The sequence below is a fragment of the Homo sapiens genome, chromosome X (assembly GCF_000001405.40).
Source record: "Homo sapiens chromosome X, GRCh38.p14 Primary Assembly".
NCBI lineage: Eukaryota > Metazoa > Chordata > Mammalia > Primates > Hominidae > Homo > Homo sapiens.
In genome coordinates this window covers 4,680,542-4,752,630 of record NC_000023.11, presented here as the reverse complement: position 1 = coordinate 4,752,630, position 72,089 = coordinate 4,680,542, and the positions used below count along the sequence as shown (strand labels likewise).

The 72,089-nt window shown below is 37.5% G+C and overlaps 3 annotated features.

Moving 5' to 3' along the window:
* Positions 40,987 to 42,186: an enhancer, noted in NCBI's record as "MED14-independent group 3 enhancer chrX:4628486-4629685 (GRCh37/hg19 assembly coordinates)". NCBI's record gives its function as "activates an origin of replication core promoter dependent on BRD2, BRD4, P300/CBP and CDK7 cofactors, and independent of MED14, by STARR-seq in HCT116 cells {active_cell/tissue: HCT116}" and the evidence as "EXISTENCE:reporter gene assay evidence [ECO:0000049][PMID:35650434]".
* Positions 41,656 to 42,157: an enhancer, noted in NCBI's record as "NANOG hESC enhancer chrX:4628515-4629016 (GRCh37/hg19 assembly coordinates)". NCBI's record gives its function as "activates a minimal SCP1, AML or CMV promoter by ChIP-STARR-seq in primed H9 embryonic stem cells {active_cell/tissue: H9 hESC(primed)}" and the evidence as "EXISTENCE:reporter gene assay evidence [ECO:0000049][PMID:30033119]".
* Positions 41,658 to 41,947: an enhancer, noted in NCBI's record as "active region_29378". NCBI's record gives its function as "activates an Ori minimal core promoter by ATAC-STARR-seq in GM12878 lymphoblastoid cells {active_cell/tissue: GM12878}" and the evidence as "EXISTENCE:reporter gene assay evidence [ECO:0000049][PMID:35858748]".

Below are 72,089 nucleotides of genomic sequence, written 5' to 3'. Positions count from 1 at the left end.
CATTTAAATATGTACAAATACATTTTCTTATTGTGCATATATTTACTATACGTGAATATATTATATATACTATAACTGTGTGTATGTATATATATTTATGTGTGTGTGTATATATATATATTTTTTTCTATTATTTCCATGGGATGCCCTTTATATATGTGTATCAGGATATATGAAATATATATACACACATATATGTATATACATGTATGTATATATAATTGCACATATGTGTTGATATAAATATATAAATTTTCTTCTTGTGTGTATATTATATATAAAAATTATATATAAAGTATATATGTTATATAATCATGTGTGTACAAATATGTTTACATATACATATTATTTATTTCCTAATATTTCCACAGTACCTTTTAATGCCTTTCATGGCTTCATTTTATATATATGAACACAAACACACAAACTTATACATGTATGTATGTCAGGAGATATGACATCTATATAATTACATATTTATTTTCTGATATTTACATATATAATTTTGTGCATATTTGTTATATATAAACACATATAAATAAGGTATATATACTATATACTTTATAACTTCATATCATTGTGTGTATATATGTGCTTATATATGTTTATATATATAATTTCTGATATTTTCTCAGTATATCTTTATTTCTCTTTCTTAATTTTATGCACACACACACACATATATATCTAACTAGTATAAGTTTATGGCAGGAGATGTGAGATATATATCTTCATCTTCATATGTATATATAAATATATATAAAGTTTCTTCTTGTGCATATAGTTATATATAAATATGTTATATATACTATATATAATTGTGTGTATGTATGTGTTTATATAATTAGACAGGTATATAATTCCTAAGATTTCCATAAGATAACTTTTTTGGCTTTATTATATATACACACACATATATATGTATATATATATAAAAGTTCTATAAATATATGTCAGGAGATGTGAGAGATAGATAGATACACACACATATACACACACTATATATATACATACGTCTGTAATATTTCTGTTTTTTTTAGACATTCTCACTTTGTCGTCGCCCAGGCTGGAGTGCAGTGGCAGGATCTCGGCTCACTGCAACTTCTGCTGACTGGATTCAAGTGATTCTCTTCCCTCAGCCTCCCGAGTAGCTTGGATTACACATATGCACCACCACCCCCGGCTAATTTTTGTGTTTTTAGTAGAAACAGCATTTCATCATGTTGGCCAGTTTGGTCTTGAACTCCTGACCTCAAGTGATCTGCCTGCCTCAGCCTCCCAAAGTGCTGGAATTACAGGCTTGAGCCACCACCCCGGCCATATTTCATTAAGCACTTTGCTCACTTGTTCTGATAAATTAGCTTTAGATGTGTCGGTCAGTCCAGTCAGGATACCAAAAATCTCACTACGTGCTTCAACAGAGAAATTTCACGCAGAGATTGTTAGAGTATCAAGAGCTGAAAGCACCAAAAAGAATCACCGGGGTGCCCGAGGTAATATCCAAAGGAAGATGCTGCCGTCACAAGGTTGGGAATATCTGACAGGGAGGGGCCCCAGCAGAACTCAGGGCAGATAGCTTTGCTGGGCTACCTGTTTGTATGTCCAAGTGTATGGAGTGAGCCCAGTTCTGGGAGTGCTGCAAGAAGCTGGAAGCTGCCGGAACTCATGGCTGTGGACAGAGTGGCCTGGAGAAAGAAGGCTGCTCTTTCTCTTCTATTCTTTGATTCTCTTCCGTGTCTACTCTCTAGTAAAACATCTAGAGAAGAGCTAAAGAGCAAGCCCTAGTCTAGTCCACCAGGTAAATGGAAAGATCAGGGATCAACCTCAGGTGGACCTGTTAGCCATTCTCACTTTATCCTGATCCATCAGCTCATTCCTTCAGTTAGTTTCATCTAACGTATCAGAAAATTTCAGCACTTCAAAGACGCTGTCTTCCTAGTTTGTAATTCACCAGCACCAGAAGTTTGCTTGGAGAGGAGGCTGAGGCAGAAACGAAGAAGGACGGCTGGGTGACTTATGTGGAGTAATATCCTTCCTCTATCACCCTAGACGTCTTGGTGATGCTGGCTGGGATACTGCCCTGCCTAGGACAGGGGATAATTTCCCTAAGGGAACATGCAGAGCCCTTCTTGAAATCAGTGCTCAAGTCCTATATCTCTCTGGGTCTGCCTAGACTTCTCACAGTTTTAGAAACCAAAGTTTGTGGGTGTCCCTGAAACCAAGATAACATTTTCACCATTGTTTGCTTTTATTTCTATTGATTTCTTACTTCTCTCTGCAGAAAAAAAAAATTACATCAAATTTAAAAGGTAAGACTTTGTTTTGGGGATGCTGCCAGAAAATTGAATCTCTCTCTCTCTCTCTCTCTCTCTCACACACACACACACACACACACACACACACACACACACACATATTCAAGCAAAAAAATTTTAAGTTACAAAGCTGCTTTATTATTTTGGAGGGCTATGAGCAGAAATCCTGCTAAGAGTCATTGGACATATCTAAAATCATCATTTTAAAGACAGAAAACAACACAAGGAAACTTGCAATGTGGGTTTAAATTATATCCTCCCATTAATGAATGAAATGCATGTGGAGATGAGATGGTAGACGTTTTATTTATTTTATTTATTTTTTAGAAGAGAAAGAGTTTAATAGACACAAGGACAGCCACGCCACATGGGAGATGGAGTTCCTACTCAAATCATCTCCTTAGAAGCTCCTAGGTTAGGGGTTTGTCAAAGGCAGTTTGGAGGAAGGGGTGGGGGTAGCCAACAGGTGCTTGCTGCTGATTGGTTGGGGAGGAGATGAAATCATAGGGAATTGAAGCTGTCCTCCTTCTGGCTGAATCACTTCTGAATGGGGCCACAGGAGAGGGGTTGGCGGTGGAGGTGAAGTCATGGGTGTTAGACATGCAAAAAACCTGGAAAGATATCTCAAAAGGCCAATCTTAGGTTCTACAATAGTGACGTTAATCACAGGTATCAATGGGGAAGTTGCATATCTTATAACCTCTGGAATATTGGCTAGCAATAAGTCGTTTATGTCTGTCCCTTAGCCGGACTCTGGGGTGCCTCTCCTCACCCCAGCCTGATGGCCCCCCATTAGCTTTACAAAAACAGTTGAATTTCGGGGCAAGGCTGTTATCATTTAAACTATAGCCTAAATGTCTTTCAAAGTTAGCTAGGCCCAAGAGTCCAGGAATAATTAAGGAAAAGGCAAAATGGGAGGGTGGGTTAGCTTAGTTTACTGTTATAATTCTATCTTCTGCTACCGTGTTTTGCATTTCCTATGTGTTAATAATATTCTGGCCCAGATATAGATTATAGATATAGATATAGATGTAGGTACAGATACTTGTGCAGAACGACTGCCAGTTTGAATAATGCATGTTGTCCCCCTAAAATTGAACTTTGATAGACACTTTTCATATTCTGATTTTAAATTCAGGGACGATTAGGTATGTTTTTATCTGAAATCTGGCTTCTGAGAAAGGTAATGTGAAAGGAAAATAAATCCTAGGGTCCCCAAATCACTAAGCTAAAGGGAAAAGTCAAGCTGGGAACTGGGTCATGCAAACCTGCCTCCCCTTTTGGTTCTTAAATAAGATGGCTACAGGATGAAAAGCCACATGCCTCCCCCGTATTTTGCCCACAAGGATATTCCTAGTGAGCTGCAAGATCTTTATCCTAAGGTGTTTCTGTGAAGATTTCACCATGGCAATGATAGCTTATCTTTACAGGTAAAGTCACCCCTGGCCCACCAGACACAAATGCATATCTGATTGCTCCCCTGTCACATTTTGTCTATGTTATCTTATGTAACATGCAGATTCCTTGCATTTTTTGCTGTGTTCCATTTGTCTATGTCATCTTATGTAAAAAAAAATAAATAAATAAATGTAGATTCACCAGACCAAAGGCATGAATGACTATTTTTCCCTACCCCGCCATATATGAAAATTGTGTACTTCTCAATAACCCGCCCTTTCCCTTTTAAATATGGAGCCCTCAAAATCATCTCCAGAGAAAGGCGTAGACCTGTCTCCTGGGCACGCATCCTTAGTTTAGTTTACACACAATGATTTTTTAAAACTATGAAGGCTTTGAGTCACCCACAAGTTGTTTTTTCTCATTTTCCAGTTCAGCCTCTCATCAACCCTGGCATGACTCTTTACTATCAAAGCAGAATGCTTCTGTTTGTAAATAAACTACTTATCCATTAGAATAAGGAGAAATAAAATGACTATGATTGTTTCTTCTAGTTTCAGAAATCTATGATTGCTATCACTGCATCTTATTCATCATGTCCCTTTGAATCACCCTCTTTGCATTTGATTCTCCTTGAATTCCTGCATCTCACTCCAGCAAAAAAAAGTGATGGAATATACAGAATATAAGAATGTAAGAATTGCTTTTTGGAATTCAGGGAGGAATTGGATTTAATGTGTTAATGTGGTTTGTCTTAGTCATATGTTCCAAGATTAAAAAAAAAACTTTGAAATATATGTTCAAATGTTTAGCTTTTATAGAGGTTGAGATTTTTCACAATTGCAGGTCATTTTTTCCCCTTAAAAGTAGAGGGCTATATTTGATGCAACCTTGCTAAAAAGAAAGTAAAAATGTGTTAAAGAAAATGAAAGAAGACATTTAAATATATGCCCTGCATGAAGAAGAGGAGAACTTGCAACATCACTAATGATCAGGGAAATGCAAACCAAAACCACAATCTGATACTACCTCACTCCTGCAAGAATGGCCATAATCAAAAAATCAAAAAATAATAGATGTTGGCATGGACGTGGTGAAAAGGGAACACTTTTATAGTTGGTAGGAATGTCAACTACTACAATCACTGTGGGAAACAGTGTGGAGTTTCCTTAAATCACTAAAAGTAGATCTACCATTTAATCCAGTAATCCCACTCCTGGGTATCTACCATTTAATCCAGTAATCCCTCTCCTGGGTATCTACCCAAAGGAAAAGAAGTCATTATATGGAAAAGATACTCGCACACACATATTTATAGCAGCACAATTCGTAATTGCAAATATATGGAACCAGCCCAAATGCCCATCAATCAACAAGTGGATAAAGAAAATGTGATATGTATATTTCATGGAATACTACTCAGCCATAAAAAGGAATGAAATAATGGCATCTGCAGCAACCTGGATGGAACTGGGGACCATTTTTCTTAGTGAAGTAACTCAGGAATGGAAAATCAAACATGTATGTTCTCACTCATAATTGGGAGCTACGCTATGAGAACGCAAAGGCATAAGAATAAAATAATGGACTTCAGGGACTTGGGGGAAAGGGTGGGATGGGGTGAGGGATAAAAGAATAAACATCGGGTACAGTGTACACTGCTCAGGTGACGGGGGCACCAAAATCTCAGAAATCACCACTAAAGAACTTATTTATGTAACCAAACACCATCTGTTCCCCAAAAACCTATTGAAATAAAAATAAAAATAATAAAAAGAAGAGGACAGCTTGGATTGTATTTGGTTATTTGCATTGGCAGAATAGAGAAAAAGATTTGGAAGCAGGAGTTTCTCCAGAGAATCAATTCATGTTTATATTTTTTAAAAGGTGATTTTGTGATTCCTATGTATAGATATATACATGCATATATACATGTACGTGGATCTATACATGAACATATATTTATATATGTACATGTGCATGTATGCATAAGACTTTTTTCCCCTAAGTTGCCCATAAAAATATTATTCCATATAGAGATTATGTTCTCTTTAATTCTGAATTAAATTTTTATGGTGCAAAAATAACATGGGATAATATGAATGCTATTGTCACTTTGACCACAAAAATAAAAGAACAGAAGAGTGCTATGGGAGTGATTGTCTGCCAGAGTAGAGTTACCAATGCCCAGAAGGTGAATTATGTTGAAATGGTGCTTTTCTAAATGTTACTGCTAACTGGGTCATTTTCTTCTTACAATTAAGGACTATTCTAACAGTGATATGTTAGTTGAAAATAATTGCTAATAATGCTAATTCGAACAACAATAGAGTTCATATGACTGGAAAGAATCCTTGGCTTGTACTGAATTAAGACAAATGAGTAAACCAAGTTTCCTGCTTTGAAGATTTTCACAGCCTGTGATTGTACTTAGATCCGTGCAAGTAAAAGTCTCTAACTTCTGCAATAGAAACCTCAATTTAGCACAGATAACGAGAGTAAAAGGGAGCAATTAAGGTTACTTAATAGGGAGAAGAGCTTCAAGGAAGAACAGAAATGAAGGGCCATTATTTGCAATTGGTTTTAGATTAAGAAGGCAGGGATTTGTTTTCTGAGCCGACTGTATGGCTAAGTAGTCACGCTTGATATGTTGCAGACTTAGAGAGATGTTTGAGATATTGAATAAGCTGTTTGAGCATCAGCCATGTACAGTCCTTTAAAGAGGCAATGAAGCAATTATTTCTGGAGTCTATGATTCCCTCTCTTCTCTCCCAATTTAGTCACGGCATGAGTATTAGAGAGACACATGGATTTCTGAAACTTGGTTATTATATGATTCACAGCCTCGTGGCATTGTCCCTGTTCAATGGCACTATTTTTTTTAATTATTATTTCAATAGTTTTAGGGAAACAGGTGGTGTTTGGTTACATGGATAAGTTCTTGAGTAGTGATTTCTGAGGTTTCAGTGCACCCGTAAACGGAACAGTGTACACTGAACCCAATGTGTATTTTTTTAATCCCTCACCCCCCTCCCACCCTTCCCCCGAGTCCCCAGAGTTCACTGTGTCATTTCTTTTTTTTTTTTTTTTTTTTTTTTTTGAGACGGAGTCTTGCTCTGTCACCCAGGCTGGAGTGCAATGGCACAATCTCAGCTCACTGCAACCTCGGCCTACCGGGTTCAAGCGATTCTCCTGCCTCAGCCTCCCGAGTAGCTGGGATTGCAGGCACCTGCCACCATGCCCAGCTAATTTTTGTACTTTTTAGTAAAGACGGGGTTTCACCATGTTGGGCAGGCTGGTCTCGAACTCCTGACCTGAGGTGATCCACCCGCCGAGGCCTCCCAAAATGGTGGGATTACAGGTGTAAGCCACTGTGCCTGGCCCATTGTGTCATTCTTACGTCTTTGCATCCTTATAGCTTAGCTCCCACTTGTGAGAACATATGGTATTTCGTTTTCCATTCCTGAGTAACTTCACTTAGAATAATGGTCTCCAGTTCCATCCAGGTTTCTGCAAATGCCATTATTTCATTCCTTTTTATGGCTGAGTAGTATTCCATGGTATACATATACACTACATTTTCTTTATCCATGGCATATATTATATATATATATGTGTGTGTGTGCGTATGTATATATACATACCAAATTTTCTTTCTATGATGGGCATTTGGGCTGTTTTTATATTTTTGCTATTGTGAACTGTGCTGCTATAAACATGAATGTGCAAGTTTCTTTTTCATATAATGCCTTCTTTTCCTCTGGGTAGATACCCAGGAGTGGGATTACTGAATCAAATGGTAGTTCGCCTTTTAGTTCTTTAAGGAATCTCCACACTGTTTTCCATAGTGGCTGTACTAGTTTACTTTCCCACCAGCAGTGTAAAAGTGCACTGATTTAATTATATATTCATGGCCTGAAGGTATCAGACATCCGAGCTAATTCCCAGGTGATAAGCAGTTTAGAAGATTCCCCGACCTCCTCTATTAAATAGGCGTAGAAAACAGGAAAGGGCAAATCTAAATAGACATGCTATTTTAAAGGCATGACAGGCTAGGAGGGCAGAAATAGGGCCTCTAAGAAGTTGAATTTGCTCATCTGTCTTTGCTCTTCACTCCACCAGCCCCATTCCTTCCTTAGTTATAGGGTCACACTCTCAAATTCCCATTTGCAAATAAACTGGCTTCCTTGTGACCTTACTCTAACTCAGAGCCTTCAATTCCCTATTGCACAATATGTCACATAATAATGAGTGCATACGTTTAATTATGCTGGTAAATATTTTAAGATTGGATACATTCTAGTAATGATGCTCTATTTTGTTAGGATTTTTTTTTAAATAAACTTCTATCTAACTCTCATTTGTATTCACTCTCCAACATTCACTTTATCCTGGTCAGAGTTAAGTTCCTAAACACTGGACTCTTTACACATCTCCAACGTCCACCAAGAGCAGGAATTTTAGTGGACGTGTTTTCAAGCGTTTTTGATAAAGATCACATTACTTCATTAAAAAGAAACAGTTGCTCAAGCAGGAATCTTTGACAAGGTCCTGTAAGTAGGAAAAAAATGGGTATGTAATTAAGTATTTTATTTTCTCCTTAAAAGTAAAAATAACAAAAATAGTAATTATATCACCTTAAGATATCAAACAAAGGAATAATATGTACTAAAGGCACAGAAAAAAGAGCAGATATAACAAATAATTAAAGTAAGAAAACCTTTGCATTTGCTTTTGTTTTTAACAGCTATATTGGAAAGAAACATCACAAATAGAGATGTTTGGATAGTGAATTAAAGCACAAAATTAAGAGGAGCATGTGCTAACCAAGGTCACAGAGTGTTCAGTGGAATTTCTTCACATTTTTCATTTGCTCATGTTGTGGTGACTTTGCTGAAGTCAGAAAACATTATAGGTAAGAACTAGCCATTCCTATCTTTGAAGTGCTCTGAGACTTAATACATTTCTCTCATTTCTGCGTGGAGATACATCACAACAATTTTTACTGTGAAGAATGATGATTGCTATAAAATGAAATGAAAGGAAGAGACATTTGCCCATGATTCTATAAATCTCAATTTACAGAGTGTTATAGTACTTAGTGGAAAGAAGAGATTAACACTGTCTAATTATGTATACTTAACAAAGAGAAGAAACCCAATAAGGAACTTAATCAAGTAACCAAGGGTTAAAATTGTAGCAATGAGATGACCTGAGAAGGACAAAGTATGACCTCTGTGGTAATAGCACCAAAAATTGTTAACATCAAGGGGATCACTTACAACCTGCCAATGGAAGTGAAAATTATTTAAAACATGCACGCCTCCTCTAACATTGAAAATGGATAACATACATCATAACAGTCTGCAATTTTGGTTCTAGGCATGTAACCTAAAGGCAGTCTTACTCATGGTGTGCCAAGTGGATAAATAAGATGAGGTTCATTCATGACAACTGTGTTGATATATTATAAAGAGTAAAAGCAATCAAAATTTTCACCCAGAGCAGAATGTGCAATGCAACGCAATAAAATCCAGCAGTTGAAATAATGGACAATATATACTATAGTAACACTGATAGATGTAAAATACATTGAGTAAAAAGTTGCAAAACCGCCCCATACCCATAGTATATAGTTTATATAAAGTTTTTAAGGTCTGCATCACTTGGGGATATACAGCTTTGTTATAAAACCGTAATACCTGAATGGGAAGAATCCACACCAAATCTATGTTGTTGGTTGCCCTTTAGGAGGGGATTAGATTGAAATGAGATGAAGAAGGCTTGGAAAGTAGAGAAGATGTGGAATTGATAGTTGATATTCTGTATATTTTGTAAGACTGAAAAATAATTATCTGCAGCATTATCACTAATAGTTGTCCATGTGTTTACAATGCTGATATAGACACACACACACACACACACACACACACACATAGTTACACTAGAATTACCTCATTGTCAACTGAAGATACTTTGAAAGTACGAGAAAAAATATTCAAGTGTTTGCACATCTACATGAAATATCACATGACCTGTTCAGAAAGGTGAAGCAGCTACGGTGTGGATGTGTTCTTCCTTCATGGTGGGCTCTTTGGGACACACTTTGCATGCATGTTTCCCTTTAATTGCCATGATCTCTGCTGGAAGTGGGCACTATTACTGTATGTAGCTTAATCCGTATAGAGTTCACAGAAGTATAGGATTGTTAGAGTGGAGTCAGAATGTGGAGGCCAGTGCCTGTGCTCCTCCCAGCTGCACTACATTGACATCGCTTTTCAGAACTTTAAAGTCTTTCTTCTCAGTAGGTTAAGTGTGAAGGATTATCACCAAAAGAAAACAAAAACAAAAACTAGGAGCAATATAGAAACAACCACTAGCCAGGCGGGGTGGCTCACGCCTGTAATCCCAGCACTTTGGGAGGCTGAGGCGGGTGGATGGCCTGAGGTCAGGAGTTGGAGACCAGCCTGGCCAACACAATGAAACCCTGTCTCTACTAAAAATACAAAAAATTAGCTGGGCATGGTGGCAGGTGCCTATAATCCCAGCCTCTAGGGAGGCTGAGGCAGGAGAATCGCTTGAACCCGGGAGGCGGAGGCTGCAGTGAGATGAGATCGCACGATTGTACTCCAGCCTGGGTGACAAGAGCAAAATTCCATCTCAAAAAAAAAAAAAAAAAAAAAAAGAAACAACCACTAATTAAATGTAACTCTTCTCAATGAAAAAGGAGTGGAACTAGACTGACTTGTGTCATATCCCTACATGGGAAGGCTCTGTTCAGACGGCACTCCTTGGCACAGAATCATAACAGCACTGATCACATCGCCTCTCCTGTGTTAGGTATAGAGACATAACAGAGCTGTGAGAAGCCAAGCTCTAAATGCAAACATGAACAAAGATACGATGAAACGAGGTGACCAGCGATCATAAATAAACACACTCATAACAACTGGCAGCCCATATATGTCCCTACAAATGTTCACAAATCAAGTGGTCACTTATATTCTTCAACCCGATTTCCCCCACCATAAAATTGGCAATCTTTTTTCCAAAGCTGCTTCTGAACAAATAGAAATTCCTTTATAATCTTTGTTCTGCCTCTTCTATTTTGCACACTATTGTTGCTGTAGCTGTTGTTTCTGGATTTGTTTTGTTTTTATAGTAGGTTGGTTACCCTCCTGTTTTAGAGATGATATGCTTATTGCAAAGTATACTATAATAAGTACACTTTTATACTTACATACTTTGATACTTATATATTTTTATACTTTTAATTCTTATGCTGAGCAAAATCAGACTTTGGTGAAAACACATGTTTTCAGTATCATATATTCAGCCCTTTCATTTTTTAATTAAAAATTTTAAATTAAAAATTAATTTTAATTTAAAAATTTACTTTACAAAGTAATTTATTTTAGGGCTGACTTTCCATGACCTGTTATTGTGAAGGTCTGTACTATAAATTTTTTCCAAATGTATATGATAAGAACATACACATAACATACCATCGCATTCATTTGTTAGTGTACAGTTAAGTGATATTAAATATGTTATTCATGTTGTGGCAGCGTCATGACGATTCATCCTCAGAATAGTTTCTTCTACCCAAACTAAAGCTCTGTCCCCATTAAACACTCACTCACTATTTCTCCCTTCCCCAGCCCCTGGCAACCACCATTCTGTGGCAGGCCAGGTCTCACAAACACAGGCCTCCGTAACAACTGTTTCAGCACTGACAGAGTGTTGAAGTTAAATATTAAAAGCTGAAAGAGCCAGCACCCTTATACAAAGGCTGGAATGTAACAAAAGTCCACCAAGAGTTCTGCCCAGGCCTCTCCTGGGCCTTGAAGCATGACAAGATAATGAAGGGATTCTTAACACGACCTGTTTAGGATTAAACAAGTTTTACTGAGGGTCTGAAGGAACTCCCCAGACCTCCACAAACAAGCTTTATCTGGGTCTAAAGGAACTCCCCAAACTTCCACAATTTAGCGGGAGACAAGATAAGGGTAATCACCCCAGGCACCTGGATCCATTTGGATTAAGTCAATTTACTGAGACTCCAGAGGAAGGTCTCCAGGACTCAGACCTTAGTTCTAGATTAGAAGTTCATCACTTATGTCTTTAGATGAATGCACACTTACATGTAGACATATTGATTAGAAGGTATAGAAGCTCTGGAAAACTTTGTAACTTTGAGTTGGTCTGGCGATAATTTCCAGGCCTTCTCCCTGTAACCGGTTACAGAAATAAAAACTCTCCTCCTACCCAGTTCATCTGCATCTCATTACTGGGCCACAAGAATAAGCAGCCCGACCCTCAGTTTGGTCCAGGAACAATTCTTCTTTCTGTCTCTATGAATTTGACTACTCTTGCGATCTCACAAAAGTTGAATTAAACAGTATTTGTCATTTTGTGCCTGGCTTATTTCACTGAGGATAATGGCCTCAAGGTTCCTCCATGTTGTAGCCTGTGTTAGGATTTCCTTCCTTCTATGGCTGAATAATAACCCTTGTATGTATATGCTATACTTTGTTTATCCATTCATTCACAATGGACACTTAGTTTGCTTCCACCCTTTCACTGCTATGAATAATGCTGCTATGAACATGGGAACAAATATCTCTTGGAGACCTTGCTTTCAATTATTTTGGATATTTACCCAGAAGTGCTGTTGCAGAATCATAGGGTAGTTCTGTTTTTATATTTTTTAGGGACCATCATGTTGTTTTTCACAGCAGCTTTACCATTTTACAATCCCACCAATAGTACATGCACACGTATGTTTATTGCGGCACTATTCACAATAGCAAAGACTTGGAACCGACCCAAATGTCCATCAATGATAGATTGGATTAAGAAAATGTGGCACATATACACCGTGGAATACTATGCAGCCATAAAATAGGATGAGTTCATGTCCTTTGTAGGGACATGGATGAAGATGGAAACCATCATTCTCAGCAAACTATCGCAAGGACAAAAAACCAAACACCGCATGTTCTCACTCATAGGTGGGAATTAAACAATGAGAACACTTGGACACAGGAAGGGGAACATCACACACAGGGGCCTATCGTGGGGTGGGGGGAGGGGGGAGGGATAGCATTAGGAGATATACCTAAGGCAGATGATGAGTTAATGGGTGCAGCACACCAACATGGCACATGTATACATATGTAACAAACCTGCACGTTGTGCACATGTACCCTAGAACTTAAAGAATAATAATAAAAAAGTAAACAAAACAAACAAACAAAACAAACAAGGCTTTCAATTTCCCCACAACCTGGCCAACACTTGTTATTTTCTATTTTTTAAAATTGTGCTTATCCCAGTGAGTGTGTCAATCCCTGTATTTCTAAAGATACATTTTAGGCTGGGCATAGTGGCTCATGCCTGTAATCCCAGCACTTTGGGAGGCTAAGGCATGCAGATCAATTGAGGTCAGGAGTTCGAGACCAGCCCGGTCAATATGGTGAAATCCCATCTCTACTATAAATTTAAAAAATTAGCCGGGCGTGGTGGCGGGCGCTTGTAATCCCAGCTACTCCAGAAGCTGAGGCAGGAGAATCACTTGAACCCGGGAGGCGGAGGTTGCAGTGAGCTGAGATTGTGCCACTGTACTCCAGCCTGGGCAACAGAGTGAGACTCTTCTCAAAAAATAAAATAAAATAAAGATATATTTTCATTTTGCTGTAACTACCTGTTGCCTTCTTCCCTGAAGTACGGAGCCTGTGTGTGTGTGTGTGTGTGTGTGTGTGTGTGTGTGTGTGTGCGCACATGTAACTGTGTGTCCACATATTTGCAACTTGCTGTCATGCAGAAGATAAAAAACAAGTTTTCATATATTTATCTTTTAATCCATGACACGACCAGCTTTACCCTCTCCTGCTGTAGATATAGAAAGTGCTAAGTGTAACAATTTTGTACTCATTTTTCATGTGGACTAAACCTATATTTAGGGAGGGAAGTCCAGAACATATTACAGATAACATATATTTTGTTGTTGGGGTTGGTACGTGTTCTTGCTGCCAAGTTGTTATAAAAGTTTCTTGCCTACAGCCTCCTTTGCTCCAGCAATTCAGAGCAGCTGGATAAAATTGTATCCCATAAGGACAGATGTCATTAGAAATGCACAGGCTTTCATCTAAATTTGGCTTTCATTCATTCTTTCGTCAAATATTTATTGAGTCTCTACTATATTCCAGTTGCAAGGCATAAGGGGAAAATCGTGAAGCTGTGCAGCAGAATGAATGCAACCTTCCACCTGCTCCCAAAGAGGTGCACATCCTGCCTTTCAGCCCTTCAAACCCAAGAGGCTTTGCACCACGCATGCATGCTTCACCACGTAGTGCATGCTTCACCACGCAGTAGGCAATGTGGAGCTCTGGTATAAAGCAGACTGGAAGTAAGTGGCTTCTATGAGAGATCTAAGGGAGGATGTTTATTTCCTGTTTAATTGAAATACTGAGACCAAGCAACTCTGGCACAGCTTGCAGAGGAAAAAACAAAACGGAACATGAAGATGCTATGGCCTGGGTGCAGTAGCTCAGGCCTGTCATCCCAGTGGTTTGGGAGGCTGAGGAGGGAGGATTGTTTGAGCCCAAAAGTTTGACACCAGCTGGGCAACATATGGAGACTCTGCCTCCACAAAAAAAAAAAAAGAAAAAAGAAAAAAGACATTAGATGGGCATGGTGGTGCGTGCCTGTAATCCCAGCTACTTGAAAGACTGAGGCAGGATGATTGCTTGAGCCTGCAAGTTGGAGGCTGTGGTGAGCTATGATTCCACCACTGCACTCCAGCCTGGGTGGCAGAGCAAGACTCTGTCTCAAAAAAAAGCATACATATATACAATATATACATAATGTAAAAGAAGCTATGGACAGCTCAAGATGATTAATTCCGAGGCTCATCTGTAAGTAAATGTGACTAAAACAATTTCTCAGCTTCTTACCCATCTCCTCGGCAGCCGGTCCCTACAACGATTTAGGAAATAGATGAGCATGAGCAAAGGCCTCACGCCTTAGGTGGTGGCAGCAAAATAGAACAATGACACACAGCACCATGCTCTCAAGAGTTTGGGCTCCCTTGGAGAGGAAACTCAACATTTGGCATTTCAATTATCCACTCACCTTTCAGTCTTCCTACCAGCCATATAACCAACTTCTGGGAACTTTTAAAAATAGCTCACAGAAGTGATATTTGCATTTTATTGTGGATTTAATTCGCATTCTTAATAACTAGTGATTTTAAGCATTTTCTTTTTTTTTTTTTTTTTTTTTTTTTTGAGGTGGTGTCTTGCTCTGTTGCCCAGGCTGGAGTGTAATGGCATGATCTTGGCATACTGCAACCTCCATCTCCCGGGGTTCAAACAATTCTCCTGCCTCAGCCACCTGAGTAGTTGGGAGTACAGGCACCCATCACCACACACACTCTACTGAAAATTTTTGTGTTTTTAGTAGAGATGGGTTTTCGCCATGTTGGCCAGGCTGGTCTCAAACTCCTTGGCCTCAAGCAATCCTCCTGCTTTGGCCTCCCAAAGTGCTGGGAATACAGTCATGAGCCCTGACACCCAGCCAAGGTTTTTATTATTATTATTATTATTATTATTATTATAAAAATTCAAACTCCATCAAAGGTAATTGAGGAGTGCCTACTCCCCATAAGTTTACCAACTTCCAGGGTTCTGTGATATTAATATTTGACAAACTGACATGTATAATTAAAATTATTTTAATTTGTAATTTTCTAATTGCAAATTTTATTTATTCATGATTCTGTATTCTCTGAAAAAAATCATGTATTTTGCGTAATTTTCTATGGAAATGTGTATTTGCTATAAAAAAATGGATGTTTCTCTCTGTGTGTCTATTGCATCTGTATCAACTCTCTGTTACGTATGTTGCAAGTAGATGGTTGGAAGGTGAAAATTGCCAACTTGTTATGTCTATGGTGTCATATTGAAAATAAGCTCCTAATCATTTATCAACTCTTTGCTTTATTGTATATATAAATTTATATACAATAAAAATCCCAGTGTGTAACTAGAGGAGTTGAAGAATGAAGCCACCAGCAGTACCATCCAGTAATAAATTATTCCCCAAGCACATATTGCCTGTTTCACAAATCATCACCACTGCACTGTTTTTATTAATATTTCATCCATCCCTTGTCACCACCATAAAATCTTTCCAATACTTTTGTTTTCATTTTAATTACTTTTTTGTCTTTGAAGAAAATGTTTCTGAATTTTTAAATTATTTTCTCATTGTTGAACAAAATGTTTCACTTTTTTGTGGGTTTTTACCCAAAATAACGTGTTGCGTTTTCTTTAGTTCTTCTCAGTGTCCTGGAGAATTCTTGAAATCAGGCTCAGAGCTACAAGCTAGGGACTGACCACTAGGATACCAGTACCTCTTCCTTTTTTCAGCATCCTGACAGGATGCTACACCAACAAGTGTTCAATTAAGAGTGTACCTCTTTATTTAATTTATTGTCTTTGTTCATTAGTACCTTTCAATTAAATACAGACTACCTATCTTTTCCCTACCATGTCTAACTGAATTTTTCCCCAGCTACGTAGAATATTTTTAATACTTTCATACTTAAGTGTTCTCCTTCCAGGCTATTGCATTTTCCCTATTGCTGCTGTAAAAAATCGCCACTAATTTAGTTGCTCAAAAGGTGATCCATTTAGAATCTGGCAGTTCTCTAGATTAGAAATCCAACACAAGTTTCTCTGGGCAAAAATCAATGTCTTGGGAGGCTGTGTTCTTTTCCAGAAGCTCTTGCAAAGAATTTGTTTTTAAGTTAATTCAAGTTGTTGGCAGATTAACACCCAATTTTCTTGCCAGCTGTCAGTTAAGTTATCCCCAGATTCTAGAGCCTGCCAACCTTTCTGGGCAAGTGGTCCCCTCTTCCTCCTAAAATCCATTAATGGTGCATTCATCCTTCTCAGGTCATATAACTAGGAGTCCTCCTTAACTGCATATTTTCACCTTGAAAAACTCATGTAATGACATTTGGTCTATCTGGATGAAACACCCCATCTCAAAGTCCTTAATCACATTTACAATGTCCTGTTTGCCAGATAAAGTCAAATATTCACAGGTTTCATGAGAGCCACCTTTGGAGGGCCATTATTCTGCTGACTACAGACATTGTGTCTCTTAATATGAAGGAAATCTCTGGATCGTCATGCAAGACATTGTGAGGGATGATGATGATAGTGTTGATGATAGCAATGATGATAGTGATGGTGATGGTGATGATGATAACGATGGTGATGTAAGTGGGGATGATGGCGATGGTGATGATGATAGTGATGGGGATGATGCTGATGATGCTGATAATTATTGGGATGATGATGATGATGGTGATAATGGTGATGATGATGGTGATGATAATAGTGATGTGATGGTGGTGATGATTATGATAATGATGGCAAAGATGATGATGATGATAGTGGTGATGATGGTAATGATGATGATTGTATTGATGGTGGTGATGATAATAATAATGATGGTGGTGATGAGGATGATGGTGATGGATGATGGTGGTGTTGGATGATAGTGATGATGTGGATGATGATGATGATGGTGATGTTGATAATGATGGTGGTGATGGTGATGATGATGGTGATGATGATAATGGTGATGGTGATGATGGTGGTGATGATGAAGACAATGATAGTGATGATAGTCATAATATGGTAGTTGTAGTGGTAGTGATAGTGATTGTAATTATAAGATTATAAAATCTTCTCATCGTTGTAAGGATTTAATCAGATAGAATATGTTATTGAAATGTGTGAAATAATAAAGAAATTGAGGTATTTTTTCTTTCCTACTTATGTAGAAATGTCATGTCCAACTTACAAACACATCCAGGACAAAATCAGATTTTGCATTATATTTTTAAGGTCTTCCCTGTAGAATAAATTGAGCCATTTATTATAAACTTTCCTTATCTTTGCTTAACTCCCTTGGCAGACTGCTCTTTTCAGATGTAGGTGATGTGTCACCTGTTAAGGAGTTGAAACTGGCTGAAGTAACTCCCATGAGGATTTTCCTAAAGTTCGGTAGCTATGAGATCTAAGAACCTTGTGGGCTTGGTGACCATACCTATTCTGCCTGTGGCTTTGTTGTTTACAAAGCTATGAACAATTTTAGTTAGTACTCGAGAATAAGTCATGGTGCCTTATGAAGGTAATGTTTTGACAACGAATGGAAGGAAACTACTCTAGCAAAGGAGCCCCCATCTCAGATCAAATAGATCAACAATGTCATTTGTAATGTTTATATTTTTTTGAATTAAAAACTCATTTATTTAAAAATATATATTTAAAACACATTTACATATATATTAAACATATATATACATATTAAATACCCATTTATGAAAATACACACACACACACACACACACACACACACACACACACACACACACATTCCTGGCTTTTATTTGAGCAGAGACAAATCCAGGTGATATGGTTTGTCTGTGTGCCCACCCAAATCTCACCTTGAATTGTAAATCCCCATGTGTCAAGAGCGGGGCCAGGTGGAGATAATTAAATCATGGGGGTGGTTTCCCCCATACTGTTCTCATGGTAGTGAATGAGTCTCATGAGACCTGATGGATTTATAAGTGGGAGTTTCCCTGCACAAGCTCTCTTGCCTGCCACCATGTAAAACATGCCTTTGCTCCTCCTTGCCTTCCACCATGATTGTGAGGCCTACCCAGACACATGGAACTGTGAGTCCATTAAACCTCTTTCCTTTATAAATTACCCAGTCTCAGGTATATCTTTATAGTCTCAGGTATATCTTTATTACCAGCATGAGAACAGACTAATATGGAGTCTTGCTCTGTTGCCCAGGCTGGAGTGCAGTGGTGTGATCTCAGCTCACTGAAACCTCTGCCTCCCAGGTTCAAGTGATTCTCATGCCTCAGTCTCCCAAATAGCTGGGACCACAGGTGTGCACCACTATGCCTGGCTAATTTTTGTATTTTTAGTAGAGATGGCATTTTCCCTTGTTGTCCAGGGGTCTCAAACTTCTGACCTCAAGTGATCCACCTGCCTCTGCCTCCCAAAGTGCTGGGATTACAGACGTGAGCCACCATGCCCAACCATTCTCGGGGGATTTCTAAGAGATAGCAAGGATCCAGATGACTGACTGTAGTATAGCTCATAAAAGATACCTCAAGGGAAACCAGAATGGCTGGCTCTGTTCAGCTTAGATGGCACTCTTGTTTGGCCAAGTTACTGACCTTCAATTAAATACACTCCTACTCTATCTGAAAGGGGTTCATGGGGTGGTGTTGGTGTTCATTAATTAATGACAATTTGATTCATAAACCAAGAATGGTGAAATAAGTGATTTGGCAGAGTTGAGGAACATTTTCTTTCAAGTTGTAACTTGGAAAACTACCCTGAATATCAGATCTCTGCTTTGAAAGGGAAGAAGAGGAACAGAACACCATGCCCCTTTAATGAGTTTGTGTCTTGAAAAAAATAGGCAGAAATGTACACTGGAGTCATTTTTTGGGTAGCCAAGAGGAGGGAGTATTGGCCTGTTCCCTAAAGGCATATCATAGGCATAGATTCAGGGAGCTGGACACCATGTCATGGAGGCTTCTGAAAAGTGCCAGAAGAAATCTGTTTTTACCTTTCTTTAATACCAAGTATATTTATTGGAGAGTAAAACTTGAACATGTTGAATAGTTGCTTGGGATATGCCTTAAAATATAAGATAAAGGTAAGATGTGTGTCCTTAGTCTTTATGAAAGCTTTCTAACCCCACCTCACTCCTTCGACATGCACGCTAATCAAAAGTCACAAAAAAGAAGGAAGATAATGATTCTCAAGACAATTATCCACCCTTTGAAGGCTACAGAACCAATACATTGGGTTCTTTGATCCAAATGCTTGTCTGCAATCACCTCTACTCAGTCATTGCAAATCAATCACTAGACCAGAATTCTATGCTAAGTTCTGGACCCTAATACAACTTGATAAATATATTACATATATTTATTTAATATATTACATTCAATATTTTATTTATATTAATATTATATATTAATATATTTGTTATATTATCAATATTATATAATATATTATATTAATATATTATAATATATAATTATATAATATATTATATTATATATAATTATATATTATAATATATATTATATTAATATATAATATAAATTATATATTGATTTATATTAATATATTATATATTGATATGAATAAATATAAAATAAATATATTTATATTAAATGTATTAATATAGTAAATAAATATATTTAATACATATAAACTTATTAAATTTTTTTTTGAGACAGAGTCTTGTTCTGTTGCCCAGGTTGGAATGTGGTGGTGTGATCTCTGCTCACGACAACCTCTGCCTCCCAGGTTCAAGTGATTCTCCTGCTTCAGCCTCCTGAGTAGCTGGGATTACAGGTGCACACTAACCACGCCTGGCTAACTTTTGTATTTTTAGTAGAAACGGGTTTCACCATGTTGGTCAGGCTGGTCTCAAATTCCTGACCTCAAGTGATCCGCCTGCCTCAGCCTCCCAAAGTGCTGGGATTATATGCCTGAGCTACTATGCCAGGCCATGATATTAAAATGTCTTTAGTAAATGTAACTGTAATCTCTCACACATACACATTTGGATATCACATAAATATACTTAATATGCTTATCCAAAATGAATCTAAGATTAGCTAAAGGATTCCAAAATTATAAGAGGAAGACTTATGATTTATCCAAATTCCATAATATTCTTCCTCCTATATTTCTTAAGGGATGATGATTTCCAACACGTTAGTATCCCAAACAAAAAACGAGGGCTCATGCACGATTCATTTAATTTTCCTCCCTAAATATGTTTGGGCTCGACCTTTGTCCCTTCGAAAGCTCCTACAGACCAGACATGTGGCTCATGTCTGTAATACCAGCAGTTTGGGAGGCTGAAGTGGGAGGATCACTTAGGCCCAGAAGTTTGAGACCAGCTTGGGCAACATAGTGAGACCCCATCTCTACAATATATTGTATGTGTATATATATATGTGTGTGTGTGTGTGTGTGTGTATACACATATATATATACACACATATATATACACATATATATACACACATATATACACATATATATATACACACATATATATACACATATATATATACACATATATATATATACACATATTATATATATATATTAGCCAGGTGTGGTGGCATGTGACTATGGTCCCAGCTACTTAGGAGGCTGAGGTAGGAGGATTGCTTGAGCCCAGGAGGTCAAGGTTGCAGTGAGCTGTGATAACTTCACTGCACTCAGGCCTGGACAACAGAGCAAGACCGTGTCTCAAAGGAAAAAAAAAAAAAAAGATTCCTACATGGCATTCAAAAGACACCAGGATGGCTAAACAGTCGAAAGAAGAGCTTTATTGGTGATAATTGGTTTGCGAACTGGGAAGAGATAGTTTCTGGGGTGGACTGAAGATACTCTCTTTTTGAAGAGGGGAAGGGCAGGTTGGGTTTTATGCCTCACAGGGTCCATATTACACAATAGAGTCGCACATATTCAGCAGCCTTGGGAGGAAAGCTATCCATATTTATGAGAGGAGCCAAGCTCATGCAGATTGGGTAGACATATATGTAACATACATCCCATGTTCACTTTGGTGTGAAGTTTTAGCATTTAAAATGGTGGTGGTGGTGATGATGATGATGACAATGATGATGGGGATGTTGATAATGATGATGACGGTTATGATGGCGATAAGGTAGAATTAAGCTCTTTATGTCAAAAAGTGGACAATAGGACACAAAGACAATTTGTGTACAGCCTCTGTAAGCTGCTGAAACTGATGGTAAGGTCTGAAGTTGCTTAGCAGAAAAGAAGGTTTGTGGGGCCAGTCCTCTGTCCAGTCAGAGTTGTAGTGATCTGGATTGAAAATCAGAGTTAGAAGGGGTTGGGTAATTTGCCTGATAGCTCTTATCTTAGGGAGTTGAGCCATGGGAATTTAGAAATTTGCCTTGCCAACCAGAGCCTGAACCCTTCACACATAGGTAACTTTTGTTTCCTTAATTTTAGGATCCCTCTTTGTTGATAAAAAGGCATCTCTCTTTGGTCTCTCAGATGACATAGGACAGCTGACTTAAATGACACATTATGAGCATTCATTGAAAGAATGGCCAGTGCTTGGCAGTACTGGAACTTAAAAGATAATCAAAGTCTAGTGTAATTCCAGCACTTTGGGAGGCCGAGGCTGGTGGATCACTTGAGGTCAGGAGTACGAGACCAGCCTGGCCAACATGGTGAAACCCTGTCTCTACGAAAAATACAAAAAAAATTAGCTGGGCATGTTGGTGGGCACCTGTAATCCCAGCTACTCAGGAGGCTGAGGCAGGAGAATCACTTGAACCCAGTAAGTGGAGGTTTCAGTGAGCCGAGATTGCACCATTGCACTCCAGCCTGGGTGACAGAGCAAAACCTTGTCTTGAAAAAAAAAAAAAAAAAGGCAACCAATTTAATTTTTTTGCTGACTACATTTATCAATGAATTAATAATTTTATTAACTCTGAGCAATAGGATGAAGATCTTTTGAAAAGATTTTTATTTCTGGCTATTAAGTGGATGGCCTTATTTGATGGCAGCACAAGGTTATTTTTATTTTCGGCATCTTTTGAAATGACACATTGGTTTTACTTAGGGTGGCCACCAGTTATTTTTGCTTAGGAAATCCATGGATTATCGCACATGTGTCACATATTTACGACTTTCCCCTTCCACCACAAACATGTCCCAGTGTGTTAGATGGTCTGCCTAATTATAGATGGTCTGCCTAATAATATTTAGGTAGTCTGATTAATTACATTTCAAAAGAAAAACCTTTATTTTGAATATTTCACTGAATGATCAGCAACATGGCATGTGCTGAAAAGACAGAGAATTAGGACTGTTTGCATAGCAACTCACTTGTAACCTTGAACTTTAAAAAATGCCGTAAAAACAATTTGATACAGGTTATAAATTACACTTTTTTAAAACCGGAAATTGTCCTCTGTGCAACCTATACTTTTTCTAACGTAGCCTTATTTTCCCTTCTGAGTATAATTTAAATATTAATTCAACTCAATTTTATTGCATTTATCTTTGCAGTAAGTCAGTTGTTTTATTGTCTGAGCTGAGTTTTCAGTAAACTATTTAGAATGGCAAGAACATTGCCACTTTGCCACGGGTGTATTTCTGATAATTTCTGCATCTAGTATTTGGAATGTAGTCTTAAAAGGTAATTGTTTTGTCTTGGGAGTGAGTGTTTAATGTCACTCTATTCACTGCATTAGAGACTAAGTGAATAATAAAAATTGTAGTTCATTCTAAAATTTATTCCCTTCATCACCACCTAAGTTCCTAGGAGAATGTCATGTAAACCAAGCGGCATTAGAGTTAACTATTCCTAAAATCTTTTGATTATTTTTTTGGGAAGATATTCTGAAAATATGAACAGTTTACCAAAACGCTTTCGAGTAATTTTGGAAAATCAACAATTGTAATATTTCTATCGGAGAGTGAAACATATTTAATAAGTTGTATTTTATTGGATGATTCTAAATCCTTATAAAAAGTTATAGCCTGAAAACAATGATCTTGTTTTGGTGTTGATGTTTTATCTTCAAAGCACCTGTATCATAAACGTTAAATCAAATTTCAATAGCATTGATGTTTTCTGGCTATTTCTTAGACTTTCGATTTTTTTGTTTGTTTGTTTTGTTTTGACAGAGTCTTGCTCTGTCACCCAGGTTGGAGTGCAGTGATGCGATCTCCGCTCACTGCAACCTCTGCCTCCCAGGTTCAAGCGATTCTCCCACCTCAGCTTCCCGAGTAGCTGGGACTATAGGCACCTGCCACCATACCCAACTAATTTTTTTTTGTATTTTTATTAGTGACAGGGTTTTGCCATGTTGGCCAGGCTGGTCTCAAACTCCTGACTTCAAGTGATCTGCCTGCATAGGCCTCCCAAAGTGTTAGGATTACAGGTGTGAGCCACTGCGCCTGGCCTTCTTGGACTTTTGAATTTCAATTATTGAGTCAGGAATCCAAGAATGCATTTAACAAGTGTTTGTTTTGTGCCTACTTTGTATGGTGAACCAGCAAAGTGCTGGGAATATAGCAACACACTCTTATGGAGTTGGAAATCATGTAGGGAGAGAGGCAATAAACAAACTCATATGATATGGTATCAAGTCCTCATAGTTGTAGGCCCTATAACAAAACAATTATAACTATAGCAAAGAATGTCTGGAAACTACAGCCCATGGGCCAGGTGTTGCTCTCCACCCATTTTTGTAAATAAAGTTTTATTGGAACACTGCCACACTCATTCACTTATATACAGCATATGAATGCTTTCCCACTAAAACAGCAGAGTTAAGCATATGTGGCTGAAACCACTGACTCACAAAGCCTAAAATATCTATTATCTGACCATTTGTAGTAACAGTTGGAGACCCCTGGTATAGAGATTTTAGGGTGATTCCATTTTATTATAGGATGGACAGAGGGTTTCTATGAGAATGTGAATTTTCAGCAGCAGAGTCTACAATTAAATATGAGAGAAACCCATGGATATATTAGGGAAAAGATATTTTCCTGTTGGGAAAATAACTGGTACATGATTTGTTTTGAAAGCCCCCCTCCAAAAAAAAAAATCAAAACCAAGTCATAACTCAGACTATTGGATTTTAAAATGTGATGTGTGTTGAAGGTGGGGTGTCTATATTTTGTTTCTTTGTTATTAGGATACTTATGAGTTTTTTCTTTTACTTTTTTTTATTTTAAAATGGTCTCAGAGGAAGTTGCAAAAATAGCACAGAGTCCCATATAATGCTTCGCTCCATCCATGTGCAATGGTGACATCTCACACAGCTGTAGTATGCTATAAAAACCAGGAAATTGGCATTGGTACAATCCTGGTAAGGAGACTACAGACCTTGTTTAGTTTTTACTACTTTTATAATCCCACAATAACGTGTTTTTGTCCTTGTGTGTGTAATTCTATGTCATTTTATCCCATGTGTAGATTCGCATGACTACTAAACAATCAAGATTAAAAATTGTTCCATCGTCACAAAAGATGCCTCTCCTGGTGCTTCTGTTAGCACCTGCTGCACCCATGCAATTTTCCTGACAACCACTCATCTCTTCTCTATCTCTGTCATTTTGTCATTTTGAGGACATTTTGTAAATGAGATCATGCAGTGTATGACCTTTTGATATGTACTTTTTTTCACTCAGCATAATGCCTTTAGGTCTACTTAGGTTGTTGTGTGCGTCAATAGTTTATTCTTTTCTATCGTTCACTCATATACCACGGTATGGAGATACCACAGTTTATTCAACCATTCACTCATTCAATGACTTTTAGCTTCTTCCTAGGATTTTAATCTTTTTAATTAATTTATTTTTTAAAGGCAGCGTCGCTCTGTCGACCAGGCTGGAGTGCAGTTTGTGCAAGCATGGTTCACGGCAGCCTCGACCTCCCAGGCTCAAATAATCCTCCTACCTCAGCCTCCTGAGTAGCTGGGAACACAGGCACATGCCACCAAACCAGGCTAATTTTTTGTATTTTTTTTTTTTGTAAATACAGGATTTTGCCATGTTGCCCAGGCTGGTCTCAAAGTCCTGGGCTCAGGCGATCCTTCTGCCTTGGCCTCCCAAAGTGCCGTGATTACAGGTATGAGCCACTGTGCCTGGCTAGAGTTTGCTCTTCTAAATAAAGTTGCCATGAACATTTGAGTACAGGTTTTTATTTGAATGTTGTTTTGATCTCTCTGGCATAATTTCCAATGAGTACAATTATGAGTTGTACGTGTCCATGTACATTACAATGGTTTCTTTCTTGATATTATGCTTAGTCTATTTTTTATAATTTACATGCACTGTTGGCAGTAAGATGGACAGTTTATTGCCCTAAAATTATTTAGGAAAACCTACACAAACCCACATAAAATGATTTTAATTCTCTTTTAAGAATTTTTTTCTTGCATACCAAATATAGATTTTCCAGACCTTTTTAGATACCTGATTTGGTAGAAATGATTGTTTCTTTTTTTTACCTAGTTTCAGAAATCATAATCAATTGACATAATATTACATTTTTTATTTAAATTTTTTTAAAAATCCTTTTGGAAATTACAAAATTCTATGTTCTAATCACTCACTTTATCTCATTTAAAAGGTATCAGTTTTTGTGAGGCTATCACTATATAAATTTGTTTGGTGTATGATTCTTTCTCCATTGTCTTAACACATGGCTTGTCAACATAGAGTACTGAAGAAACTCCACAAGCAGAAAATGTTCTCAAAGGGCAACAGACATTTATTTTGTCTTCACCACTCTCATATGCTATACATCTTCCCAGAAGCATGTTCTACAACTTATCACACTCACAGAGAAAACACTGCCATAAACAGATGTGTATGCCACTCGCAGACAGAATTCAGCAAATCTTAAACATAAAGCAAACCAAACCTTTAATAAATTACCAACAATGGACAAATACGGTGCTGTCAACAAGATCCCCTGAACTTACGTTCAGAGAATGACAAAGTCAAAGAAACTCAGAGAAAACAGAACAACGTTTTAAATAAACTACACTGAATATCTTCAAAGACATTGTCTGCCATATGCTGGAGAATATCACATCAGAAGGAGAGGAAGAAAATTAATTTTTCATCATTGACATGTAAAAATCAATGGATGGCATGAATAGCAATTTAGATATGGGTGAAGAACAAATATGAGAATAGGAATTTCAAACCAAGAATGATCATGAAAAAAGAAAGAAAAAAAAAAGCCAAGCAACATTAAGGCTGAATCCATTCATTATGAAATTAAGTTAAAATGAATTTCATGACAAGAGAATAAAGAGTAGGCTGTATGCAAAATTCCTAATAGTAGAGGAAAATTTTGTGAAGCTGAAGAAATAAATATATCCCACATTAGTGAGATGTGAAGCTGGCTGGACTTCTAGGGCGAGTGGGGACTTGGAGAACTTTTCTGTCTAGCTAAAGGTTTGTAAATGCACCAATCAGCACTCTGTCAAAATGGACCAATCAGCTCTCTGTAAAACAGACCAATCAGCTCTCTGTAAAATGGACCAATCAGCAGAATGTGGGTGGGGCCAAATAAGGGAATAAAAGCAGGCCACCCGAGCTAGCAGCAGCAATGTGCTCAGGTCCCCTTCCACTCTATGGGGGTTTTGTTCTTTCCTCTTCACAATAAAACTTGCTGCTGCTTACTCTTTGGGTCCGCGCTGCCTTTATGAGCTGTAACACTTAACGACGAAGGTCTGCAGCTTCACTTCTGAAGCCAGCGAGACCACGAACCCCCCTGGGAGGGATGAACAACTCCGGACTTGAGGAACGAACAACTCCGGACTTGAGGAATGAACTCAGGACGCGCCACCTTTAGGAACTGTAACACTCACCGCGATGGTCTGTCACTCTTTGGGTCTGCACTGCCTTTATGAGCTGTAACACTCACCGTGGAGGTCTGCAGCTCCACTCCTGAAGTCAGCAAGACCACGAACCCACGGGGAGGAACGAACAACTCCAGACGCGCCATCTTTATGAACTGTACCACTCACCTCGAAGGTCTGCAGCGTCACTCCTGCAGTCAGCGAGACCACGAACCCACCAGAAGGAAGAAACTCCGGACATGTCCGAACATCAGAAGGAACAAACTCCGGACACACCATCTTTAAGAACTGTAACACACTCACCGTGACGGTCCGTAGCTTCATTCTTGAAGTCAGCGAGACCAAGAATCCACCAATTCCGGACACGTTAGGAGACCATAATCGGCTAAAAAAGACTTGTGACCAAAAATTTGTAATTAGACATAACATGTACACATTTAGAATGTCAAGAACAGAGTTGGACATGTTGGCTTATGCCTGTAATCCCAGCACTTTGGGAAACTAAGGCGGGAGAATCACTTGAAGCCAGGTGTTTGAGACCACCTTGGGTGACATAGGAAGACCCCATCTCTATAAATAACAATATTAAAAATTAGCCTGGCAGGGTGGCACATGCCTGTGGTCCCAGCTACTCAAGAGACTGAGGTTGGAAGATTGCTTGAGCCCAAGAGGTCGAGGCTGCAGTGAGCTATGATTGCACCACTGCACACCAAGTTGGGCTACAGAGTGAGACCCTGTCTCTAAAAAACGAGAAAGTTATTAAATATATTTCACCTTTTCTCAAGACATAGCTTGAAGCAGGGACCTTCCCCTTGTTAAGCACAGCTTTCTTCAGTAACGAGATAAAGATACAATAAAAAAAAAGATGCCATAAAGTAAATTGTATTTTTAAGGAAGATGCCAGCATGAATGGAATGATGTATCTGTTATGTGGCAGCAGCTTTACCTTAAAAATTCAGTACATCTGAAACATCCAATTGCCTCAGCATCTCAGACCAACATCAGAGTCGGATTTTTATTGGGGGGGGGTAGGAATCTACATGGAAGTCAAACACAGAAAGAAGGCACCAAGCCAATGCTAAAGATGCCTCAACCCAGATAGTCAAATAAATGGGGTAAAATAAAGGGGAATTTTCACCATCAATGCCATGAGACACAGCATCTGAGTGCATGCAAACCTCATGGTCAGACAGGAAGTCAGAGTGAGACATAACCTCCCACCTCTCATTTTCATGACGGACAGCGAGAAACATAGTGACTCCCTCTGTAACAACGTAGACACTGAGGGTAACACCCACCAAACTTTGAGCAGGAGAAAAGCAACAAAAAGGACACTGAAAGGGCTACAAAATAAAAACTTTTCACCATCTCACCTAAGAAACTCTTTGTAGACTTTCAGAATTAAATGTATGGTACAGAATTAACTGCATAAGACTCTGATGGAAGCTTAGCACACGAGTTGCCAGTGAAATCTATTTTTTCTCTACTTGGTACCTATTGTCTGACCTTAGGAAACAGATGGATTAGAGAGAGCAAACCAATATCAATGACAATTTCAGGTAGACAATGTATGATACGTAAGGACATACTACGGTATTGTTAACCTGTCAGATATGCAAAGTCAGAAGCCCACAGTGAGAAGAAAATGTTTGTTATATATAATTATGAACAGATTAGACAACGCATAGGCTGTAGTGTGGACAACTTTCTGGTTTAGAAATTGGTACCTTTGTAAAAAAGAGGAAAGGCAGAATTTGACTGATGACAGGAACTATATTCCAATAGACTTTGGAGGTATTAAGAGGGAGGAAATGGAATCCTGGGGTAAAATTGAGTTTAAATTCAATTTTTAATTTGCATGAAGACTCAGTTGTCATGGACGCTTAAGGTAGATAATTATGTAGGATGATGTGAATGGAAATAAATCAATTTCATTGAGTGCAAGAGTGTGCATTTCTCAGTGTTAAGGATATTCTTCAAACGAATGTCCAAGAACTTGTATGTGTGTTAGAGACAGTGTCTCACTATGCTGCCCAATCTGGTCTGAATCTCCTGGCCTCAAGTGATCCACCAACCTCTGCCTCCCAAAGTGCTCGGATTACAGGCAACAGCCATTGCACCTGGCCCAGAAACTCTTGAATAGTGATTTAACAGAGTGCATGAGAACCCAAAATTAGCTTGAAAGATGGATTTGTTTTAAACATGCTTATACAGCCACACAGTATTGGGTCCAGTAAATGCCAATGCTCAGCTATGACTCAATCTCAGTCTAGCAGTGCTCATTTCCTTTAACTTGAAAACAGGAATGGACAGCCTTCCTTACTTAAATATTATCTTAAAAATAATTAAATATTATCTTTAATGGAAGATTATCTTAATTTAAAAATTAGACACTGCCATCAAATCTTCCGTGTGTTGCAGAAGTCATCCTATTATGTAATTTTAACCAAAAGAGATGAATATTTTAGCTTTCTCCAGGCACAGCTAGACAGAAATTAGACATTAGAACATACTCGTATTGTGGGTAAAATGCATAATTCTTCCCTGGGAGCCTGATGTCTAATTGAACTGATGTGTAATTAAAATATATGCCTGAAACAAAGAAACTGATGTGACTGAAACAAGGTTATTACATTACCACAATGTACACAATGCTGGTGTTAACAATAAAACTGAAATCATTAGAATTCAGAAAATAATTGACAAACACAAAATAATTACTTAAGAAAGACTTGTTGCAAAACTGACATGAATGTAACAATGTGAAAGTTATGCAAAAATTATTAACTTAAAATCATTCATAAACTACCTTAAATACAAAAATTTAATAGAAAAATAATACACCCAAACATTCAAAAAAGTATTTCTGAATTTTGCACTTAATGTTCTATGGAAAATATCTGACATAAGGGAGGATGCAATAAAAGGTTTTTATTAGTAGTTTTTTCCCCTGCTACTACAAACTGCTTGTGATAAAAATAATAATAATAATAAAAAAGTGGGACCGGGCTTGGTGGCTCACGCCTGTAATCCCAGCACTTTGGGACGCCGAGGCGGGTGGATCACAAGGTCAGGAGATCGAGACCATCCTGGCTAACATGGTGAAACCCTGTCTTTACTAAAAATACAAAAAAAAAATAGCGGGACGTGGTGGCAGGCACCTGTAATCCCAGCTACTCGGGAGGCTGAGGCAGGAGAATAGCTTGAATCCAGGAGGCGGAGTTGCAGTGAGCCAAGATCTTGCCATTGCACTCCAGCCGGGGTGACAGAGTGAGACTCCTTCACAAAAAAAAAAAAAAAAAAAAAAAAAAAAGGGGTAGAACCTAGCAAGGTTTCTGTACAAAGTTACTAAAAATAAAGTTCCTTCATTTTCTTGAGATGTTTATAGACAGCGTGTCTCTTGGGAGATGCTCAAAGAATAAGCAGTTTCCTCTCTTGCAGAGTACGTTCAGTTCCACCTCATTCCAATTAAAAAATTGACTTCTCTTTGTTGAGGTGATTTTTTTATACTGAATTTCTACTCAGAAAAGGGCATTGATAAGCTTTTCTACTTTCAAAGCAAGATACCATTTTTATTCCACAATGATGTAACTTTTTAAAAATTTGTATTATAATGATATCCATTCTTTGCAATTTCACTTAAAAAGTAACACCAATTCTATACAGAAAAAATTTCAAAGGGAGATGAAGAAAATGAAATAAATCAAATGAGAAACTCAGTTCTACCTATCAGGTAGAGCAAATGTTATACACACACACACACACACACACACACATACACACACACACACATATCTGCTACCCATTCTTCTATTTTGCTTGAGGGTGGTTATGAATATCATTCTAGCAGTGGGATTCTAGCAGTGGGAAAAGTGCAGAAATAAGAAAAATGTTTCATTTCCTTTGTAACATATCTCCAAGTCATGGTGTAGTCTTAAAATTCCAACCCTGAGAATGAGTTAGTCGAAAACATCCCAGTTGCCCTCCTGGGTGAATGTTAATGAGAAGAACTGATCTTGTTGTCATTTTTGTGTGTGTGCATTTCATGCTTATTTGCTTTTATTTTGGGGGTTTTTTGGTTTGCTTGTTTTTTGAGACAAAGTCTTGCTCTGTCGACCAAGCTGGAGTGCAATAGTGCAATCATGGCTCATTGCAGCTTCGACTTCCTGGGCTTAAGTGATCCTTCACCTCAGCCTCCAGAGTAGCTTGGGTTACAGGTGCACACCACCACATCTGGCTAATTCTTTTCATTTTATTTTTTGTAGAGACAGAGTTTTGCTGTTTCCCAGGCTGGTCTTGAACTTCTGGGCTAAAGTGATCCACCTTCCTCAGCCTCCCAAAGTGCTCACAGACGTGAGCCACGGCACCCAGCCTATTTGTTTATTTTACCTTTTATTGACTTAATTTTTAATGTCTTATCTTTCATTGGTCAACTTTTCATTGTATGTCTCTATCAAAAACCATTTACTTATTTCTCAGCATATTTTGCATGTTTAATTATGTGTGGAATTTAAAAATTGTCCTTTCCCATACTTTGATTATTCTTGATATATATCTTTTTTTTTTAATTGTTTAGAATACTGGATAGTTTTTGCACATTGTTATTAACTCATCTTAATATCTTATGTTTAGCTTCTTTTGAATAACTATCAATTTTACTTTACTTTGTATATCTTATGTTTTACCATACTGCCTTGTTAATTACTGATTAATCAATGTTAAGTAAAAATTTCAGTTTGCCTTTCTTTTTTAACTGGGCTCATAGTGTTGACAAAAAAGAGCCAAACTCTGTAAATTACTGAAGAGGTTTATTCTGAACCAAATATGAGTGACACAGTCTCAAGAGGTCCTGAGAATATGTGCCCAATGTGCTTGGGTTGCAGGTTCATTTTATACATTTTAGGAAGACAGAAGTTACAGGCAAAGGCATAAATCAATACATGTAATGAATACATTAGTTCGGCTGGGAAAGACAAGGCATCTCCAAGCAGGGGCTTCCAGGTCATAGGTGGATTCAAAGGTTTCCTGATTGACAGTTGGTTGAAAGAGTTAAGCTTTGCCTAAAGAGTTGAAATCAGTGGAGAGAAATACTTGAGTTTAGGGGGTTGCAGAAGCCAAGGTTCTTGTTACATAGATGAAGTCTCTAAGTAGCATGGTTCAGAGAGAATAGATGGTAAATGTCTCTCTTTACAGGGCTTAAATGTCAGATTGTTAGTTAAATCTCTCAGGATCAGGAAAAGAAAGGGAAGGAGATTTCCTAAAAAATCCACATTTGTCCCACGAGCAATGGCTTTGCAGGGCCACTTCAAAATATCTCAAAGAAAATCTATTTTGGTGTAAAGTACTTTGATTTCCTTCAGGGTCTACAATCTGTCATGTGATGCTATACCAGAGTCAGGTTGGAATTTGGTATCTTATTGCCACAGAGGGTCTGTTTTGTCAGTCTTATGAGCTCTGTTTTAGCCTTAGGTCAGTTGGATATAAGCTCCAAAGGGAGCAGGTATAACAAGGCCTGTCTGACACCTTCCAGTCATGGCCTGAACTAGTTTTTCAGATTATTTGTGGTGGGGGGAGATCCCCTTGGCCAAGAGAAGACGGGGTCTATTCAGTTGATTGGGGATTTAGAATTTCATTTTTGTTTTACAGTAGCAATAGAACCTTAATGAATACTCCACAGCCTGCAAAGTTACAACTTTAATTTGGATGTCTCTGGATTCATGCAAGTACTTCCCAAGTGACAAAGGTCACTAAGAGAATAGCAGAGGAATTGGAGGTTGAATAAAGGGCAGAATGAGTGAGAGCATGAGAGCAGAAGAAAGGTAAAGGGGCAGGTGAGCAAGAAGCAAGATATGAAGCGGAAGTTGAGCAGCCAAAATAAAAGTGAGATTAAAAAAAAAAAGTGAGGCCGGACGCGGTGGCTCATGCCTGTAATCCCAGCACTTTGGGAGGCCAAGACGGGTGGATCACGAGGTCAGGAGATCGAGACCATCTTGGCTAACATGGTGAAACCCCGTCTCTACTAAAAATACAAAAAAATTAGCCGTGCGTGGTGGCGGGTGCCTGTAGTCCCAGCTACTCGGGAGGCTGCGGCAGGAGAATGGCGTGAACCCAGGAGGTGGAGCTTGCAGAGAGCCGAGATCACGCCACTGCACTCCAGCCTGGGCGACAGAGGGAGACTCCGGCTCAAAAAAAAAAAAAAAAAAGTGAGTAAGAAGTCCCAAAGACCGGCTAGATCTGGACCAAACCTTTCAGGTGAAGCTCTTCAGAGATGGGCATGCTCATTAGAGAGAAAAAGTATCCTTAAAATGACCCCACATGGTAATCAGCTACTTAAAGTGTATACATATGGACTGCATATCATGAATGTAATTAAAATTGTGGGATGGAGGCGTTGCGCAAGGGCATAAGTGCCTCAGTAACTAAGCAATCCACCTGTCAATCAAAAGGCAGACACTTGGGAGAAGAAGATAAAAAAACACACAAAAGAATCTGAACTATTAGGTTGGTGCAAAAGTAACTGCGGCTTTTGCCGCTAAAAGTAAAGGCAAAAACCGCAATCTAATACGGCGAGCTGGGGCTGTTTTCATCTCGCAGAGGTCAGTCTGCGCTCCCTCTCCCAGAGTGGAATACTGTGCTGAATAAACTTTTGCCGCTTTGCTTTCCTCTGTGTGTGTGCCAAGTCCAGTTATTTGTTCGGGACACCAAGAGCCTGTAACTGTGCAGCACCATCTGGTAACATATGAACTGCTTGAATTTTCCCTCTCCCCTCTCTCTCTCTCTTTCTCTGCCTCTCTTTCTCTCCCTCTCTTCAACAGGTTCACATGGACATTCACACGTGCATAAGGTTGAAGGCAATACTGTGTGTCATAGGCATTCTTTACTTGGTGAAGTTTCAGAATAATTGGTGGGTGGTAGCACCGTAGCAATGTGACTTGCCCAATGCTGTGGATTTCATGACCCTGGGAAATGTCTGTGTTCCCGTCTACCAGCTTGGCGTGCTGTCTGTGCAGGAACGCTTCGTGGGTGATTACCATCTGCCGTACTTTCCATCCCACCTAAGTGAAAGTGATGCTTTCCCAACAGCAATTTATTCTTCAGAAACAGGCAATTAAACTCTCTAAGGGTCTCAGCTCCTTCAAAATGGAGTTTTAAACTAGATGTTAAGGATTGGTTTAATAGTGACTTTTAGACAAAATTTGTTCATTAATCATCATTGATAACAAAGGATGCAGATAAAAATTAGGCAATCTTAGAATATCACAGAATGTCGCTGTTTTCTCAGTAGCTAACCCAATGTTTGGCACAAACAATGCATGAAATAAATATTTTTAAGTTGACATTTAGAAGGCTAATTAACTGGTTAACATATTATGCTTGTTTTCATAAATCAGAGAAAAATCAAATTGTTATACAAATTAGAGCTACTAAACTATGTCAGAAATGTTGTTTTTAACTATTAGCATTTTTCTTCAGCGCAACAATATTTTTATGATAAAAGACGTTGCTCATTTGTTGATTAGAAAAACTACAGATTTTTCGTTTTCTGTATAGCTATTAATTAGATAAAAGTTATGGATATTATAATTAGCCAAATATGTGTAGCACTGCCACAAACTCTGGACTTATTTGAAGACTATCAGTAGGATTCTTATTAATGGTGGATAAATAACATCTCTGAATTTATAAATTAGACCTTCAATGTATGCATTTTCCAAGTTTATTGATTTATATTATAAATTTTATGTGTTCAAGGGATTCAGTGTTAGTGATTATTGCCCTAATGAATGCCTGTGTTTGAATATTTTAATGATTTGTAATAGAAAATGAAAGAAATTTGGAATTACTAACAAATGTAGGATAAACATGTGTCAATTATAAGATTTTGATTATAGTTATGAATCTAGATGACATTCAGAGAATCTCTTTAAATCTTTGGTTCAGTTGGGCACAGTGGATCACATCCATAATCCTAGCACTTTGGGAGACCAAGGTGGGCAAATTGCTTGAGCCCAGGAGTTCAAGACCAGCCTGGGCAACATAGTGAGACCCCGTCTCTAAAAATCAATCAATCAGTCAGTCAGTCAGTCTTTGGTTCAGCTCCACTTTGAAATAAGAAAATTGGATATGTAATTTCTATAAATCCTGATATTTTTGGCCCAGTAAATATATTTTCTAAATAATGTGATTAAAGGCCAGGCTAAGTTTTTGTCAATTATTTTTAATGTTTTTCAAATATTTCTTTAAAGTTTCAGATAGAAACACAGCAATCTGAAATACTCCAATCACTAAAATGAATTTTGGTTTGTTTAGATATTTGTACAGTTCTTCAAGTTATCTATGTGGATGCTTTTATGGACTACGATGGTCTCCATTTCTGAAAGAAATATTGATAATGTGATACTGGATAATTTACATTCAAGCCAAAGAAGATATAAATTTTAACAGCAGAAGTACCTAGCAGTTTCTCATAGCTAAATATTCACCTTAGCTGAGCAGCCAAAACAAAAGTGAGATTAAAAAAAAAAAAAAAAGTGAGTAAGAAGCCCCAGTAGCCAGCTAGATCTGGACCAAAAAATTGCCAAAAATAGATCATTTCCAATATTCCCTTCAAGCTCGCCAAGTCTGTATTTTCTTCCAATGACAGTTACAGATAGATGTAGAGATGTATAAAATGTAAAGAATCAAAAGTTACAACCTAAAACTATTTTTATAGATGACTATTAACATTGCTGCTTGCGGACAGACATGGTGGCTCATGCCTGTAATCCCAGCACTCTGGGAGGCTGAGGTAGGTAGATCACTTGAGGCCAGCAGTTCGAGACTAGCCTGCCCAACATGGTGAAATCTCATCTCTACTGAAAGTACAAAAATTATCCGAGTGTGGTGGCACCTGTAGTACCAGCTACTTGGAGGCTGAGGTGAGAGGATCCCTTGAACTCAGGAGGTGGAGGTTGCAGTGAGCTGAGATCGCACTATTGCACTCCAGGCTGGGCAACTGAGTGAGACCCTGTCTCAAAAAAAGAAAAGCAGCTTGCAAAAATGACACTAATTAACAGTATTAGAAAAGTTTTATATTACAATGATGTCATTTATAGATATTTTTTATTTATAGTTTATATACTTTTTATGTTACTTTCATACACACAGACACAATCAGTCCCATTTGTCTTGTGCCTTCAAGCAGGAAGCTTCAGAGCATATAGTAAGAATTAAGGATAAAGTCTGTACTAGAAAGCATTAATCTTCAATCAATTTAATTTAAATTTGGGGTTCATTGGTCACGTTCCCGGAATAACTTATTTAACTACTTGAAAACTTCCGGTGGAAGGAAGGAAAGACAAAAGGACATAAATTGCATTTATCCTACACATTCAATTAATGTGTGAACACATTATTTAAAGCAGCATCTTTATTTTGTTGAGAGCTGTATCTTCAATAGTAACAACTATGATTGGCATTTAGTAGCGAATATATATTTGTTGAAAAGTTGACCAGTTTCAGGTATTAAACTCGTAACTTGAGTCATTGGCATAGTCTTAGTGTGATGATACATTTTTATCCTCAGTTGGGTGATACCAGAACATAGTGGCATTTATTTTCCTTACCCATGTTATTAACTAATTAGATGAGTGAAAGCTCTCTTGTAGCAATGCATGCAACATTTAATTACTGTCATTAATCAAATTATAATGATTACGAGCATGTTTAATAAACCTCAGAAACTAGTTACTCTCCCCTCCACCAACTATGTTACATAGAGCAGCTGTGTGGTTTATCTTAGAAAGGTTGAAGAACAAGGCCGGGTGCAGTGGCTGATGGCTGTAATCCCAACACTTTGGAAGGCCCAGATAGGAAGATTGCTTGAGGCCAGGAGTTTGAGACCAGCCTGGACAACATGGCAAAACTCCATCTCCACAAAAAAGTTAAAAAATTATCTGGGTGTGGTGGAGCACACCTGTAGTCCCTGCTATATGGGAGGCTGAGGTGGGAGGATTGCTTGAGCCCAGGAGCTTGAGGCTACAGTGAGCCATGATTGTGGCACTGCACTCCAGTCTGGGCAACAGAGTGAGACCTAGGAAGAAAGAAAGAAAGAAAGAGAGAGAGAGAGAGAGGGAGGGAGGGAGGGAGGGAGGGAGGGAAACAAAGAAAGAAAGAAAGAAAAGAAAGAAAGAAGAAAGAAAAGTCAGTGAAGAAAGAAAGAAAAAGAAAGAAAGAAAAGTTTGAAGAATATGGAGGAAAAAACACAAACCACCAAATATTCCGCACATTTGTTCAGGGTGTTACAGAGCTGAAATGTAGAGAGAATTCATGGAATACACACTTTCAAGAATACAATTGCTTTCCCACAGAGATTTGTTCCTTTACCAAATGTGATGGATTCTGGTGCTAAATGTCAAAGCAGTGGTTGTTCTGGTGTTTAATGGCCCCAGTTGAGGTGTAATGTATTGAGGGAATTCTTTCCAACACAAAAATATACATAGCTGGTTGACTGTCACTTCAAAATTCATATTTTCAATCTTGCTCCTTTGTAGAATTTGTTTAGATTCCATTTGTACCAGCTGGGGCAAGAAAAAAGAATATTTTTGCTTAAAACTGATTGGAAATTTCATTTTCTCTGAGGAATATGTGAAATTTCTGTCAAGCAGAGCTATTTCATTGAATCTGTTATCCCAGTGGATTTCTCAGAGAAAAGTGTGTGGTCTCTACAATGTAGAAAAGCAAAATCAAAAAGATGCTGCAGAATTCACAGTAGCATTTTACATGAAAAGTGACATGTTTCATCAAAAAACCCCACTGAGACAGGAGAGTTCCCGTGACCCCCTTGCGGGATGGACTTGGGACAGGGATGTGGTTCATTTACTCCCCCTTGTGGGAGGGGGAGCATGCCAGTGAGCGGGCGCAAGAGCTGCGGCGAGTGATTTTGAGTTCTGGCCCCAAGGCCAAGGCGGCGTCTAGGAGTGTGTTACAATTAATGTTCTTTTAGCAGTTGCCGTCCACAGCCGGCTAAGTGTTAACCAGATCAGTGGAGAGTCAGGGTGACAGCCTTTTACACCCTGCTCTCTTGGTACCCGGGTCCTTGTCCCGCCTCCAGGAAGAATCAGCTCACATGGACTTGAAGGATGATGAATGCAGAGGTTTTCTTAAGCAGTGGAAGTGGCTCTCAGCAGAAGGGGAACTGGAAAGGGGAGGGTGCGGAAGAAGGTGATCTTTCCCTGAAGCCTGGCCATCTCTGGGCAAGCTTCTCTCCGAAGTCGTGCCATCTGAATTTAAGCTGCGTCTATCTGTAGTCTCTGATGCTCAGTTGCTTCTTCTCCTCTCGACATGTGCCACTTGTCTCTCTGCCAGCTGAGGTCTGGAGTTTATATGGGCACAGGAAAGGGAGGGAGAGTGGGCCAAAAAAGTAACATTTGGGCAGAAAAACAGGGATAACTGTTCTCATTTAGGGCCACGGTTTCCAGGGGTGGGGCCTTTGCCAGGGAACCGCCCACTTCTACCCAGTATTTCCCTACCTCCTGTCTGTATCACCATGACTAGCATTACACAGGAATCATTTCCAGGAAGTTCTCACAAGGAAGTAATAATCCATAATTTAAAAAGGTATATGGGGCCGGGGGCAGGCATGGTGGCTCATGCCTGTAATCCCAGCACTTTGGGAAGCCGCGGTAGGCAGATCACTTGAGGCCAACAGTTTGAGACCAGCCTGGCCAGCATGGTGAAACCCCATCTCTACTAAAAATACAAAACTTAGCTGGGTGTGGTGGCGGGTGTCTGTAACCTCAGCTATTCAGGAGGCTGAGGCAGGAGAATCACTTGAACCCAGGAGGCGGAGATTGCAGTGAGCCAAGATTGTGCCACTGCACTCCAGCTTGGCAATAAAGTGAGACTCTGCCTCCAAAAAACAAAAAAAAACAAACAAACAAACAAACAAAAAACTTATTGGGTCTGGGCACCATGGGTCACACCTGTAATCCCAGCACGTTTGGAGGGCAAGACAGGTGGATCGCTTGAGCTCAGGAGTTCAAGACCAGCCTGGGCAACACGGTGAGACCTATTAATTTTTTTTTTTTTTTTTTAACAAATAAAGAGTACATAAGAATCCTTATTTGTAAATATGTAAGTAGGTTGTAATTACCATTACTATAAATTACTTCTTTAGACAAAATCAACACTTGGTCCTGAATTCTCTCTTCTGTAGGGAAAATTTTTAAAGGAAAGAGTTGTTGTTGACAATGTATTTTAAAAATTAAAATATCATTATTCAGCCAGGGCAGAAAAAATAAGAATGCTATATTTTTGCTTTAGTTTTATATTTAGTGTACATTATGAACATTTGTCTATTTTTTTTTTACTTGTTGTTTATTTCCAATAATATTTTAAACCTGCTTGGATACCATGAGAAGAAAATCTAATTAAATAAAATTGAAAATTATTTTTTAAACTCATAGTGTTGTTTTTAGTATCACTTGAGCAATAGGTTTCCTGTTTTTGCTTTTCGTTTTTTGTTTTAATCTGAAAAGCATGTGAACTCCCAAAAATCAGAGGTCATTTGGAAGGAATTAAAAAGAGCAGACTGGTGCAGTGGCTCACGCCTGTAATCCCAGCATTTTGAGTGGCTAAGATGGGCAGATTGCTTGAGCCCAGGAGTTCAAAACCAGACTAGAAAACTTAGTTGGGCCCTGTCTCTACAGAAAAATTAGCCAGGCGTGGTGGTGCACACCTGTAGTCCCAGCTACTTGGGATGCTGAGGTGGGAGGATCATTTGAGCCTGGGATGTCCAGGTTGCAGTGAGCAGAGATGGTGCCACTGCACTCCAGCCTGGGCGACAGAATGAAACCCTGTATCAAAAATAGATAAGAAAAAATATTAATATTATTACTAAAAATATAATGTTCAAAAAAAAGAGCAAATGGCTGTGGTTTCAATTCCAGAGATTATAGACTACAAATGGGGAGAACTATGAAAGAACAAGGAAATTTTAGTTGGCTCTGTATCCACACACAATTTGAATTTATTTAATACATTTAGAGAGGAAAAATATCTACTATGAAACAGTCATTCAAAATTTAATGACATTTTTTCTATTTTTATAAAGCCTATTTTATGTGTATTCATGGTCTTAAGCTAATATTTTTGTATCATTTACAAACTATTGCTTGAGATTTGAAAAAAGATATTTCTAAACTTTAGGGATAATTTTAATGCAATTCATATACATTAAAGTCATTTTTTTTTTACATTTGACTCATTCACACCTTTCCCTCTCCTTGCTTCATACTATACATCTAAAAGTTAACTGCTTATAGAAGCATCTTTGCTCTGCTATACCCTGAGTTATTTTTCCAAGACCAGCACTCTCCAACACAACTATTTGAAATAATGCAAATGTTCTATTCTTGGCTGTCCAGTATGGTAGCCACTAGCCATGTATGGGTACAGAGCACTTGAAATGTAGCAATTATAACTCAGATACTGAATGGTTAATCATTATTCATTTTAATTAACTTAAAGTAGTCACATATGGCTAATGACCAATGTAAACCAAAAATAAAATTCTAAGGACCCCAAACCATCTGAATGGGCTTCCTCCTCAGCTAGGGCACTTTTAACCTGAAAGATTTGTTCAGACTATGATGGAAATTGGGGGTCGAATATGCCTCATTACATCTCTCTGGCATTAACATCAACAGACCTTAAGTCTGGTAAGAAGCATTTACAGTTTATTCTTTCTGAAGCCTGCTACTTGGAGGCTGCATCTGCGTAATAAAACTTTGGACTCCATAACCTCTTATTGCGTTGCAGATATTTCCTTTCTATTAATCCCAGGTCTTTGGATAAACTCAACCAATTTTCAACCAGAAAAATTTAAATCTACCTATAACCTGGAAGCACCCCCCTGCCCGCCTTGCTTCAGGTTGTCCTGCCTTTCTGGACTGAACCACTGTCTTTCTTAAATGTATTTGATTGATGTCTCATGTCTCCCTAAAATGTATAAAACCAAGCTGCACCCCGACCATCTTGGACACATGTTCTCAGGATCTCCTGAGGGCTGTGTCACGGGCCAAGGTCACTCATATTTGGCTCAGAATAAATCTCTTCAAATATTTTACAGAGTTGGACTCTCGTCAACACCACCATACTGGGCAGTCCAAGTCTTGCCAAGACCCTCCTCCATTTCTTTACTCAATGTTTTGTTTTTATCAGGAATGACACTGTTGCAGTCTCGCCAGTGCACCACATTGTAGCAGTCTCTCATTGTGAGGTATCACCCAGAGTTCTGTGTCTCATGACTAAGAGAATCAAGGAGCATGGACAGAAAGGATGAAGTTGGAGTGAAAGTTTAATAAGTGAAAGAAGAAAGCTCTCTGCTGCGGAGAGGGGACCTGGAAGAGGGTTGCTGTTTTTACAATTGAATGCAAAGGCTTTTATAAGAAACCAGTGAGGTCTGGGCCTCTCATTTGCATAAGGCACACATATCTAGTAGCTCTACCCCATCCTCCTAATGCACACACGGCCCCTTAGCTTGAGTTAGTCCGTATTGTTTTGTTCCATTTACTGGGCATGTGTCAGGAGATGGAAATTTCCATTGCTTGCATGTCTGGGCAAGTCACCTGTGTAGCCTTTCTTATCTGTGTGGCTGCGGGCATGTCTTGGGCAAGCCCCACTGTGTAACTTCCCTTATCTCTGCCTGCAGGCTGTTCCTTTGTTTCAAAGGATTCAACGGAGGACCCACGCTAACTGCCTGCCTGACTGTTTTTTTCCTTTCTCCTCTCTTACCACCTTTCACTACTTCACCTACCCAAATAGAACCTTTATCTTTAAAGATTCCATAGTCAACATCACCTGCTCCCTATTTATTTTTTTCCTTTGTAGCCCCAAACCTTGTCCCTCTCCATAATTTGACTTTCCTGGATACTCGATTTTTAATTACATTTCCTTTCTGCCTTACATGTATCTTACATCCTCTTCTCCCTTCTGTCCGTTGGTTTAGAAGAGGAAGTTTTGGGTACAAATTATAATACTTGTGTCTTTGTAGTGAATTAGAAAAATATATAACTACATTTTAACGATGAAGGCACAAGATCCTTGGTGAAACTGCTTGGATTGAGATATAAGAATAACCATTTACTAGTTATGTAAACATACAGTGGGTTCACCTTGCCCCCTGCCTAGACAGAGCCCATTTATCAAGACAAGGGAATTACAATGGAGAAGGAGTAATTCATGCACAGCTGGCTGTGCATGAGACCCGAGTTTTATTATTACTCAAATCAGTCTCCCTGAGCATTCAGGGATCAGAGGGGTTTTTTTTTGTTGTTCTCATTTGTGTTTTTGTTTGTTTGTTTGTTTTTGTTTTTGTTTTTGTTTTGAGACAGACTCTCACTTTGTCATCCATGCTGGAGTGCGGTGGTACGATCTCGGCTCACTGCAACCTCTGCCTCCCAGGTTCAAGCGATTCTTGTGCCTCAGCCTCCCAGGTAACTGGGATTACAAGTAAGCACCACCAAGCCTAATTTTTTTTTTTTTTTTTTGTATTTTTAGTAAAGACAGGGTTTCGCCAGGTTGGCCAGGCTGGTCTTGAACTCCTGACCTCAAGTGATCAGCCCACCTCAACTGGCTGGTCTTGAACTCCTTACCTCAAGTGATCAGCCTACCTCAACCTCTCAAAGTTTTGAGATTACAGGCATGAGCCACTGCATCCAGCCAGGACCAGAGTTTTAAAGGATAATTTGGCAGGTAGGGGCTCCAGAAGTGGGGAGTGCTAATTGGTTGAGTTGGAGATGGAATCATAGGGGGTTAAAGTGAGGTTTTCTTGTTGTTTTCTGTTCCTGGGTGGGGTGGCAGAACTGGTTGAGCCAGATTACCTGTCTGAGTGATGTCAGCTGATCGATCCAGTGCAGGGTCTGCAAAATACCTCAAGCACTGATCTGAGGTTTTACAACAGTGGTGTTATCCCCAGGAGCAATTTGAGGAAGTTCAGACTCTTGCAGCCAAAGGCTATATGACCTCTAAACTGTAATTTCTAATCTTGTAGCTAATTTGTTAATACTACAAAGGCAGACTGGTCCCAGGCACGAAGAGTTTTTTGTTCAGGAAAGAGTTATTATCAATTTTGTTTCAGAGTCAAACCATAAACTGAATTCCTTCCCAAGACTAGATCGGCCTACACCCAGGAATGAAGAAGGACAGTTTAAAGATTAGAAGCAAGATGGAGTTGGTTAGGTCTGACCTCTTTCACTGTCATAATTTCCTCAGTTATAATTTTTGCAAAGTTAGTTTCAGTGAGATGAAAATTAAATGCTGTAAGACTCGATTTTCCCATCCATGAGTTGAAGTATCACCAGTGCCACAGTAGTTTATAGGTAGTCATTAAGTGAACAAGGGTGAGGACTTAAGGACTGTTTCAGCTCATCACTACATAAAAAGTAAACAAATAAGAGCCAAGCTGAACATTGATTGTGATACTTTGTCTAATGGAGCAAAATGTAATCGAAGCAGGATTTACTTGAATCCATTAAAATGCATAATTATAAAATATACCATAATGATTTGTGCTGTAATATTATGCCACAGGTCCCATTTAAAACGTTGTTATATTAGCTTAGGGACAACATCTGTCTTTGCATTTGATATTAAGAACTAAGCCTCTTCATCTTTTGCATAACTGACAAAAAATCCTAATGTTCTGAATGTCAGTATGTATACGTGGCAGTAGGAAAAGTAAACACATATTCAGCCATGCAGTTCTGTCTCAAACTAGATAGATTTTGTAATAAACACATTACAAATGATGGGGAGAAATAAAAGGGTTCACTTAAGTTGACATCAAAATTCGCCCTTTCTCACAACAGTTTACTGAGTATCTAAAATACCCTACAATGACCCTATAATTAAACCTATTGTACCCAAAATGGATAATATTGCTGCATTTCAAAGATTGTCATGGAACAGGGCTGTCTATTCCCTTGTTAGCTAGAATAGCGGGTTTGATTTTAACTGTCAGGATACTGCTTACAGAATTGAGCAAACATTATAGAAGCATTCATAAGTATTCCCCAAACTAAAAGCATTTAGCATTGTTATTGAGTTATATTGTGCAGGCAAAATAGCTTTTCAGAATCATATTTGTTGGTTATAGCTTTGAGCTACGATTTCATTATGCAGCTGGATAGTTTTTTGGTCGTTATATTTCAGTTCTTTTTTGTCTTTGGAGTGAAAATATTGAGAAACTATAATAAAGAGGCAAATACGCAATGGGAACTTCCAGATTACAATTATATAATTATATGTATTATATATGAAAGGATAAACTGTGCTTTTATTATAATATGAAAGGATGCATGATTAAAAAGTGGGAATTTTATCTTTCTTTTTAGATTGTTCAAAGTCAATGTCTGAGTTTATCAGAAATAGAGATACATAATACTTTGTAGCTTACAACCAATACATTTAATTTTGGCGGAATGAAGAGGTAGGAAGAACAAATCATAAATGCACCAGAGGAGAGAATTTATGTTGACCAAGGCAATTACCTGAGTGCATGTTTCCCTTTTGGTAGAATGGCACAATGTGTTTGAAGTATTTATCAAAGAACAACAAAAAAGTTAGCTTAGAAAAGTTACTCAATAAAGATAATTTAATAAATTGAATTAGATATTTCCAAAGCCAAATCCCAAAGTCAAATATGTGCGGAATTTTTTTTTTTTTTTTTTGAGACGGAGTCTCGCTCTGTCTCCCAGGCTGGAGTGCAGTGACGCGATCTCGGCTCACTGCAACCTCCGCCTCCCAGGTTCACGCCATTCTCCTGCCTCAGCCTCCCGAGTAACTGGGACTACAGGCGCCCACCACCATGTCTGGCTAATTGTTTTTGTATTTTTAGTAGAGACGGGGTTTCACCATGTTAGCCAGGATGGTCTCGATCTCCTGACCTTGTGATCCACCCGCCTCGGCCTCCCAAAGTGCTGGGATTACAGGCGTGAGCCACCGTGACTGGCCAAATATGTGTGGAATTCTAATCTGAATGCCTTACTTCTCAGGATCTACAAGAGCCCCAGTTTTCAGACAATGTTAGAACTGAGAGGCACTTCGTGGCGTTTAAGCAAACTGAATATGGCCTGAGAAGGACTCCGTATTTCTATATTTGAGTCCTTGTGGATGAACTGCAACCTAACTTAATAGGTAGACAAGATTGAAAGCCTAACATAGAAGTATGCACCTGTAACAATAGCTCAGTGTTGGCCAATCCCAGCGGCGGTACTTCAACCACTCATAGACAGCTGAGTATTCAAACTATGTTCACACAAGGCAAACGCCAACCAGTAACCAATCCAGTTGCCCTGTACCTCACTTCTGATTCCTGTAGGTCACTTTACTTTTTTTTTGTTGATAAATTTGTTCTGACCACAAGGCACCCCTGGAGTCTCTCTGAATCTGCTGCGATTCTGGGGGCTGCCAGATTTGCGAATCCTTCATTGCTCAATTAAACTCCTTTAAATTTAATTTGGCTGAAGTTTTTCTTTTAACAGTGGATTCACCGGCTGAGTGGTCCTTGTCTTTGTTTGAGCCAGACATAACATTGAGACTGGGCAAAGCTGTAATCATCTCCCTGAAAGAATTCATACAGGCACTTCTGGATCATCAGAGGGTCCCTTTGAAGACAATTCATGGGGTGGTGTCCAACAATTAAGTCAATCTATCAACTTGTTTTAGAATTCAGGAATCCAAATGCCAGGAAGATGAGGTGTGTACCAACAGACTATCAGTCAGTGACAATGCCAGAGTCTGATCTCCTCCATTTTTACTGTAATGAAGTCCATGATGTGGTACTATCTCCTTTCATTATAATGTTTTAATTAATAATTTTGAAAATATTCTCATGGTAACCCATAGAAGTTGTAGAAGAGCTCTCTTATTTTTTCTCTTCTCTCTTCCCCACATCTGGCCAGGTCATACATCATTGCCTCTCAGCACAAGAGATGGATCTCTGGAATTCAGAGGATTCTCTTATTTGTTTGTTTGTTTATTTATTTATTTATTTATTTATACTTACAGTTATTTTGAAGAGCAGGCATACTCTGTCATAGATTCATGTTGGGAATGTGGGTGTCCTGCAGGTGCCTTTGTCCTTTTAGTTGTTCTGTGTTGTTTTTGGAGGAAATATTGGGAAATGTACTGACAACTGTCTCTCTTTGGTAAATAGTGAATCAGTGGTTGTTGCTTCTTTGATGGTGGTATTAGGAAGTATGCATCTTAATTGCTAAGCTTTCAACTTTACATTTTATTTGGATGCTGTTTTATTTGTATTGACTGGTGGGGATAGATTTTGCCCTGAAAATTAACTAAGTATTTATTTTTATGCAAGTTTCACTGATATTTTAAAGAGTAGATCTGTTTATAGAGGGCTTATTGTTGGAAGTTCAACACTAGCTTTGTTTCATTTATTGCTTTTTAAAAGTAATATTTGATTTATTCAAACATATCTAGCATTTATTAAGTCAGAAAACAAATATTTAAATTAACTCTTAGAGAATCTATCTACCTATCCATCTCTATCTATCAAGTATCTATCATCCATCTATCAATCAATCAATCAATCATCTATCTTTCCAATCTATTGGCCTATCTATCTATCCATCTATCTATCTCATCTCATCTGTCTATCTGTATCATCTATCATCATCTCTAACATCTATTTATTTATCTAAATAATCAATCATTTTTTCTGAAGCATTTAAAAATAATTTGTAAAAATAATGCTTTTTATCCCTAAGAAGGTCAATAGATATCTGTCTCATTTTATACAAATGTGTGATAATTTATGGTGTATATATGCACTTTTTAATAAACACAATCTCTTATAGTCAGTTATTTATACAACTTTCTATATTTTGCAATTACAGACAATGTAGGAATATGCAACTTTGTAAATATGTATATTTGCATTTATCAGGGTATGTTTTCAGTGGTAATTTCCCAGAAGTGAGACTGTTGGTCAAAGGGTAAAAATATATGTAGCTCTGGTACAAGTTGTCAAATCCATTTCCATAAACATTGTCCGTTTTTAATTATTACTCTCTGTGTATGTGTGAGACATACTCCAGTAGCCTCATCACCAGAATGTGATGTCAAACTTTTATAATTTTGCTGATTTAATAATTGAGAAATGGTATCTACTATGTACCCATAATCTATCTATCTATCTATCTATCTATCTATCTATCTATCTATCTATCTATTCATCCATCCATCATCTAATTGCATTTGTACTTTGCATCACTTTTAAAGCATTCCTACATATCCAGGTTTTAGAAAAATTATTCATTTTTATTGATAAAATTGTACACTTTCAAATTTTTCCACGTAGACCTGTAATTCATTTGGATTTTATTTTTGTGCATTGTGTGGGGGTAGGGAATCTATTTTATTTCAGTTTCTCAAAAGTGTATATGAAGAAGTCCCTACTGACTGGCAATATCATTGTTTTATTTGTTAAATTTCCATGTGTATTTGGGTGTATTTCTGGACTTTTCATTCTGTTGAAATTGTCTGTCACTCCATATTTGGATACTATTAATATTTTACTTAAACAGGGTTGTCAATATGTTTCAATACACGGTAGGGCTTGTCTCCTTATATAGAACTGCTTATCAGGTCTTCCATGGCTCTGGTTAGCACATCAGAACTCTACAGGCTCTGATAAGCATTCCCTTTTTCTTTACTGCCAAGGTTGGTTAAAACGTAATAATCTTGCTAGTGCAAATCCGAGGGTGCAAATTGCCCAAAGGTGTGAAGAAGTGCAATCTTCTTTATAAATAGTCTTTTCATTAAACCCTCTTGTTTAAAACTTTTGAGTAGATCTGTTTGCAGCTAGGATCTTGCTACCCTGCCCCTCCCCAGGGACATGGTTGTTACCGTACCTTCTTCTATGTTAGAAAATTATTTCCTAGGGCCAATACCTAGGTCAGTTACCCATTTGCTGCTGACTCAAGCCCTTGGTTAGAGCAGTGTGTTTTCTCAATATCATTTATGTGGCTCTTTGCTTTGCTTTTTTTTTTTCTGTTGGCATTAGGCAATTTCTTTGCAAAAGCCATAAAGTTCCAATGTTGATTACTTTAACTGACTTGACTCAATCCACAAAGTGATTTTCTATTGAGGAATGCATTATTTATATGTGTAAAAAGAGAGATCTCATGTGAAATTTTCATCAATCAATGTGGCATAGTTCTATCATTTTTTTAATTGATAAAAAATTATATATATATTTATGAGGTACAATATGATGTTTTTATATATGTATGCATTGTGGAATTATGAAATTGAGCTAGTTATCATATGCACTACTTCACATTCTTATCATACTTTTGTATTGAGAACAGTTAAAGTCTACTCTCTTAGCAATTTTCAAGTGTACAAAACATAGTTATTAATTCTAATTATCATGTTGTACAGTATATCTCTTGAATGTATTCCCTCAGTCTAGTTGAAACTTTCTATCCTTTGGCCAACATTTCCTCAATCCTCTAACCCCCACCCCCTCACTCCTGGTAACCACCATTCTATGTTTGGGGGTATTTTTCCTTAATTTCAATTCTCTTTTTCCCTTTTTAGTTCCATCAAGAAGACAGTCATAGCAATACACCAAATTCAGGCTCCAGGGAATATACAAACTCACATGTATTTGGCATCATCCTTATACTTTTATATTTGTGTATCCTTATGTGATTGGTAACCAACAGCCTGATTTTGAAATTTAAAGAAAAACAAAAACTCTAAAACAGCTCTAATGTAAAGCATTTCCTGCTTTGGTGGAAAGATGGCAAAAATGTTGTCTGGGTTAAAAATAACAGACCCTGTAATCCCAGCACTTTGGGAGGCCGAGGCGGGCGGATCACGAGGTCAGGAGATCGAGACCATCCCGGCTAAAACGGTGAAACCCCGTCTCTACTAAAAATACAAAAAATTAGCCGGGCGTAGTGGCGGGCGCCTGTAGTCCCAGCTACTCGGGAGGCTGAGGCAGGAGAATGGCGTGAACCCGGGAGGCGGAGCTTGCAGTGAGCCGAGATCCCGCCACTGCACTCCAGCCTGGGCGACAGAGCGAGACTCCGTCTCAAAAAAAAAAAAAATAAAAAAATAACAGACCACGTGTAAGCTGTGACTTAATAATAGCTTCTTAGAAAATGGCAGGTCTTTGTTTTGCTTTGCAGGCAGTGCTTTCTAAAGTCTGTGGTCAAATCATGAGCTGTCCATTCAGCACAGCTGATCATTTTTAGACTCATCTCCGATGCTGACCTCCCCTAACCAAGCAACAGAGTGACACCCGGTCTTTAAAAAATAGATAAATGAAAGAATGTGGAATCCTTCAATAGATCCTCACATAACACTATTGTGAGTCTTTTGAACCTCACGGAAACTTTTTTCTGGATTTGCCGTAGTTTTACAATGTGTGTCTTAAAATGTGGCCATCAGAAATAAATGCATCACCCTGGGTATGATCTAATCAGAATCTGAGATGGTAATCTTTCTCTTGACAGCATGCATCTATCAAATGGAGTTAATAAACTGTTAAACTAGGAGTCCTCAATGCTGCCTTTAAAAAATGAAATTTAAAACTTTATGCTTTCCCTGTTCAGTTTCATCGTATTTTGGCCAGTCATTTTCATTTTCTCTACAATATAAAATATTGCTCCAAGCCATGTAGGATGAACATGTCTTTATGTCTTCATCTAAGCTCTGGACAATCATGTCAAACAGGGAAAATCCAGAGAAGACGCATTTTCAGTTAGCCCTAAGGAACTTCCAACAGCTTAAAAATAAGCCATAAAGAGTCACTCCTCATCACTTCCTGAGGACTGTCACTCAAGCAGCTGCAGAATAATGTGCTCATATTGTTACCCAGCTCAAAACTTTTCATATTCCCCAAAATAATATTTCCAGAAATGTTGCCAGATATCTTGTAGCAATTTCAATATATAATGTTTTGAGTATTTCTCTCATTCTTTTTCTACAAGTTCAAGTATAAATTTGTAATATATGTTTATTTTTTGTTATAGGATTATAGAAGAAACAAGCTTCTTGTTTTATGTCATGAAAACTCTCTCTCTCTATATATATATATATAAATCTCCCTAGATATATAGATTTCTATCATATATATCAGTATATATAAATATATAGAAATCTATATATAGCATCTATATATAGATTTCTATATATATAAAATCTGTATACATAGATTTTGCATATATAAAACTATATATAAAAGATTTTATACAAATGTGTATATGTAGAAATGTGTACATATGTGTGTCTGTGTGAGAGAAGGAACACCAAGAGGAAATCATAAAAAGTCACTTTTTACTTAATATGAGAAAGTAAAATTAAAATAACGTTTTCTCTGGGAAGGCTACTACATCTTCCAAATCCTACCCCATGACAGCAAACCCTGAGGAAACTATAATCACAGGAGACCAGACAATGTTAAAATCACTTTATCAATGGATGGAGGTTTACCTCAAATCATAATGTAGAATGCTGTCCAGCTAAATTGATTCATGGGAAAGAATATGCCACCTAAGCCAGAAATAAGGCAGATTTTTGAAAGGGATTTCCTTTGTTCTATGTTCCCAAAATCCGTATGTAACTCTCAGTTCTTTCTATGTCAAAATTCAGATTTCAAGGATGGCATACTCCAGAAAAAAATCAGGCAACCAGAGTGTATTTGTCCATTTTCATGCTGTTGATAAACACATATCTGAGATGGGGTAAGTTATAAAGAACAACAGGTTTAATGGACTCACAGTTCCACGTGGCTGGGGAGGCCTCACAATCATGGCAGAAGGTGAAAGTCACGTCTTACATAGAATCAGGCAAGAAAGAAAGAGCCAAGTGAAAGGGGAAACCCCTTATAAAACCATCAGACCACTAGGATGAAAACAATATGGGGGAAACTGCCCCCACGATTCAATTATCTCCCACCAGGTCCTTCCCACAACACATGGGAATTATGGGAGCTACAGTTGAAGATGTGATTTGGGTGGGGACACAGCCAATCCACATCACAGAGGAAAATATAGAAAGAGCAATGCATTCCTCTTAAGCTAGGCCAAGTGGCTCATATCATGCTAGCCCATCTAGGACTAAACATGGGTCCACCTACTAATTGATAGAATTGGTGCTGAAAACCAGGGAGGTCACCCCATCAGGGACAGGACTTCTGCTCCACTGCATATCATGGGGATAACTAGTAGTCCATTGAGATGTATTTGACTAGGGCCTTGGCTCACTTTAAAGTGTGAAGTCATTTAGTAGGTGGAGCTCAACAGTACCTAGGTTCCCGGAGGAAGACCACAATCACTGGAACTGAACTTTCATTCTTTTAGAAGACTTGAAATACAACATAAAGAGTAGCCACTTTAGGTAGATTATCTGTAATCCTTCCAAAGTCATCAATATTATTATTACCATGCTAGAAGATGAGAAAAGGAGGGTCAGAGGGTGTCAGTGGTTTTTCTTGGGTGAAACATCCAAAATACAAACATGAAAAGGAGAAGTTTTGAAATCAGCAAGAAAACAAAAATGACATGGTACATACAGGAAAACAATGGTATGAATAATAGCTGACTTCCCCTTGGTAACAATGCAGGACAGAAAACATTGGAATTGCTTATTAAAAGTTAAAGTTTGCATAAAAGTGTACTCTATTTTGTGTTATAACCCAGAATAGGGTTAGTCTACCTTAGTTAAACTTCCCTGTGCACTTGAAAAAAAATGCACATTCTGGAAATTTTTAGTGTCTATGCAGTAAGTATAAATAACGTTTGGTGGTGAATAATATTGTTCAGATATTCTATACTGACTGTCTTTTAGTCTATTTAGCTTATTTGTTCTATCAATTACTGTGACTGTTGTTTTAGAATATCCACCTATTTTTTGTTATTGGTTTTGTCTATCTTTCTTATTTACTCAGTTTCTCATTCACAGATTTTGAAGCCATTGTATTGAACACATATACATTCATAATTTCGATCTCTCCTGGATACACTGAGCTTTGTCATCATGCAAAGTCTCTTATTACCAAAGTAGCACACCCTGTCTTGAAATCTACTTTTTCTGATATCAATATACGTTTTCTAGCTTTCCATCTTTAGTGTTATGTCACATCTTTTTTCCATTCTTTTAATCTCAACCAATGCATTTCTTCAAATTTAAAGTATTCCTCTTGTAGACAGCATAAATTTTAAAGAAACTTTTTTTTTTGAGGCAGGGTCTTGTTCTGTCACCTAGGCTGGAATGCAAAGGTGCAATTATGGCTCACTGCAGCCTCAAGCTCCTGGGCTCAAGCGATCCTCCCACGTCAGCCTCCCTCAGCCTCCCAAGTAGCTGGGACTACAGGCATCTACCACCATGCCCAGCTAATAGCATAAGTTTACATCTTATTACTTCTCTTTGGTAAATTATGCCTTGTGATTTTATGCAATTTTTCATATATTTGGAGAAAGACCTCTCATTTTTACTATTTGTTTTGCACTTCTTTCAACATATTTTTCCTTTCTCCTCTGGTTTTTCTTTACTGTCTATTTTGATCAAATATTTTCTTGTATTTTATGCTAATTACCAATCCCAATGACGTTAAATTAGAAGTCAATAAACACTGTATATGTAGAATATCCTCAAATATTTAGGAACTAAAGAACACCCTTCTTAATTACCATTGATCACAGAAGCTATCTTCGGGAAAGTTGGAAAAATATTTTGAGTTGGAAGAAAATGAAAACAAAATATATCACAATTTGTCATATGCAAGCAAAGCAGAAATTAAAGAAAATATCTAATTCTTTAGATCCTTATATGAATAAACAAACATAAATTCAACTAAGTTTTCACGTTTAAAAAGCTAACAAACGAGAAATTTAATGGAATATAAGGAGGAATTGAAAAAAACAAATAGTAAATCATTGAAACAGAATATTGAATCATTAAAGAAAATTAAAATCAAATGTTGATTTTTCCTTACATGCACACACACACACACACACACACACACACACACACACAGTGCATATAAAAACTGGTGAAGTCTGAAAAAAGTCTGTAGTATAATTAACAGTAGCACTGAATAAATTCTGATGTCCCTGTGTTGATATTGTGATATTGTGCTGCAGTTACAGAAGATGGTACCATTCAGCACATTGTATAAAAGATACAGGTGACCCTCTGAATCATTTTTGCAACTTCTTTGAGTCTCTACTTCAAAAATTTTTTTAAAGTTTTTAAAAAGTTATTTTTATATAACTAATGAAAATTATATATACCTAGTAAGACTTGTCAAGAACAAAGAAACTTTTACAATTTCCAATATAGTAATAAAATAGAAGACACCATACATATATTGAGGAAATAGTAAGGAACTATGGATAACAACTTTATGCCAATGAACTATGGACAACCTTTCTGAAATGAACAAATTCTGGAAAAACACGCATTACCTAAAGTGCATGTTAGTACAAGAAAACTTGAATTGCCATACATACATTTTAAAAATCAAATGTGAATATTAAAAACCTTCGAAAAAGGAACTCCAGGTTCAAGTGGCTTTCTGATGAAGTCTATCAGAGATTTAAGAAAAAAATTATTTCAATCTTATGCAAAATCTCAGAAAACTGTAGAGGAGTATAATCACTATGCATTTGATGTACATTACGAAGGCTGACATTTTCCCATCTGGGTATCCAAATGGGAAAAAAATAATGAACCTCAAGTTTCCTCACATTATGGACAAAAACTAACTGCATAAATAATAAATCCTGTTAATGTTAAAATATAAAATGCTAAACCTAAATTTAAGAGAAAAGTGTTTGTACCACTGAGTTAAACAAAGATCTCATACTGAACACACACACACTCCCCACATACCACAAAAAATTTTTTTTAAATATAGACAATAAAAATTGAAATATTTTTATTTTCAAAAGACACTGTTACTATATATATGTAACAGACTGGGGAAAAACCATTAGCGACTCATGTAACAGGCATGGATCTTGTATATGGGGTATCTAAAACAAAAACTTATAACTTGATGATGAGAGACAACATCTTTTTAAAATTTGCATTGGGTAAAAGAACATTATATATGTGTGTGTGTATATGTATATATGTCAAATAAACATATTAATTGATATTTGGCATCATTAGTTATCAGTGAAATGCAAATTAAATCCAAAAATAAATATTAGTGCACACATATTAAAATGGGTAAAATGAAAAATAGTAACACAATATTGGCAAACCATTCTCATACATTACTGGTGGGAAAGTAAATGGTTAAACCACATAGTTTTTGTTTGTGTTTTTGGAAACAGAGTTTCACTTCCTCACCCAGGCTGGAGTGCAGTGGCACAATCTCAACTCACTGCAAACTCTGCCTCCTGGGTTCTCCTGCCTCAGCCTCCCAAGTAGCTAGGACTACAGGTGTGCACCACCCAACCCAGCTAATTTTTGTATTTTTAGTAGGGACGGGGTTTCACCATGTTGGCCAGGCTGGTCTCTAACTCCTTACCTCAGGTGATCCATCTGCCTCGGCCTCCCAAAGTGCTTGGATTACAGGCCTGAGCCATTGCACCCAGCAAAATGGTTAAACCACCTTGGAAAAAAGGTTTGGCATATTCTTATCAAGCTAAATATAAACATTCTTCATGACACAGTAATTTCACTCTTAGATATTTGCTCAAGAGAGAAAAAATGTATTTTCTCTAATAACGTGCCTGTGAATTTTTATAGCAGCCTTAGTAATAGCTGCTAGAAACTAGAAATGACTCAAATGTCCATGAGCGGCTGAGGAAAAGACAAAGTGTAGCCTAGCCATAGAACGGAATTCTCTGCAGAAATAAAGTCTAAGGAACTTCTGGTACCTACGCCATCATGGAACATCAAAAATACAATGCTTATCTGGGGACAACTGAATACCTACTGAAGCTTTCATGGCTATGAAAATTCCAGTAAAAGCAAAACAGATGTGTACTGATAGTGATGGTTGGGTTTAAGGATGAAGGACAGAGAAAGCCAAATGCTAATAGGCAACACTCTGAGTTGATGTAAATGTGCTTTAGCTCGACTCTGGGGTCTCACACAAGGATATTCCCAGGTGCTACAATTCTTTCAGGGTCTATTGATTTTCTTGATCTTTTGAAAGAAACAACTTTTAGGCTCTCTTAAATATCTCTATTGTTTTCTCTTTAGTGGAATCCTACTTCTTATCTTTATTACTTCCTTTCACTTGCTTTGGTTTAATTGGACCTCGGTTCATTATTTCATTATCTTATCTCCTGTCCCATCTCTGAGTTTAATGGCTCTTCTTTTTATAGCTTCTTAAGTTGATAAAATGAGTTCCTTAATATATCACATTTCTTCTTGATCTGATTTGGCTGTGTCCCCACCCAATCTCATCTTGAATTGTAGTTCCCATAATTCCCACATGCTGTGGGAGGGATCCAGTGGGAGTTAATTGAATCATGGGGGCGATTTCCCCTACACTGTTCTCGTGGTAGTCATTAAGTTTCATGAGAGCTGAAGATTTTAGAAAGGAAATCCCTTTCACTTGGCTCTCATTCTCTCTTGTCTGCCACCAGGTAAGACGTGGCTTTCGCCTGCTGCCTTGATTGTGAGGCCTCCCCAGCCATGTGAAACTGTGAGTCCATTAAACCTGTTTTTCTTTATAAATTACCCAGTCTCGGGTATGTCTCTATTAGCAGTGTGAAAACGGACTAATACACTTATCTTTTAGGATGTGTATGCGATGCTATGCAAGTGTATTTGTCATTGCTTTAGGTCCATCTCACAAATTGTCACATACTATGTTTCATTTACCCCACATCTATTGGAAAAAGTTATTCACCATGCATATATCAATAAAATGAAATTTATCTAGATTAAGGACTATATAAATATATATAAATAAATATTATATAGATATACATGAATATTCATTTAAATCCATAAATATTTAAATAAATCATTTGTGTAGCACAGATATAAAACGTAAATGATTTATTCATATTAATATGTTTGTGTATACATGCATAAATATTTGAATGTATACTTTTTACTAAATATTTTATAAGTACAGGCATTATAGGAAACATACACATGGCATATACCTATGTATAATAATCCCCACGAGTCAAGGGTGGGACCAGGTGCATATATATATATATATATATATATATATATATATATATATATATATATACACATACACACACACACACACACACACACACATATGCCACATACATATTTCCTATTGTATCTGTATTTATTTGTAAACTATTTGCCCATTTTGACCACGTTCATGGGCATATATATACATACAACAAATTACACACATATACACCCATGACCACTTCATTCTACACGTAGGTGTTTATGGACACACACATGAATTATCATTTCAACTTGTTTCGTACAGGCCTTAAGGTAAAAGCAGCCAAATGCCCTTTAATAGGAGAATACGCAGCTACACTGCAATGTTTTTCATATAATGAAATGCTGTTCAATAGTTAAAATGTTTTAAGAAAGGTAATAGGCACAACAAAGTGAATGAATCCCCTAAACATTATGTGTAGTAAAAGGGGCTGGAGAAAAAAAAATGCCTACTATAAGATGCTGTTCATAAAAAATTTCAAGAGCAAAGAAGCTAACCTGGGATGTTAAATGACAGAATCATGTCTGCCTCTGGGCATAAAAGGGGTTTACCAGAAAGTCATTTTTCTGGTGTGGTAGGAATACACTTTTCATGTTTTCTTCTGGTGTTGGTAATGCATACCTACTTATACATATTTGAGAATATTCATTGAATTATGATATGGTTTGGCTCTGCATCCCCACCCAAATCTCACCTTGAATTGTAATAATCCACACATGTCAAGGGTGGGACCAGGTGGAGATAATTGAGTTATGGGGGCGGTTTCCCCCATACTGTTCTCGTGATAGTGAGTGAGTCTTCATGAGATCTGATGGTTTTATAAGGGGCTTTTCCCCCTTTGGCTCAGCACTTCTCCTTGCTACCACCATGTGAAGAAGGCCATGTTTGCTTCCTCTTCCGCCATGATTGTAAGTTTCCTGAAGCCCCCAGCAATGCTGAACTGTGAGTCCATTAAGCCTTTTTTTCTTTATAAATTACCCAGTCTCGGGTATTCTTTCATAGCAGTATAAAAGTGGACTAATACAAATTGTATATTTAAAACCATGACTTTCACTTATGTATATTTCAATAAAAATTGTACAGTTCTATTTATAGCTCCAAAAAGCATAGGCTAATGCATGCAAAAATTAGTTCAATCATACAGGAAACTGCCACCCAAGCAGAATTTACACAAACAGAACTTATGAGAGTTTAATCACTTATCAAGTAGTATGTTGTGTTTCTGGTTTCACTGTTGGCAATCATAGAAGCTTCTCTTAATTATTCCAGGACATCCAACTTTTAAACTCATCTTATTCTCTCTTAAGTAACATAATGTATGGAATTGTTCTGAATTAGAAGGTTTTCTTGCACAGTAGTAGAATCTTTTCATTTGTCTTTCAATTAGGATTCTGAATGAATTTAGATCTATTTTCTTTTCTAGGAAGAATCTTTTACTAGAAGGCTTCTGTACTTTTCCTTCCCTGGAAACTCCGATTGGGTATTTCCCATTGGACACAGGTGCTTCTCTCTCCTACACTGTAGACAAAAACAGAGATTATTTTTCTCAAGCTCAAACCATAGCTCTCATTTCCTTATTTCTCCAAATGTTACTGAATTATTCCTAAAAGTGCAGCATGATAGTTTCCCTCTGTCCCATTTCTGGTCCAATTTGATTGAAATACCTATAAGACCTTCTTTCTGTATTCTAGCTTGGAACAAATATGGCAGTTATTTTTCTCGGTTCTTAATAAGCAGTGCGTGGCCTTTAGCTCAGGGGTACTGGGAATTTTACTATGATATCAGCATGTCAGTTATCCAAAGTAATGTTTTAAAGATTAAACTGGGCTTATGTCATTTTCCCAAAGTAAACAATGCTGCCTTCCACTGCTTTTTAGATTTCTACTCAAACTTCATCTATATCATAATGACATATATTCTTTAATCAGTGTTTCTTTCTTTCTGAAGCCAGGTGTTATGTTGTTTATCTGTTGTCTTCAATTTTCGCAATTATTTAAAAGTGGAAAGAATGGCACATTTAATCCATATCATTGAATTTTAAGAAAAATCTAAGGCTGGTGCAGTGGCTCACACCTGTAATCGCGGAAGGGACCCAGTGGTGGGAGGTAATTGAATCCCCGGAGCAGGTTTTTCCCATGCTGTTCTCGTGATAGTAAATAAGTCTCACGAGATCTGATGGTTTTATGAAGAGGTGTTCCCCTGCACATGTTCTTTTGTGTGCTGCCGTGTGAGATGTGCCTTTGTCCCTCACCTTCCACCATGATTTTGAGGCCTCCCCAGCCACGTGGAACTGTGAGTCCATTAAACCTCTTTCCTTTATAAATTACTCAGTCTCGGCTAAGTTTTTATTAGCAGCATGAAAATGGACTAATCAGACCCTTTCAAAATGTCTCCATACAATGTGAATGGACATTGTATGGACCGTGAGTATTCCCCAGACTTAGAAATACAGAATATCAACATGCATTCATAGAGATATAGTCAGTTATTGGCATGTATTCTTAACCAATTCAATCCTAGCATTTCACCCTCCAAATACAGAAGTATGCTTCTCTCCAAAGGTAAAAGAAAATTTTCCCGCATCACAGCAATGCTACAACACATCAAATGAAAACAAAGTAAATTTTCCACTATCATAAAATGTCACTATTGATATCCAAGTTTCATCAGAGGTATCCAATAAAATATCTCACTTTACATTTGTTCTTTTTAGTTTCTTTTAACTGGAATAGCCACTCCATTCCTACTTTTATCTAATTTTATAATTTTTGGTGGGGAGGAGGGGTGATCTGACATGACTTATAAAATGACCTTCACTTATCCTGGATGCATCTGATCATACCTGCTGCAGTTAACATGTACCCATGCACCCTTTAATTCCTGTTGAGGTGAAAATTAGATCTAAGGCATGATTGGAGTGAAGTTAGCTATCTGAACAGTGATGCCGTGCTGGCTCATGTCAATATACAAGAAGCTGTGATTGATAGATCACTGGTGGAACCAGCTCAGTCATTTCACTTTGCAGATAATGATATCTTCTATTGAAATGCAGTACTTCTTTTATCAATAAGAGCTCACAGCCCACTTCTGACATGGTTCCAAAATAACTTACAGGAAAAGGATATGCATGTATCTGCACAGAAAATAACAGTGCAAACAGCATATCTATGCCATGTGTGAGTAAACATTTAAAATCCTTCTACCCCATAGTTAGAATCTGCCCTGTGATTTCATCATAGGCATTCAATATGACTATATTTTAGTGTATAATTATCTAACTAGCGGAAGGACTTATTTTATATAGATAAAATAGTTCATAAGGCTTATAAACCACATTTGAATCTTCATTTACGAACTCCATAACTCAAAAGAAAAAATGACACTTTGTGGCTTTCAACTTAATACAATTAATTTCAAATAACAACTCAGTTTCTACTAATGTTTTTTCTTATTTTGTTTTGTATCATACAGTTATAAACAGGTAGAGTCAGAAATGAGTTAGAAGACGAGAGCTCTTAGATCAAGAGTTATAAATAAGAGGTCATTTCCCTTCTCATAGCATCTGATAATTCTCAAAACGACATCCAAAAATTGTCATGATCAGAAAACTGACTTCCTTGATTCTGAGTCAGCTTTTCTCTAAACAGAGACTTCTACGTGGTTGTCTGTTCTACCACAGACATTTGGCCATTAAGAGTGTGAAGCAGCCGAGTGTGGTGGCTCAGGCCTGTAATCCCAGCACTTTGGGAGGCCGAGGCGGGTGGATCACGAGGTCAGGAGATCGAGACCATCCTGGCTAACACAGTGAAACCCCGTCTCTACTAAAAATACAAAAAATTAGCCGGGCATGGTGGTGGGCGCCTGTAGTCCCAGCTACTCGGGAGGCTGAAGCAGGAGAATGGCATGAGCCCAGGAGGCGGAACTTGCAGTGAGCCGAGATCGCGCCACTGCACTCCAGCCTGGGCGACAGAGCGAGACTCCATCTCAAAAAAAAAAAAAAAAAAAAAAAAGAGTATGAAGCTCAGAGGTTCAAAGTGGCATATTTGATAAAAATTTCAAGAGATTGCTTTTGGTGTAGTTACATACTGGATTCATTTTTTTGCTACATTTAATACAACACCTTCAAAAATATCCAAAATATTAATACCATACACATCATATTTGGCCTTGAAGTAAGTTCAAAGACTCTTTCAATTTGTAAAAAATTATTCAATTAACAAATTAATTATTTAATTAACAATTTCTATAATTAATAATACCTTCATTAATTGCCTGAATAAGCATTGCAGAAAAATTCTAAGTTAGACTTTTAAATGCATGAGATATTTTGTTTGATGAGACTGGCTTGATTTCTTCTGGCACTGGAGCAATGAATAGGAGATCTAGATAGAAAGTGTAAAGCCATAAATTTGGGTTAACTATTACTTTCTGTTCTAACCAATATGGATCTATTTCATAAAATAAATGTGCATTTAGTTTTTCTCTCTCAAATATCAAGCATTCCAGCATTTCAAAAAATAAATCTGGTTTCAATATTATTTTTTATTCATTTTCCATATAGCTAATGAGAAAAATGACTACCTTGAGCCACTTTCCATACCAGCATTCAGGAACCCAACAATGAAAAAACCTTGATGTCTATTAAAAAAAAAAAAAAAACCGAAGCAGGAAGGGGAATTAAAACGCACATGTCATAGAACCAACTCATGTGCCTATCAAGAGTGGACTGGGTAAAGAAAATGTGGTACATCTAAATTATGGAATACTATGCAGCCATAAAAAAGAATGCAATCATGTCCTTTGCAGCCAAGTGGATTCATCTGGAGACCATCATCCTAAGCAAATTAAAGCAGGAACAGAAAGCCAAACACTGCATGTTCTCACTTATAAGTAGGAGCTGAACATTGGGTGCTCATGGACACAAAGGTAGAAACAACAAACAGTGGAGATCCCAAAAGTGAGGAAGAAGGGAGACCCGTGTTGAAAAACTTCCTGTATTAGTCCATTTTCACGCTGCTGATAAAGACATAACCAAGACTGGGAAATTTACAAAAGAAAGAGGTTTATTGGACTCACAGTTCCATGTGGTTGGGGAGGCTTCACAATCATGGTGGAAAGTGAAAGACACCTCTCACATGGAAGCAGACAAGAGAAGAGAGCTTTTACAGGGAGACTTCCATTTTTAAAACCATCTGAGAATCAAAAGTGTTGTAGAATTATAGTTTTGTAACATGAAATTAAATAAAAATGCTGCAGTGATGGGCATAGTTTTGCCAGCGGAACAAAAATGGCCTTTCTGTATACTAGTTCTTTTCTGGCATTAATTAAAAGGAGGAGTTAAACCATTATTCATAGTGGAGTGTAGAAGCCTTATTTTTTGGCATTAGGGATGGCATGGGGGCTTAGGACCACAAAATTCTGTAACTGGAGAAAGCAACTGCTCAAAGGGTTTTTTCTAGTGAGTGGTTTTCCATCTGTGGTTTGATCTGTCTCTTAAAAACTTCTTCCCTTTTTCCATTTCCTCTTCACTCTCACTGCCTAAGGAGTTTGCACTTAAATTATACATTATGTGCATCTCCAATGAGAAGAGTCTGTGAATTACAACATCTTTGAATTAAAAGTCTCCATCTTTATCAAATCAATAGCCTCTTACCTTGTGCCCGCAACGTCTGGCCCAAAGTCTGGCAGATGGACACATCTCTAACATACAAATACGTTTTTGAACTAATTTAAGAAAAATTTCATTGGCAAGACAAAAAGCACTTAAAAAAAACCTCTTCATCCTATCTATAAATTGATTTTGGCAAAGTGCTGAAGGTCAATGCAGATATTGTGGCAAATGGCCAAGGATAGAGAACGGTTGTTCTCATTCTCTAATTTTGCGTGTAATAAAGTAAAGCCATTTGACTCTGAAGCATTAAGTCAGACTCTCATTAGCATGTGTGATATTATCATGGCAGGTTAGTGCGACTGAAGATGTGGGGCACAATGGCCCTATTGGAAGGCAGCCTTGCAAGTCAAGCTGGCCTCTCAGTCAGGTGTAAAAAACATCTGATAATTTAAAGGATGAAAAGTCCCTTGTGATTTAAAATAAAGTCCAATGGTGAAGGGACAAGGTAATATAAATATATTATTATGCATATTTATATGTATTATAATGTATACCATGTATATTTATATATTTATATAAATATATCATATTTATATATAATATGCTTATAATTTATAATATATATTATATACCATATATAAATATATGATATATAATAAAATTATATATAAATATATATAATAAAATTATATATAAATATATATAATAAAATTATATATAAATATATATAATAAAATTATATATAAATATATATAATAAAATTATATATAAATATATATAATAAAATTATATATAAATATATATAATAAAATTATATATAAATATATAATAAAATTATATATAAATATATATAATAAAATTATATATAAATATATAATAAAATAAAATTACATATAAATATATAATATAATAAAATTATATATAATATAATAAAATTATATATATAATATAATAAAATTATATATAAAATTTAATAAAATTATATATCAATATATAATATAATAAAATTATATATCAATATATAATATAATAAAATTATATATCAATATATAATAAAATTATATATCAATATATAATATAATAAAATTATATATCAATATATAATATAATAAAATTATATATCAATATATTATATATGTAATATATTTATATTATTATATATAATTTATATTACATATATTTATATTATTTTATATGTATAAATATATTATAAATATGTGATATATTTATGTAAATATGATATATTGAAATAAATATACCATATTTATATAAAATGTATGCTATATAATATCTATATAATATATATAATATCAATATATATAAATATATGTGATATTTTTATGTGACATATTTATATATCATATATCATGTATATTTTATTTTACATGTGTTTCTATATCCTATGCATTTTTATATTTGATTTATATTATACTTATATACTGATACATTTTATAAATTATATATTTATATATTATATATTTTTATATATATTCTCTATATATGAATTTATATAGTTTATATAAATACATATCAAATCTATACATAAAATACTTCTAAAATAATATGTAAATATATACTATAGAAATGTATATTATAAATTATTCTATAAATGTATATATTTATATATGGAATCTATATACTTACATATAAACTAATATATAGAATATATTCATATATATACAGAGAGTATATATACATCTATACATATGCAGACACACACATACACACATAAAATCATTCTGCTCACAGCCGGGCACAGTGGCTCACACCTGTAATCCCAGCACTTTGGGAGGCTGAGGCGGGCGGATCATGAGGTCAGGAGATCAAGACCATTCTGGCTACCACGGTGAAACCCCGTCTCTACTAAAATTACAAAACACTCAGCCGGGCGTGGTGGCGGGCGCCTGTAGTCCCAGCTACTCGAGACGCTGAGGCAGGAGAATGGCGTTAACCCGGGAGGCGGAGCTTGCAGTGAGCCGAGATCGCGCCACTGCACTCCAGGCTGGGCAACAGAGTGAGAAGCCGTCTAAAAAAAAAAATGCTATTTAATTTACAAATAAGCTATCACTCATCACATTGGGAGAAATGTCAATTAAAATTTAAACCTTTACTTCATAGATTCAAAAAAAATCATTCTGCTCACTTATTGGGTCATTTTTATAATGTTCAAGATATGTTTTCCTATCATGAAGTCACAAGTTTATCCGGGTTGGTTTCTTTCAAAGACATGAAGATTTTCTTTTCACTAGTAAATCTCTGATCCATTTAGACTTAATTTTCTTTTTCTGTTTCTCATGGTGAAGAAAATGAAAATATTTCACCCCAATATATGGCTCCCTTATAATGAGTACTTTGAATTAAAAACTCCTGGAGACGAACGAGCATTAGAAGATAATGTCCTCATCTATATAAGGACAGGACTGACCTACCAAGGACAACAATTCTTCTTATTCCTCTCCTTTTGTCTCATTATCTATTACTAAAAATATAATTACACCAGAACAGACCCTTTTACAAGATAATGACTGTCTCCAAGGATCATTTAAATGAAAAAGAAAAAACTATTTACAAGTTGATCTCTGTCTCCAGATCAAATCGTTCTCCCTACTAATCATTTATTGCCCCTCGATAGAATTCCTCCTCTCCTCCTCCCATCACCTGTTTTACCATGACCCAAACCCCCATCCCTTCTGTCACCTCACGATGGTATTTAAGTTTCTGGCCCTGATTGGGAAGTTGGATCTTCATTCTGAAGGCCCCTGCATATAAATAAATTTGTATGCCTTGTTTTCTGTTAATCAATCTGCCACATGCCAGTGATCTTCTGTGAATCTTTAGCTGGTTCTGTGAACCAGAGCTTTTTGCTCCTACAATGAATAGCTACATGTCCAGCTCTGCAGAAACATTCCACTCTCTACCCACTGAATTCTGATAACTCCTCTGTTAATGCCGTACTTTTGCCTTTCAGTGAACTCATTGCTGGGCTCTCACAGTTCCAAATTGAGTTAATGGTCTATCCCTGCATAAGCACCACATCATTTCAATTGATATAACTCTTGGGTAAAATTTTACTTGTCCAAAATTGCTGTTTCTTCACATTTTCCATGGTTCACATTGCTCCTTACAATTTCAAATGCTTTTAAGAATCTTGTTTTTATTTTTTTTCGAAACCCTTCTTAGAACATGATAGATTTAAATTTACTTGGGAGTCTATTTTGGAAATGATTTCCATCTTTATTGGATCTTTTCATCTATGAACATTGAATACATTCCCATTTACTCAAATGCACTTTTAAATAATTTTAAGTATATAATTTTAATAATTTTTTGACAAGAGATTTGGCTATGTTAGACCTATCCCTAAGTACCCCATAAATTTTTGGTGCTATTGTAAATGTATTGCTGTCTTCTTTCATACTAAATCATCAATAAGTAACGAGAACACTTAAGTTTTTATTCTTATTGAATACGTTTATGACGAGATGCAGGCAGGAAAGGGAACGGTGTCAACTCTGGAGAAATAAGAAAGGCTTATGTGAGAAATCACACCCGAATGGGTTTGCAAAGGATATTTGAGTTAGTCAGAATCCCATGTGTTGTGGATAGGACCAGGTACCTCAGGGAAAGGGAAAAGTCTTTCAGAAATACGTATGTCTGGGGTGGGCACAGTGGCTCTCGCCTGTAATCCCAGCACTTTGGGAAGCAAAGGCAGGAGAATTGCTTGAAGCTAGGAGTTTGAGACCAGCCTAGGCAATATAGCAAGATCCTGTCTCTATGAAAAAAAAAAAAAAAAAAAGTTGGGCATGTTGGTGCACACCTGTGGTCCCAGCTTTTTGTGAGGCTGAGGCAGGAGGATTCCTTGAGCATGGGAGTTCAAGACTGCAATGAGCCATGATGGTGCCACTGCACTCAACCTGGGTGACAGAGTGAAACACTATTAAAAAAAAAAAGCATGAGAGAGTTATCACCCAATAGATTCTTCTTGTCTGCTGCACAGATAACACCAATTCACTAAGACAGCAGTATTGCAGTAGGGAAAGAGTTTAATTAATGCAGGGCTAGCCAACCAGAAGATGGAAGTTTATTATTCCAATCAGTCTCTCTGAAAGCTCAGAGGCTAGGGTTTTTTAAGGATAGTTTGGTGGGCAGGGTGCTAGGGAATAGGGAATGCTGATTGATTGGGTCAGGGATGGAATCATAGATGGTAGAAGCTGTCTTCTAGCCCTGAGTCAGTTCCTGGGTTGAGATCACAAGATTAGTTGAGCCAGTTTCTTGGCATGGGTTACCAGTCTAGGTGGTACAATAATCTTACATTTTTCAATAGTATTATTATCTGTAGGAGCAACTGGAGAGATTATAAATCTTTTGACCTCTGGTTATATGATTCCTAAGCCGTAATTCCATAATTCTTTTTTTTTCTTTTTTTTTTTTTTTGAGACAGGGTCTCTCTCTGTTGCCCAGGCTGCAATGCAATGCACAAACATGGCTCAGTGCAGCCTGGAACTCTTGGAACAATCCTCGCACCTCAGCCTCCTGGGTAGCTGGGACGAGAGGCACAAGCCACCACAACTGGTTAGTTTTTTGATGTTTTGTAGACATGAGATCTCACCATATTGCCCAGGCTGGTCTCAACTCCTGGCTGAGCCATAATTCTGATCTTGTGCCCTTTCAGTGGTTTCACAAAGGTAGTTTCAGTCTCCAAAAAAGAAATGGATAGTTTTGGAGAGGGCTGTTATCATCCTTGCTTTAAGCTTAAACTATAAACTAAATTCCTTCCAAAGTTAGCTTGGCCTGTGCCCAAGAATGACCAAGGACAGCTTGGAGGTTAGAAGCAAGATGGAGTCATGTGTGTTAGATTTCTCTTACTGTCATAATTTTGCAAAGGTGGTTTCAACAGTTGGCAAGTTCCAACAATTCACAATAATTTTAATTCCACTGGCTTATAGCATATGGTGTGGATACATAACCACATGAGATTGAGGAGGTAGATAGGGACTAGGTCATGGGGGTCATTTGCACATTTTCAAGGACAGCAGGCTATATTATCTGGGACTGCTCTATCCAGCATGCTAGCCACTAACCACATGGGGCTATTCAGCACATGCAATGCTGCAGGTCCAATGTGTAATGTGCTGTAAATGGAAAATACACCACGGATTTCAAAGACTTGGTATGAAAAAATTAACTATTTCATTAATAATGATTACATTAATTACACGTTAAATTTTGCATATGTTAGGTTAAATAATATATATTTTAAAGTTAGATTCTCCTGTCTCTTTTCACATACTTTAATGTCACTGCCAGAAAATTTAAGTGACGGTGGGTGTCTCTTATTCTATTTCCGACTCACCACACTGATCTTGAAAAGTACATTTCCCATCAAAGGCCTCACAGCACTATGGATGGGATAAGAAGTCTCTGAGATGATGAGAATTTGGAATGGAAGCGATGAGAACACAGATCTTCCCCTCACCTGACCTTCCCCATAGTAGCCTCGTATTATCTATTTCAGACACTGGTATCTGAAGAAAGAAATGCCTCGATTTTAAAATGGCTGGAAACCACTGCCTTTAAAAGGAGCAGAACATTGCAGGGTCAAAGGATCAAGCTTGTCTTGTCAACATCATGAGCCTCAATTTGGAGGCTGTTAGAAGAAAGGAAAAACCAACTTTGGGCAATAGACGGTGTCAAGCCCATGGGCATAGGTATATCAACAATGAAGGGGAGAGAGATATTTCGGTGGCAAAATGGACTTGAGGAAGATATTGCCATTAAAGGCAGCAAGATAGGGCAGGCAATCTCCAAACTCTGGCTCATTTCAATACGCAGGAGTCAAGAGGATCTTCATGAGATCCACAAGAAGATCTGTTCAGCAGGTGGGGGTATGCAAGAGAGAGTTGAATAACTGGAAAATACTTGATTGCTATTTTCATAGGTGAACAGCTCTAAATGGAAGGAGGATAGGGCTGCTTGTGGCTATTTACAGGGGGAAAACTTGCTATCAACATGAGGAAAGAACTGTGAGTATCGAGGCTTTTCATCAACCAAAAATCTAAGTCACCAAACAGTGAGCTTCATAGGGTGGTAACCTGTTTGCTTCCAGATGCTGGGTCATAATCTATCCACAAAACTATGGGAGATGTATTTTATTTCTTTTTATTTTATTCTATTTATTATTTTATATTTGAGACAGGGTCTCACTTTGTCACCCAGGCTTGAGTGCAGTGGCATGATCACGGCTCACTGCAGCCTCAACCTCCCAGGCTCAAGTAATCATCCTGCCTCAGCCTCCCAAGTAGCTGGGACCACAGGCACACACTACCACGCCTATGCCACCACACAGGTTAATTATATATATATTTTATATATATATATATATATATATGGTGGAGAAATTGTATTTTTGGCTCACTATATATATGTGTGTGTGTGTATATATATATATGTGTATATGTGTGTGTGTGTGTGTGTGTGTATATATATATATATATATATATATATATATATATATATATATATATATAGTAGAGACAGGGTCTTGCTATGTTGCCCAGGCTAGTCTCCCACACTAAGCAATTCTCCCACCTCAACCTCCCAAAGTGCTAAGATTATAGGCCTGATCCATTGCACCTGGCCATTTTTATTTCTTTTTAATGTGCAGATTTAATAAATAAACTACAAAACATTTACAATTCCATAACCATGATAGGCTAGAATTTCAGTGAACCTTACCATGGAGAAATCATTTTCGGGAAAAAAAATGTATGCTAGGATCCGGTTTCTCTCCTGCCACATGTAGAATTTAGGACAGAAAAATATTTATTAATAGGCATTATATAGATAGGATTTATGAACAGTCTTGGTGTTTTTTTCAAGGAAATTTTGCTAGGGAATATTTGGATCTGGGAGACCTAGAAAAAAACATAAAACATCTGATGTCAAATAATAGAAGTTTTGAGGAAATAAAAAAGGCTTTTATTTCTGAATAATTATGTGTGCTGGTTTCCCTTAAAGCTTCCTTCTGAGGACAGCGTTTCTTCCAAAACTGCATGGGTTACTTTTTCACTTAAGCTGCAATTCTTTTTTTTAAACTCTTGAACATCCCACTTAATCTTTTCTCAGTAGGAAAGGGTTTGCTTCCTTTTAAAAAGAAGTGGATTTTTCTTTCATCTTTAAATGTTTATTCAACTGCAAATAGCTTACAATAAATGTATTTAATTATTCCTATATTTTCAGTATTCCCAATTGCATTTTAAACCATTTTTTCTTTCATATATGAGGCTGATGTTAAAGTTTAAATGAAGCTCTAAAATATAACACCAAGTGACTAGGAGATAGCTTAGTGTCTCCTAATTCCAAAATGAGGTCCTCATATTTCATTTACTGACATCAAACCAACACAAGGATTGTTCTTCTAGTCTTGTTTCTGTTTATCTGTTTATCTATTTATCTCGGACCAGCCATAACTCAGACTAGATTTCTTGTAGCAGGAGGAGATGCGTTCAATCAATCATGACATTACTCAGTGCCTTCAGAAATTTCTTTGGTGGAGGAATTGTATTTTTGGCTCCCTGATTTGTTTTTTACTCGCTACATATTGCATATTTCTTGTTTTATGAGTCTCATCGACTCAAGATAGAATTCAGAAAATTCAAATTTGAAGCCTCTTGGGACCCAAACCTGTGATTCAGGCTCCTCCAATCATAGGCATTTTTATGGGTGTTGCCGGCAGCTGGAGTTTCCAGGTTTCCACGGTCAGGCTATGCTGGGAGCAGGTCACAGCCTTGACTTAAAGAGTTGCGTCATGGTGTGGCTTTGCAGATGACAAAAACTCCCCAAGTGGCCTGTGGACCAGCTGCAGAATTGACAACATCTCCATCAGGCCAGTTCATGAGCTTTATTTTAGACATTGTTGCTGGAAGATTTCCCTATAGCCTGCTTCTCTAGCCGTTCCTAACAATTTCGGTATCTATGCAATATCTTTTCCTAAGCCTCTTTCTGCTTAATCCACTGCAGTCAGCTTCAGATGGCTGCAATTCAGAACCCTGACTAGCATAAATCTAGGCATACCCTTGGCCAGAGGCTCCCTCAGAGATGTGCAGTATTCGGCAAGGTCACCTCCAAAACAAATTGACAAACAGTTAATGGGAACCTATATGTCTTTCCTTCTCAGTTTTCTTCAACTCTGATGAAGAAGCCAATTTATTTATTTTATTTTTTGAGACAGGGTCTCACTCTGTCACCCAGGCTGGAGTGCAGTGGCATGATCACGGCTCCGTGCAGCCTCTGCCTCCCAGGCTCAAGTGATCCCCCTGCCTCAGCCTCCTGAGTAGCTGGGACCAGAGGCATGCACCACCATGCCCAGCTAATTTTTGCTCAAGGTTTCTTGCATTTGGGTTTTCTTCAGGCAGTTGTCATTCATATTGGCTCAGAATAAACCTCCTTGTTTCCTTCCTTCCTTCCTTCCTTCCTCCCTCCCTCCCTTTCCTTCCTTCCTTCCTTCCCTCCCTCCCTTCCTTCCTTCCCTCCTTCCTTCCTTCCTTCCCTCCCTCCCTTCCTTCCTTCCCTCCCTCCCTTCCTTCCTTCCCTTCCTTCCTTCCCTCCTTCCTTCCTTCCTTCCCTCCCTCCCTTCCTTCCTTCCCTTCCTTCCTTCCCTCCTTCCTTCCTTCCCTCCTTCCTTCCTTCCTTCCCTCCTTTCCTTCCTTCCTTCCCTCCTCTCCTTCTTCCTTCCTTCCTTCATTCCCTCCCTCCCTCCCTTCCTTCCTTCTTTCCTTCCCTCCTTTCCTTCCTTCCTTCCCTCTCTCCTTCCTTCCTTATACTCTTCCTTTCTTCAACGAAGATTCATTGATCAACTTATTTCAGCTAACAAAAAACATCATTCTTTTCCTCCACTTGCATTCTATCCCTACAACTATATGTTTAGTTTTGCACTTCCAATACATTTATCGCTCCTCCTTTAACTGTAGACTATTCAGTATTCTACCAGTCACTAGCTCAACTTTGTAGCTGTGCTCATGGCCAGGCAACAGATTAGCTGGCAGGTCCTGGAGTGACTGTCTTAAAAGACAGGGTGAGGCTAGATGTGGTGGCTCACGCCTTAATCCCAGCAGTTTGGGAGGCCAAGGCAGGTGGATCACTTGAGCTCAGGAGTGTGAGACCAGCCCAGCAACATGGCAAAACCCTGTCTCTATAAACAATACAAAAATGAACTAGGTGTGGTAACATGAGCCTGTGGTCTCAGCTACTTGGGAGGCTGAGGTGGGAGGATTGCTTAAGCCCAGGAGGTCGAGGCTACAGTGAGCCAAGATCGTGCCACTGCACTCCAGCCTGGGCAACAGAGCCAGATCCTGTCTCAAAAAAACAAAACAAAACAAGACAAGACAAAATAAAACAAAACAAAGACAGGATGAAGCTGGAGAGTATAGTCAATGACAGTTGCCTGTATACACCCAAAAAGTAAAATCAAGGAATACGCAGAATCTCAAAAGCTCAGTTTTGAATTTAAACAAGAAATGCAAGAGAAAGCATAAAATAAAACACTTGGAAACAACAGAATATCAGAAAATTTTATTTTGTAATAGCTATTTTATTTTAAATATGCTGGTAGGTAAAAAGTAAGAATAATAAAAGGTTGATCTGTGGCAGAATAACTTCATGTTTCTATCTATGCTTATGTTTCTTATAAATCAGAGTGTAGGTTTTTATCAGGATAAAACATGCCCTATTGGATTTATACATTTTTCTCTGACAATTAAATATATCTATATTTCCAAAAAGTGTTCCAGATTGTGTTTTGATGTTTGTGTTATTGTAAGGTGCAATGTTTGCTATAAACAAGCTAAGAAAAATTGTATGGATTTGTTCCAGTAAATAATACTTTATATTTTGGACTTATCCTTTACACTGATGCAGAGTTTAGACATTTGGTCATTTTCTTTTCTTTTTTTTTTTTTTTCTGAGACAGAGTCTTGCTCTGTTGCTCAGGCTGGAGTGCACTGGCACGATCCAAGATCTAAGCTCACTGCAACCTCTGCCTCCTGGGTTCAAGTGAAA